The sequence below is a fragment of the Anomaloglossus baeobatrachus genome, chromosome 2 (assembly GCF_048569485.1).
Source record: "Anomaloglossus baeobatrachus isolate aAnoBae1 chromosome 2, aAnoBae1.hap1, whole genome shotgun sequence".
NCBI lineage: Eukaryota > Metazoa > Chordata > Amphibia > Anura > Aromobatidae > Anomaloglossus > Anomaloglossus baeobatrachus.
The window spans coordinates 636,058,450-636,130,538 of record NC_134354.1 but is presented as its reverse complement, the minus strand read 5'-3'; the positions used below and the strand labels follow the sequence as shown (position 1 = coordinate 636,130,538).

General features: G+C 44.2%; 2 protein-coding genes across 3 annotated transcripts in view; both read right to left on the bottom strand.

The window, feature by feature from the left end:
• PRPF40B (pre-mRNA processing factor 40B) overlaps nt 1-9,655 on the bottom strand; it is a 184,430-nt gene extending 174,775 nt beyond the window's left edge. The window contains 3 exon segments of the mRNA XM_075336908.1: nt 4,817-4,897; nt 9,595-9,621; nt 9,623-9,655. Of these exon segments, the coding sequence (XP_075193023.1) occupies nt 4,817-4,897; nt 9,595-9,621; nt 9,623-9,655 (141 nt within the window).
• A 17,627-nt stretch (nt 9,656-27,282) lies between these two features.
• ATG101 (autophagy related 101) lies at nt 27,283-45,350 on the bottom strand. 2 transcript variants are annotated; one of them, XM_075336906.1, is made up of 3 exons: nt 45,251-45,350; nt 40,286-40,571; nt 27,283-28,032 (listed from the first exon to the last, which is right to left on the bottom strand). In XM_075336906.1, the coding sequence occupies exons 2-3, from the start codon at nt 40,535-40,537 to the stop codon at nt 27,628-27,630; spliced, it is 657 nt and encodes a 218-aa protein (XP_075193021.1). In that variant the 5' UTR covers nt 40,538-40,571; nt 45,251-45,350; the 3' UTR covers nt 27,283-27,627. The 2 variants fall into 2 exon arrangements, with proteins under 2 accessions (XP_075193021.1, XP_075193022.1); XM_075336907.1 differs by lacking the exon at nt 45,251-45,350 and adding an exon at nt 45,034-45,201.
• Between the last annotated feature and the right edge of the window lie 26,739 nt (nt 45,351-72,089).

Sequence of the window (72,089 nt, the reverse complement as noted above, 5' to 3'; positions counted from 1 at the left end):
TGGCCAGGGCATTGCGGACCCAGAGGCTGAGGGGATACGTCCCCCATATACAGAAGCAATCGGGGGGGATGGTCTCACTTCCGGGTGACATAGCCTCAGCATTTAGGGACTACTACATTGCCCTGTACTCCATTGATGACACCCTGACGGAGGACGATAGGAAGACAGCTAGGGATCGCATCCAGGAATACATAAGATCCTCAGGCCTCCCGAGGTTTAGACCAGACGACATAGAGATACTGGAGGCTCCGATTACAGAAACGGTTCGGTCCTCAAAGCATCCCCCAGGGGTAAGGCACCGGGTCCGGATGGACTTCCGCTATCTTACTACAAGAGGTTAAGCCCTATTCTATCTCCTCATTTTTTGGCAGCATTCAATAACATCTCAGCGTGCACATCCTCTCCATTACCCAGGGACTCCCTTGCGGCTAACATCGTGGTCATTCCCAAGGAGGGGAGGGACCCCACCTGTTGTGCCAATTATCGCCCGATCTCCCTGCTCAACGTGGACTTAAAGTTGTTTGCTAAGATCCTAGCCGACCGGCTGTCCCCTATGTTAGGGGGTATAGTCCATGCAGATCAGGCGGGTTTCATGTTTCATGTTGGGCAGGGAGGCTAGAGATAACACCACGAGGGCCATCAACTTGATCCACAGGGCTAGGTCGGGGGGTGGATCGCTTTTGCTGTTGTCCACAGATGCCGAAAAGGCGTTTGACCGGGTCGGCTGGATGTTTTTGAATGGGGTCCTTGCCCCTCTGGGACTGGGGGGCAACATGCTCAGATGGATAGGATCTCTCTATAATTCACCGTCGGCCTGCATACGGGTTAATGGGGTGCTGTCAGACAGATTCCCAATAGCCAATGGCACGCGGCAGGGCTGTCCTCTCTCCCCATTAATCTTCATACTTACACTAGAACCCCTGCTGCGACATATTCGGACAAACTCAAGCATCAAAGGCCCCAAGATTGGTAGCGTGACCCATAAAATAGCGGCCTTTGCAGACGACCTATTATTTTTCATCACAGACCCAACCACATCGCTCCCAGCGCTAATGCAGGAATTTAAACGATACTCCACACTCTCGAACTTCAAGATCAACTTGTCTAAATCGGAGGCACTGAGCGTTAACCTCCCCATGGGAGTAGTCTCGCAGCTGCGGGGAGCCTTTGACTTTCAATGGGCCCCGCAGTACCTGCGATACCTGGGACTCAAATTGTCAGCAGATGTGAGCTCCTTATTCAAGTTGAACTTTACCCCTCTCCTCCAAAACATAAAAGAAGATTGTAAAACCTGGTCAAGGGGCACGTTCACATGGTTTGGACGGTCAGCGATTCTGAAGATGAATATCTTCCCAAGATTGCTGTACCTCCTTCAGACCCTGCCAATCGGGATACCCAAGTCTTTCTTTAGAGAAGTTTCGTCTATGCAAACGAAGTTTCTGTGGGCAAACAAGCCGGCGAGGTTGGCACGGTCGCTGTTGTGCAGACCTAGAATCCGGGGTGGGCTGGGCCTACCGGATCTCAAATCTTATTATGTAGCCACACATTTAGCCAGAGTGGTGGACTGGTGTAGGCACTCCAAGGCCAAACCCTGGGTGTCGGTGGAGCAGAGCTTCACTGATATTCCATTAGCGGCGCTCCCATGGGTGAATTCCCCACTTAGTACAGGACTTAGGACCCACCCCACGATTGGTGCTACGCTTTCCTGCTGCTCGCAGGAGGGGGTCCGGAGATCTCTGATTCCTTTACCCTCCCCCCTTTCCCCGATCGTTGGCAACCCAGATTTCTCCCCGGGTCTTTCTGATCCGGTGTTTCGCCTATGGATCTCCAGAAATAGATTTCGAGATTGCCAAATTGGGGTCGAGGGGCACTGGCCAACGGCCGAGGAACTCCGGAATTTCCGGGTTCCTGGACCGCTGGGCCCATGGCGTTCCATGCAGCTTCGACATTTTCTGTGCTCTCTACCGGACTACAGTCAGTTTGATAGACCCCTTACGGATTTCGAGAAGCTATACATAGAGGGGGGGGACCCTTAGACACTCACTCTCCATCTCACACTCCATGCTGGTCAACTCCGCGGATTTGTCACCTCCTAGATTCCTCCTGCAGTGGGAATCCGACCTGGGCCTTACACTTTCGGCCACGCAGAGGAACAAGGTTCTGTCCATTACTCACAAAGCTTCCATCAGTTCAAAACTCCAAGAAGCCAATTATAAATGCATTTCCAGATGGTATAGGGTCCCAACAAAACTACACAGGATGTTTCGCGCGGTAGATCCGGGGTGTTGGAGATGTGGCACAGGGGAGGGAAACTTCCTACACACTTTCTGGGAATGCCCGGGGCTACAGCAGTTTTGGGAGGGGGTACGGGGAGTGATCAGGCATGTGACTGGATACACGCAGACCCTGGGCCCGGAACTCTTCCTGCTCCAACTATCTGAGTCCTCTGTCCGTGCATACAAAGGGTCTCTGTTAAGCTTTCTGGTGATGGCCGCTAGGACGTGCATTCCTCTGAGATGGAGATCCCCCTCCCCGCCGACATTATCGATGTGGGCAAGTAGGGTAAACGAACTGCTGTATATGGAGGACCTAACAGCGTCTGTCCACGATAGACAGGAGGCTTTTTACAAGACTTGGTTCCCATGGATCGAGTTTAAATACTCTAACGAATACGGCACATGGATCCCCCCAGATTGAAGGGGGGGCCCGTGGACGCCGTGGGAAGAAGTTTCTCTGAGAGGGTGGATCCCTGCTTTGTGTTTGTTCGTGTCCCAGTGTATTCCCCTTCCCTACCTCGTTCCCCCTTTTTCCCCCTTTCCCTCCCATTTCTCGCTAAACCTTTCTTGTCTGACTCGCTTCTTTTTTCTCTCTTGCCTTGCTTTTCCTCTTTTTTGTTTTTACTTTCTTCTCTTCTCAAACTGGTATTCCCGTTATATAAAACCTTTGGTAAACATGGAAAGGTCTCATTGTTGAACAGCTACTCTGTTATACATTGTCATGCATTGGTTGTGAATTGTATCGTAATTGACTCAGATTGGTGAGATTCTATGTTTATTGTTAAATAAAGAATTTAAAAAAAAAAAACAAACAGGCGAGCACATACACTCCCTGACAGAAGTTATGTCGCTTATCCATGTTATGTAAACAAAAGCTTATAACCTGACTTTAAGTTCATCCATTGGTTTCATAAATTACTCTTTTCAAAGCTGAAACCCTCCAAAATTTGGTTTAGGGTATGAAAATAAAGTTGCTGCACAGCTGAAATATTAATCATTTAATGAACACAGAAAGGTCAGATTTTGGCAAGACAAAAGTTTTGTCGCCCACAGAAAGTAATGTGAAATTCAAACAAATAATTAACTTCTAATACGTTGCATAACATTGGAGAATGATTCATACAATTTATTGATGAAGTCATCAGGAATAACAAAGAATGCAGTCTTACATGCCTCCCAGAGTTCATCTAGATTCTTTGGTTTTGTCTTCCAAGCTTCCTCTTTCATCCTACCCCAGACATGCTCAATGATGTTCATGTCTGGTGACTAGGCTGGCCAGTCCTTGAGCACCTTGATCTTCTTTGCCAGGAGGAACTTTGTTGTAGAGATGGATGTATGAGATGGAGCACCATCCTGCTGCGGAATTTGACCCCTTTTATGATTGGGAATGTAAGAGGTAGCTAATACATCATGATATTTTAAGCTATTGATATTGCCTTCAACCTTGCAAATGTTTCGCACACCCCCATACTGAATGTATCCCTAGACCATGATCTTTCTACCACCAAACTTAACTGTTTTTGGGTGTATTTTGGATCCATACGAGCTCCAGTAGGTCTCCTGCAGTATTTGCGGTGGCTGTGGTGTAATTCAACTGAAGATTCATCAGAGAAATCCACCTTCTGTCACTTTTCCAGTGTCCATTTGTTTAGCAGGCTGTGGGACTTGGCAAATGCCATATATTGCCTTTTGTTTAGTGCTGGCTTCTGGGCACTGATTCAACCATGGAGGCCATTTCGAGACAGAATCCTACAAACTGTTCTAGTTGACACCGTGACTTGAGGTGACCAGGCCTGTTGGAACTCTCTTGCAGTGGAAGAGGGGTTGGCTTTGGATTTTCTAACCAACAAACGTTCCTCCTGAGCAGTTGTCTTGTGGGGTCTGCCGGACTTGGGCTTGTCAAAAACATCTCCAGTCTCTTCAAATCTTTTTTCAATTCTTTGTACTTGACCCTGAGACACATTAAAGGTGCCAGACACCTCTGCAGTGGATCTGGTCTTCAGTCTCTTGATAATCAAGGCTTTGGTTGCAAGGGTGGATTTTTGGCATATAGTCAGAGGTCAAGTTGCAGTTCAAGTGAAGGTCTTGGGTGCTGGGTTTCTTTTTATACACACACCCACTAATTAACCGATCATTTAGTGAGCACAGGTGAGGATGTAAACTAGGATTGGGTGCATTATATGACATCTTGACAAAATCTGACCTTTCTGTGTTCATGAAATGATCAATATTTCAGCTTTGCAGCAACTTTATTTTTATAACCTAAACCAAATTTAAGAGGGTTTCAGCTTTCAAAAGAGTAATTTATAAAACCAATGGATGAATTTAAAGTCAGGTTATAAGCTTTTATTTACATAACATGGATAAGCGACAGAACTTCTGTCAGGGAGTGTAGAAAATAAACTTTAATAATGAACTGGGAGCAAACAAAATGAGGGGGAAAACACACAAATCTGCACGTAAATCAAGCACAGACGTAATGATGGATGGGGACTTTGTACAAAAGACAGAACTCACAGTCGTAAGAGATGTAAACTTACAAAAGGTGGAGGCATCAGAGGAGGAGCATTGGGGAAGGGGGCCGTCTGACCAGGTGGAGCTGTTCCTGGGTCTGGTGCTGACTGGAAAAGAAGATAATACTGAGTATGAAATATTTACTGTTTGTTTTGATGCTGAAAGAACTCAATGAAGAAAAATACAGCACAAAAACAAGGAAAGCACACCAACTAAAGATGAAAGAATAGACCCTGGTCTAATATTCCATAGCCAATGGATGGTGCCCTGCAACCCACCTCCTGCCTGGCAGCACCCACTACCTCTCCTGATTTGTAAGCCTGATGTTATGTTAGTGTTGCCGTTAGGGTACTTTCACACTTGCATTGGGTTGAATCCGCTGGGTCCGTTGCTGCGTCGTTTTGACGCATCCGTTATTTTTGTGGTGTCAACGGATGCAACGGGTCCGTTATTTCACAGGAATCCGTTAGCTGATTCCTGTGAAATAACGGACCGTTGCATCCGTTTGGTGTCCGTTAGGTGTCCGTCTAACGGAATCCGTCGGCTCTGTTTTATTTCTTTTTTTATTTTTTTTCATTCTGGTCATGCTCAGAATAAATTAGCGGAATCCAGCAGCGGATTCCGTTGTTAAGCACTTAGCAACGGAATCCGCTACCATAGGGAACCATTATAAATTTTAACGGAACCAATGGAATCCGTTGGTTGGCGTCATTTTGACGCCAGCATTTAACGTTACAGTCTGCGTTGCTTCCGCTCGGCCGAAGCAACAGAGCATCGGCCAACGGAAGCAACGCAGGTACTTTTGGCACAATCCGTCATCAATGCAAGTCTATGGGAAACAACGGAATCCGTTAACGGATTCCGCTGTTTCCCAAGACAGCGGATTGCGCCAAAAAAAAAACAACGCATGTGTGAAAGTACCCTTAGTCACATGCTGTCCACTAATCAGTAGAGATTCGGTGATGGCAGCAGGTAGGAGATGGCTTGTAGGGCTCCACCGGAGGCCATGGAATACTAACATGGGACCTTGACTAGGGTCCCGTAAATCGATTCACTCCTCTTCAATATCTATAGCTATCTATCCTGTCCTTTGGCATAGAAAACAAATAAGCAGAATGTATTGAAAAATAGAAATGCTAATAGTTTATTTTATCAATTAATAAAATGCAAAGTGAATGAACAAAAGAGAAATCTAAATGTAATCAATACTTAGTTCAAAACATCAGCTCTTCTCGTCGCACTTGTACAGAGTTTTTGAAGGAACTCAGCAAGGAGATTCTTCCGAACATCTTGGAGAACAAACCACAGATCTTCTGAGTACGAGGCTTGGGCAAATCCTTCAGTCTTTTCATGTAATTCCAGACAGACTGGATGATACTGAGTTCCGGGCTCTGTGGGGCCGTATCGTTACTTCCAGGGCTGAGGATAGTTCTCAGTGACTTTGGTTATATGTGTGGGGTCGTTGTCCTTCTGCAGAATAAATCTAGAAGCAGACCCCATCCTGGTGGTATTGAATGTTGGATAAGAATCTGTCTGTATTTCTCAGCATTGAGGACACCGAGAAATGGGCCATATTGAGGACTGTAGATGCAGCAGCCGGCCGACAAGGCTTAGTGCAGACACATCATCCATACTTCACCTCCAAACTGATGCTTTTATTAAGGCAAATTATGGTCGAACCAAATGTGGGTTTGACTTAGATTTTTCACTTCTCATTTTGTTAATTGATAAAAGTAAACTATTGACATTTTTCTTTTTATAGCATTCTTACATTGTAACGGTTTTTCCACACATGCCTAAAACTTTTGCACAGCCCTGCGTACATATTGAGGTATTTCTGCATGAATCCCATTCACTCAGTGTAGCACTTTACTAAACCCAGAACCTGCAGATAAAGTGAGACTCTGCATCAACAAGAGGAGCTGTAGGGACTTTAACCTCACATAGTTGTGAAGAATACACTAAGCAGAGTACCGGTGGGGACATCTTATGTCTTCAGTGACCCCTGATAAAGGTCCACGTAGTGCAACACCATGTATAGTGGGGGAGGGGTGTGTGTATACAGTAAGCAGGGTACTGGTGGGGTCATCCTGTGTCTTCAGTGACCCCTGATAAAGGTCCACATAGTGCTGATCCGTGTATGGTGGGGGAAAGGTTGTGTATACAGTAAGCAGAGTACTGGTGGGGTCATCCTGTGTCTTCAGTGACCCCTGATAAAGGTCCACATAGTGCAGAACCGTGTGTAGTGGGGGAGGGGGCTGTGTATACAGTAAGCAGAGTACTGGTGGGGACATCCTGTGTCTTCAGTGACCCCTGATAAAGGTCCACGTAGTGCAACACCATGTATAGTGGGGGAGGGGTGTGTGTATACAGTAAGCAGGGTACTGGTGGGGTCATCCTGTGTCTTCAGTGACCCCTGATAAAGGTCCACATAGTGCTGATCCGTGTATGGTGGGGGAAAGGTTGTGTATACAGTAAGCAGAGTACTGGTGGGGTCATCCTGTGTCTTCAGTGACCCCTGATAAAGGTCCACATAGTGCAGAACCGTGTATGGTGGGGGAGGGGGCTGTGTATATAGTAAGCAGAGTACTGGTGGGGTCATCCTGTGTCTTCAGTGACCCTGATAAAGGTCCACATAGTGCAGAATCGTGTGTAGTGGGGGAGGGGGCTGTGTATACAGTAAGCAGAGTACTGGTGGGGACATCCTGTGTCTTCAGTGACCCCTGATAAAGGTCCACATAGTGCAGAACCGTGGATAGTGGGGGAGAGGGCTGTGTATACAGTAAGCAGAGTACTGGTGGGGTCATCCTGTGTCTTCAGTGATCCCTGATAAAGGTCCACGTGGTGCAGAACCGTGTATGGTGGGGGAGAGGGCTGTGTATATAGTAAGCAGAGTACTGGTGGGGTCATCCTGTGTCTTCAGTGACCCTGATAAAGGTCCACATAGTGCAGAATCGTGTGTAGTGGGGGAGGGGGCTGTGTATACAGTAAGCAGAGTACTGGTGGGGACATCCTGTGTCTTCAGTGACCCCTGATAAAGGTCCACATGGTGCAAAACCGTGTGTAGTGGGGGAGAGGGCTGTGTATACAGTAAGCAGAGTACTGGTGGGGTCATCCTGTGTCTTCAGTGACCCCTGATAAAGGTCCACATAGTGCAGAACCGTGGATAGTGGGGGAGAGGGCTGTGTATACAGTAAGCAGAGTACTGGTGGGGACATCCTGTGTCTTCAGTGATCCCTGATAAAGGTCCACGTAGTGCAGAACCGTGTATGGTGGGGGAGGGGGCTGTGTATATAGTAAGCAGAGTACTGGTGGGGTCATCCTGTGTCTTCAGTGACCCTGATAAAGGTCCACATAGTGCAGAATCGTGTGTAGTGGGGGAGGGGGCTGTGTATACAGTAAGCAGAGTACTGGTGGGGACATCCTGTGTCTTCAGTGACCCCTGATAAAGGTCCACATAGTGCAGAACCGTGGATAGTGGGGGAGAGGGCTGTGTATACAGTAAGCAGAGTACTGGTGGGGACATCCTGTGTCTTCAGTGATCCCTGATAAAGGTCCACGTGGTGCAGAACCGTGTATGGTGGGGGAGAGGGCTGTGTATATAGTAAGCAGAGTACTGGTGGGGTCATCCTGTGTCTTCAGTGACCCTGATAAAGGTCCACATAGTGCAGAATCGTGTGTAGTGGGGGAGGGGGCTGTGTATACAGTAAGCAGAGTACTGGTGGGGACATCCTGTGTCTTCAGTGACCCCTGATAAAGGTCCACATGGTGCAAAACCGTGTGTAGTGGGGGAGAGGGCTGTGTATACAGTAAGCAGAGTACTGGTGGGGTCATCCTGTGTCTTCAGTGACCCCTGATAAAGGTCCACATAGTGCAGAACCGTGGATAGTGGGGGAGAGGGCTGTGTATACAGTAAGCAGAGTACTGGTGGGGTCATCCTGTGTCTTCAGTGACCCCTGATAAAGGTCCACATAGTGCAGAACCGTGGATAGTGGGGGAGAGGGCTGTGTATACAGTAGGCAGAGTACTGGTGGGGACATCCTGTGTCTTCAGTGATCCCTGATAAAGGTCCACGTGGTGCAGAACCGTGTATGGTGGGGGAGAGGGCTGTGTATATAGTAAGCAGAGTACTGGTGGGGACATCCTGTGTCTTCAGTGACCCCTGATAAAGGTCCACGTGGTGCAGAGCCATGAGCAGTGAGGCAGGGGGCTCTATACGTACCGCACATTATGGGGCTTCTGACTATGATGGAGAATGCCACACTTATTATGGCATTGTGCGTTTTCACTCAGGTGTGGTCATATGGGTGCGGCGCACTGTACCAGGAGTGGGCTCTATCCCTGTGCCCTCACATTGCTAATCCTATATAATAGACTTTCCCTGAAGTTGTGGGCCATTTATAAGATGCCCATGTACTTTATACCACGTATTACATCTGTCGCCCTCCTGATGGCAATAAATGGTCCAGTCTTTCTATTAATACATGATGCCCAGCATGCCCCAGTAATGCAGCCCAGGTGCCAGGCACATTCCACTGGTGACAGTTGCTCACATGCCCGGGGCGGCAGTATGTGCCAGCAGAGGATCACATTGCCCTGTATGTGGGTCCGGCAGGAGACAGCCTCTGCAGCAGCGTCTGATAACATGCCCAGCACCCATGCCCTATACACTGGGCACTGCCTTCCTCCCAGGGATGCACAGTCCGGGCACCTCCCGGGCACGGCTCCCCCCGCAGTGACGTCACCACTCCCTGCGGCTCAGAATCCCCCACAGCCGGGACCCAGAAAAACAAAGCTGCCTTACCATCCCTGCTCCGGCCGCGAGCTGCCGCAGGCCCCGCCCCCTCAACAAGCCGCACGCCCATTGGCAGCGGCTGTCATTGAGGGCGTGTCCAGCGGTGTCACCAGTGCCGTGGCGGGGCCATCTGTCAGTGGGCATCTCGGACCCGTCCGTGTGCCGGGGCTGCAGCCTCCTCCTCACTGTGTCTATGGCTATCTACACACTATATATACACTATATACACACACACTATATATACACTATACACACACTATATATACACTATATACACACACACTATATATACACTATATACACACACTATATATACACTATATACACACACACTATATATACACTATATACACACACACTATATATACACTATATACACACACTATATATACACTATACACACACACACTATATATACACTATATACACACACTATATATACACTATATACACACACACACTATATATACACTATATACACACACACTATATATACACTATACACACACACACTATATATACACTATATACACACACACTATATATACACTATATACACACACTATATATACACTATATACACACACACTATATATACACTATATACACACACTATATATACACTATATACACACACACACTATATATACACTATATACACACACACTATATATACACTATACACACACACACTATATATACACTATATACACACACACTATATATACACTATATACACACACTATATATACACTATACACACACACACTATATATACACTATATACACACACACTATATATACACTATATACACACACTATATATACACTATATACACACACTATATATACACACACTATATATACACACTATATACACACACACTATATATACACTTTATACACACACACTATATATACACTATATACACACACTATATATACACTATATACACACACTATATATACACTATACACACACACTATATATACACTATATACACACACACTATATATACACTATATACACACACACTATATATACACTATACACACACACACTATATATACACTATATACACACACACTATACACTATATACACACACACACACACACTATATATACACACTATATACACACACACTATATACACACACTATATACACACACTATATATACACTATATACAGACACACTATATATACACTATATACACACACTATATATACACTATATACACACACACTATATATACACTATATACACACACTATATATACACTATATACACACACTCTATATATACACTATATACACACATACACACTTTATACACACACACTATATATACACTATATACACACACACTATATATACACTATATACACACACTATATATACACTATATACACACACACTATATATACACTATATACACACACACTATATATACACTATATACACACACTATATATACACTATATACACACACACACTATATATACACTATATACACACACTATATATACACTATATACACACTATATATACAGTTAGGTCCAGAAATATTTGGACAGTGACACAAGTTTTGTTATTTTAGCTGTTTACAAAAACATGTTCAGAAATACAATTATATATATAATGTGGGCTGAAAGTGCACACTCCCAGCTGCAATATGAGAGTTTTCACATCCAAATTGGAGAAAGGGTTTAGGAATCATAGCTCTGTAATGCATAGCCTCCTCTTTTTAAAGGGACCAAAAGTAATTGGACAAGGGACTCTAAGGGCTGCAATTAACTCTGAAGGCGTCTCCCTCGTTAACCTGTAATCAATGAAGTATTTAAAAGGTCTGGGGTTGATTACAGGTGTGTGGTTTTGCATTTGGAAGCTGTTGCTGTGACCAGACAACATGCGGTCTAAGGAACTCTCAATTGAGGTGAAGCAGAACATCCTGAGGCTGAAAAAAAAGAAAAAAATCCATCAGAGAGATAGCAGACATGCTTGGAGTAGCAAAATCAACAGTCGGGTACATTCTGAGAAAAAAGGAATTGACTGGTGATCTTGGGAACTCAAAAAGGCCTGGGCGTCCACGGATGACAACAGTGGTGGATGATCGCTGCATACTTTCTTTGGTGAAGAAGAACCCGTTCACAACATCAACTGAAGTCCAGAACACTCTCAGTGAAGTAGGTGTATCTGTCTCTAAGTCAACAGTAAAGAGAAGACTCCATGAAAGTAAATACAAAGGGTTCACATTTAGATGCAAACCATTCATCAATTCCAAAAATAGACAGGCCAGAGTTAAATTTGCTGAAAAACACCTCATGAAGCCAGCTCAGTTCTGGAAAAGTATTCTATGGACAGATGAGACAAAGATCAACCTGTACCAGAATGATGGGAAGAAAAAAGTTTGGAGAAGAAAGGGAACGGCACATGATCCAAGGCACACCACATCTTCTGTAAAACATGGTGGAGGCAACGTGATGGCATGGGCATGCATGGCTTTCAATGGCACTGGGTCACTTGTGTTTATTGATGACATAACAGCAGACAAGAGTAGCCGGATGAATTCTGAAGTATACCGGGATATACTTTCAGCCCAGATTCAGCCAAATGCCGCAAAGTTGATCGGACGGCGCTTCATAGTACAGATGGACAATGACCCCAAGCATACAGCCAAAGCTACCCAGGAGTTCATGAGTGCAAAAAAGTGGAACATTCTGCAATGGCCAAGTCAATCACCAAATCTTAACCCAATTGAGCATGCATTTCACTTGCTCAAATCCAGACTTAAGACGGAAAGACCCACAAACAAGCAAGACCTGAAGGCTGCGGCTGTAAAGGCCTGGCAAAGCATTAAGAAGGAGGAAACCCAGCGTTTTGTGATGTCCATGGGTTCCAGACTTAAGGCAGTGATTGCCTCCAAAGGATTCGCAACAAAATATTGAAAATAAAAATATTTTGTTTGGGTTTGGTTTATTTGTCCAATTACTTTTGACCTCCTAAAATGTGGAGTGTTTGTAAAGAAATGTGTACAATTCCTACAATTTCTATCAGATATTTTTGTTCAAACCTTCAAATTAAACGTTACAATCTGCACTTGAATTCTGTTGTAGAGGTTTCATTTCAAATCCAATGTGGTGGCATGCAGAGCCCAACTCGCCAAAATTGTGTCACTGTCCAAATATTTCTGGACCTAACTGTACACACTATATACACACTATATACACACTATATATACACTATATACACACACTATTCAACATTAAAGTGCAGCTCCAAGGAGGTAAAGTGCTGGGATCACTGAGAGCACGGGACGGACCGCCGTGTTAACCAGTTCATGCTCAGGCCATGTAACCCTTTCCTGACCAGGCACATTTTCAGGTTTTTCCATACATAACAGTATAATGTTTTTTTCTCATTTGGATAATGGAGTAATTTTTCCATCATTAGTATACAGTGTGATAATTAAAATCTATTTTTTACATTATTTTCATAGTCTTTTTTTTAAGACATCTGTGGGAAAATGAAACAAATATTTGTCTGTTTTTCACATTTTTTTATAATAGACCACAAAAGATGACTGAGATACATTGTACAATTTGTGTCTCTTTCCATAGTAATTCATTGCTATATATGGAAATATGGGGAGGGGGGGGTCATCAGAGGCGATTTGATTGGCGGAGGCTTTTTTTTTTCTTTGCTGTTTATTTAATAAATTAATTTTTCCTCTATTTCACATACTGTGCCCCCATAGCATCATAACATACCTTTGGGGTCATCTAAATACTTATTTTTCTATCTGATTTTCCCTGTGATTGGGACTGGCTTATTAGCACCAGTGAGGGGGTGATCCAGCCTCCTGGTTGCACAGCAGAGCTGACTGTACCTCCTAGGGCCCATCAGGTCCTCCTCCCTCCTTACACCCAGTGATCACAAGATCGTTAGGTCCGAAGGAGGAGGCGCCATTAGTGCTTCCAATGATTGGATACACAGCGATTGTTTAATGCTGTCTATACGATCGGAAAGGCAGATACGTCAAGAAACCATCTCTGCCTTCTCTATAGGAAGTCCGGTTGTGCCTCACAGCCAGCTCCCTGCTCCCGCACAATCATATATGCAAATTTTTAAAAAAGGGAAACAAAATTTTCCATGACGGCCTCTATGACGGCCTCTACATGGTGTTGACCACATGATATCCAGATGGAGATTGGAATCTGGTATGGAGCAGTGGAGGCTGTAAGCACAGGCAGCTTTGCCTCTGCAGTGTCGGAGGAACACTGAAGCTAGCCCCATCTGTGCGCCCCATTGATCCAGCCAGGTTCAGGGCAGCAGTTACACGCTCCATTGTACAGAGCTTGTAAGCGCTGCACATGCTTGGCCCCTGCTACTATGCTGCAGCCATGATTGGTAATTGGGACAAGCTGTAAATCCCTCTGTTCTTGACAACGAAGAGGAAATTTAATAACCAGTAGATTACAAAATTGTGTGTTTTTACCTTTTAACCCTAGAACGCGCAACCATAGAAATCTACCATAGAAAACAAGTGACCTAGCAGGCCTGCGAGGCCCCAGGTATGCGTTCTAGGGTTAAAGGATTTATCAAGACTAGAGCTGCTTGGACTCGCAATAAAACAGGACCGGTGGGTCCCTGCTCAATTACAAAAAACCCAGATTCGCTCCGGAATTTGATACCCATACAAGTCTATGGGGACCAGAGTCCGGATATTAAAAACGGTGAAAAGGATAGGGGGGTAGGAGCGCGTGCGGTGTACTCACCAAGGCTGTGTCATGGCGGCACACTCCTTCCAGGTCACGCTTTCCCTTCCAGAGCCCACAATTGAGTATTCATTGCTTTGCCCGCCCACCGGCACATGTAATTGGTTGCAGTTAGATGCGCCCTTACCCTGAGTGGCAGCATGTCAGCTGACTACAACCAATCACAGGCGCCAGGACGGCCGGTGGACGGTGAAAGCAGTGCAAGTTTCTGCGGGTCAGTATGATGAGCGTGCATGTACATAGAAACACATGCAGCCCGCTCCTGTCAGAAGAGTGTGCAGCTGTGTCGGGTGATGCAACGCGAGACTCGCGCGAGTCCCTCGCAAGTGTGACTCCGGTCTAAGAGAAACCGCATGCATTTTTTTTTTATTTAAATAAATAAATAAATCGGGGCAATCGGGGTAATAGCAGGGATTAATAACAGCGCACAGCCGCTACTAAACCCTAGGTTATTTATGGCAGGCGTCTATAAGATACCTGCATCACTAACCTGTAAATGAAAGTAAATTAGTACAAACACCTAAAAAATCCTTTATTTGGAATAAAATACAAAAACACACCCTCTTTCACCACTTTATTAACCCCCAACACACCCCTCCAGGTCTGGCATAATCCACACGAGATCCCACGCCGCTTTCAGCTCTGCTACATCTCACAGCTACTGGCCATAGAACATGACTGCCGGCTGTGAGTGCAAACAATGACTGAGCCACGATGCGCAATGACTGCTGGCAGACGCTGTCACAGGCTCGGGGCGCGTCTGACTGCAACCAATCACAGACGACAGGACAGCCAGTGGGCGGGGAAAGCATGGAAAGCTGTGTGTATGCGATAAGTCTATTTCGCAGTACAGAAAGTGAATGCGCGACCCGGAAGCAGTTTGCCGCCATGACACCGAGTCTCCGTAAGTATGAAACACTTGCTTAATTCTTGTTTTCTTTATTTTTCCTTTAATTTCCCCAGTGTCGAATCCGGATCGTACACCTGGAATCCCAGGCCCGGGTCCCGCACCCGGGCATCTGTGAAACCGCGCGGATCCGGACTTTTACAGTCCGGGTCCGCTCAGCCTTAATCAAGACCAAAAACCTCCAAATATTAAAAATATAATGTCTTATACTATATACAGTATGTACAATTACAGTCCCACAACTCTACTCTTTCTTGGCTGTCACTTGAGGGTCACGTGATGCTAAGTCTGTAATTCTCCTTTACTTCTGGTGAAATTCCATTAATTACAACCAAGATCCATTGTGTCTGAATATCACCTCTAACATAATGTATGTAATGCACATGTGCCAGTCAGCTTTCCAGATGCATAGTGGGGGCTTCACAAAGCCCAAGCGAGCATCAACTGCTGGTTAGGAGTACCAAGCACCTGAGCATGGTAGTGCTTCTTCATCACTATAGCTCCAAATAAGCTCCTTGTCCTAGGGAGTTGTAGAAAGGCCCCATAGTAGTCCATACAGTTTACGATTTCATGAGGAGGTATCTAGACTTTTTTTTGTAGGCGTCTTATAAAAACCCACAAAACAAGAATGTGCCCTATATTTCCCATACATAATGCCCAAGGGACCATAAACTGTAACACTGACGTCCCATAATATATTTTTTTTCTGTATTTTTCCATGTGATGTTCAGTACAGATGTCATGGGTTTTTCCTGTATAAGTGTTGAACAAAAACAAGAGAAAATATTGCTTAAAGGGAATCTGTCACCATTTTGCGTTCTTTAGTTATTAATATGGACATACAGGTGGCATAAGGTGGAAATTAGCCATACCTGTATGCCTCCTGGATGATGGGTAATTTGGCTAAAATCCTCTTCTCCTAGTAGGTGTATGTACAGTACAGACCAAAAGTTTGGACACAAATTCTCATTCCAAGAGTTTTCTTTCTTTTCATGACTCTGAAAATTGTAGATTCACATTGAAGGCATCAAAACTATGAATTAACACATGTGGAATGAAATACTTAACAAAAAAGTATGAGACAACTGAAAATATGTCTTATATTCTAGGTTCTTCAAAGTAGCCACCTTTTGCTTTGATTACTGCTTTGCACACTCTTGGCATTCTCTTGATGAGCTTAAAGAGGTAGTCACCGGAAATGGTTTTCACTTCACAGGTGTGCCCTGTCAGGTTTAATAAGTGTGATTTCTTGCCTTATACATGGGGTTGGGACCATCAGTTGTGTTCTGCAGAAGTCTGGTGGATACACAGCTGATAGTCCTACTGAATAGACTGTAAGAATTTGTATTATGGCAAGAAAAAAGCAGCTAAGTAAAGAAAAACGAGTGGCCATCATTACTTTAAGAAATGAAGGTCAGTCAGTCAGAAAAATTGGGAAAACTTTGAAAGTGTCCCCAAGTGCAGTGGCAAAAACCATCAAATGCTACAAAGAAACTGGATCACATGAGGACCGCCCCAGGAAAGGAAGACCAAGAGTCACCTCTGCTGCGGAGTATAAGTTTATCCGAGTTACCAGCCTCAGAAATCGCAGGTTAACAGCAGCTCAGATTAGAGAACAGGTCAATGCCACACAGAGTTCTAGCAGTAGACACATATCTAGAACAACTGTTAAGAGGAGACTTTGTGCAGCAGGCCTTCATGTTAAAATAGCTGCTAGGAAACCATTGCTAAGGACAGGCAACAAGCAGAAGAGACTTGTTTAGGCTAAAGAACACAAGGAATGGACATTAGAGCAGTGGAAATCTGTGCTTTGTTCTGATGAGTCCAAATTTGAGATCTTTGGATCCAACCACCGTGTCTTTGTGCGACGCAGAAAAGGTGAATGGATGGACTCTACATGCCTGGTTCCCACCATGAAGCATGGAGGAGGTGTGATGATGTGGGAGTGCTTTGCTGGTGACACTGTTGGGGATTTATTCAAAACTGAAGGCATACTGAACCAGGATGGCTACCACAGCATCTTGCAGCGGCATGCTATTCCATCCGGTTTGCATTTAGTTGGACCATCATTTATTTTTCAACAGGACAATGACCCCAAACACACCTCCAGGCTGTGTAAGGGCTATTTGAGTAAGAAGGAGAGTGATGGGGTGCTACGCCAGATGACCTGGCTTCCAGTCACCAGACCTGAACCCAATCGAGATGGTTTGGGGTTAGCTGGACCACAGAGAGAAGGCAAAAGGGCCAACAAGTGCTAAGCATCTCTGGGAACTCCTTCAAGACTGTTGGAAGACCATTTCTGGTGACTACCTCTTGAAGCTCATCAAGAGAATGCCAAGAGTGTGCAAAGCAGAAATCAAAGCAACAGGTGGCTACTTTGAAGAACCTAGAATATATGACATATTTTCAGTTGTTTCAACTTTTTTGTTAAGTATTTAATTCCACATGTGTTAATTCATAGTTATGATGCCTTCAATGTGAATCTACAATTTTTAGAGTCATGAAAAGAAAGAAAACTCTTTGAATGAGAAGGTGTGTCCAAACTTTTGGTCTGTACTGTATGTGTGTGCATATGTGTGTGTATATATATATCTATCTATCTATCTATATATATATATATATATATATATATATATATATATATACAGTGCCTACAAGTAGTATTCAACCCCCTGCAGATTTAGCAGGTTTGATAAGATGCAAATAAGTTAGAGCCTGCAAACTTCAAACAAGAGCAGGATTTATGAACAGATGCATAAATCTTACAAACCAACAAGTTATGTTGCTCAGTTAAATTTTAATAAATTTTCAACATAAAAATGTGGGTCAATTATTATTCAACCCCTAGGTTTAATATTTTGTAGAATAACCCTTGTTTGCAATTACAGCTAATAATCGTCTTTTATAAGACCTGATCAGGCCGGCACAGGTCTCTGGAGTTATCTTGGCCCACTCCTCCATGCAGATCTTCTCCAAGTTATCTAGGTTCTTTGGGTGTCTCATGTGGACTTTAATCTTGAGCTCCTTCCACAAGTTTTCAATTGGGTTAAGGTCAGGAGACTGACTAGGCCACTGCAACACCTTGATTTTTTCCCTCTTGAACCAGGCCTTGGTTTTCTTGGCTGTTTGCTTTGGGTCGTTGTCTTGTTGGAAGATGAAATGACGACGCATCTTAAGATCCTTGATGGAGGAGCGGAGGTTCTTGACCAAAATCTCCAGGTAGGCCATGCTATCCATCTTCCCATGGATGCGGACCAGATGGCCAGGCCCCTTGGCTGAGAAACAGCCCCACAGCATGATGCTGCCACCACCATGCTTGACTGTAGGGATGGTATTCTTGGGGTCATATGCAGTGCCATCCAGTCTCCAAACGTCACGTGTGTGGTTGGCACCAAAGATCTCGATCTTGGTCTCATCAGACCAGAGAACCTCGAACCAGTCTGTCTCAGAGTCCTCCAAGTGATCATGAGCAAACTGTAGACGAGCCTTGACATGACGCTTTGAAAGTAAAGGTACCTTACGGGCTCGTCTGGAACGGAGACCACTGCGGTGGAGTACGTTACTTATGGTATTGACTGAAACCAATGTCCCCACTGCCATGAGATCTTCCCGGAGCTCCTTCCTTGTTGTCCTTGGGTTAGCCTTGACTCTTCGGACAAGCCTGGCCTCGGCACGGGTGGAAACTTTCAAAGGCTGTCCAGGCCGTGGAAGGCTAACAGTAGATCCATAAGCCTTCCACTTCCGGATGATACTCCCAACAGTGGAGACAGGTAGGCCCAACTCTTTGGAAAGGGTTTTGTACCCCTTGCCAGCCTTGTGACCCTCCACGATCTTGTCTCTGATGGCTTTGGAATGCTCCTTTGTCTTTCCCATGTTGACCAAGTATGAGTGCTGTTCACAAGTTTGGGGAGGGTCTTAATTAGTCAGAAAAGGCTGGAAAAAGAGATAATTAATCCAAACATGTTAAGCTCATTGTTCTTTGTGCCTGAAATACTTCTTAATACTTTAGGGGAACCAAACAGAATTCTGGTGGTTTGAGGGGTTGAATAATAAATGACCCTCTGAATAAACTTTTCACAATTTAAAAAAAAAAATAAAAAATGAAATAACATTCTTTTTTGCTGCAGTGCATTTCACACTTCCAGGCTGATCTACAGTCCAAATATCACAATGCCAAGTTAATTCCAAATGTGTAAACCTGCTAAATCTGCAGGGGGTTGAATACTACTTGTAGGCACTGTATATATATATATATATATATATATATATATATATATATATATATACATATATATACCGTATATATATATATATATATACACTCTGCCTTGAGAAAGCATTCTCCCCCTTGAATTTTTCAACCTTTTCCCACATTTCAGGCTTTAAACATAAAGACAAAAATTTTAATGGTATGGTGAAGAATCAACAAGTGGGACACAATTGTGAAGTTGAACGAAATTTATTGCTTATTTTATACTTTTGTAAAAAATAATAAACTGAATATTGGGGCATGCAATGTTATTCGGCCTCTTTACTTTCAGTGCAGCAAACTCACTCAAGAAGTTCATTGAGAATCTCTGAATGATCCTATGTTGTCCTAAATGACTGATGATGATAAATATAAGCCTCCTGTGTGTAATAAAGTCTCCGTATAAATGCACCTGCTCTGTGATAGTCTCAGTGTTCTGTTTAAAGCGCAGATAGCATCATGAAGACCAAGGAACACAACAGGCAGGTCCGTGATACTGTTGTGGAGAAGTATAAAGCCGGATTTGGTTACAAAAAGATTTCCAAAACTTTAAACAGCCCAAGAAGCACTGTGCAAGCGATCATATTGAAATAGAAGGAGTATCGTACCACTGCAAATCTACCAAGACTCGACTGTCCATCCAAACTTTCATCTCAAACAAGGAGAAGACTGATCAGAGATGCAGCCAAGAGGCCCATGATCACTCTGGATGAACTGCAGAGATCTACAGCTGAGGTGGGAGAGTCTGTCCATAGGACATCAATCAGTTGTACACTGCACAAATCTGGCCTTTATGGAAGAGTGGCAAGAAGAAAGACATTTCTCAAAGATATCCAGAAAAAGTGTCGTTTACAGTTTGCCACAAGCCACCTGGGAGACACACAAGCATGTGGTAGAAGGTGCTCTGGTCAGATGAAACCAAAACTAAAAGCAACACAGCTCATTACCTTGAACACACCCTCCCACTATCAAACATGGTGGTGGCAGCATCATGGTTTGGGCCTGATTTTCTTCAGCAAGGACAGGGAAGATGGTTAAAATTGATAAGAAGATGGATGGAGCCAAATGCAGGACCATTTTTGAAGAAAACCTGTTGGAGTCTGCAAAAGACCTGAGACTGGGACGGAGATTTGTCTTCCAACAAGACAATGATCCAAAACATAAAGCAAAATCTACAATTGAATGGTTCACATATAAACGTATCCAGGTGTTAGAATGGCCAAGTCAAAGTCCAGACCTGAATCCAATCGAGAATCTGTGGAAAGAGCTGAAAACTGATGTTCACAAACGCTCTCCATCCAACCTCACTCAGCTCGAGTTGTTTGCAAAGGAAGAATGGGCAAGAATTTCAGTCTCTCGATGTGCAAAACTGATAGACACATACCCCAAGCGACTGCAGCTGTAATCGCAGCAAAAGGTGGCGCTACAAAGTATTAACTTAAAGAGGCCGAATAATATTCAGTTTATTATTTTTTTATAAACGTTTAAAATAAGCAATTACATTCGTTCAACTTCACAATTGTGTTCCACTTGTTGTTGATTCTTCACCATAACATTAACACTTTTATCTTTATGTTTGAAGGCTGAAATGTGGGAAAAGATTGAAAAATTCAAGGGAGCCGAATACTTTCGCAAGGCACTGTATATATATATATATATATATATATATATCCATCATACAGAAATATGAGACCGAGATGGGCATATCCAATATCAGACTGAGGGCCTACTAGTAACGTTGACATTGAGGACATGCTGCGGCAACATGAACATTACATCACCCTCATTCGCAAATTTAACTTTTTTCATATATAACACTCTGTTTAGTTTGCTAAAAGAAGGAGGAGATGCTGCTTCTGTCTGTTTATTGTGCTCATATATAGGGGAGGGGGGACCACTGGGAGATTCACCTGTTCTCCTGTGGGCTAGTCTGAGCCTGATACATCAAACATATTTACCATCCAAAGAGCTCATAAGGTCTTGTGTATTTCAGCTGTGCGCAATAGCTCTCAAGAACAGCCAACAGATGGAGCTTCAGTTCTTTAAAACCGCAAGTCACTGTGTAACTTGAATATTTAATACACGTACAGAAGGCAGGCTGCTGCACAAAGAAGGTGACCAAGTAGTACAAGTAATGATGAGCGAGTTTCGAAATACTCTGATTCGTGATACTCTTATCGAGTACTGTCTAATACTCGCGTATGCATTCCGAATAGCATGTCCAATGCAAGTCAATGGGGAATACTCGCAATGTAACAAGTAACCCGAATGCCCGTGCGAGTAGCAAATAGTGCGGCATTCGGGTTACGCGTTACATTGCGAGTATTCCCCATTGACTTACATTGCAGACACTATTCGGAATGCATACGCGAGTATTAGACAGTACTCATTAAGAGTATTGCGAATGCAAGTATTTCAAAACTCGCTCATCATTAAGTACAAGTCCTCTATAGTTTGAGTGATTTCTCACTGCTATTGTCCAGTCTGGCAAAACTGTGATGAAGCCTCCTTTAGCAGAAAAACACAGCTCTGGTCGAAAAATGCGCATCAAAATCCGCATGAGTTTTTACCGCGTTTTGGTGCGGTTTTGCCTCTGCGTTTTTTTTTTAACATTATCAATGGCAAAACATAGGGGAAAATGCAGGGACCTGCAGAAAGTGACATGCTGCTTCTTTTTGCTGCAGAAAATCTGCAGCAAAACTTGTAAGGAAAATAGAAGCAACGTGCACACAGCATTTCGGATTTCCCAGACTTTGCTTGGACTGCATGAAGTTTATGAACAAAAACTGCACCAATTCTGCAGCAAAAACGCAGTGTGCACACAGGACTTTAGAAGGTTTGGGAGATCTAAACACATATAAATTGTGCCTTAATGGGAATCTGTCAGCAGGTTTTTGCTATGTGAGCTGAGGACACCATGATGTAGGGGATTAAAAAAAACAAAACAACTATGGCTCTCTTATCTGTATATGTTGTATTGATTACTTGAACTAAAGGCTTTATTACCATGTGATTAACATTACAGGACTAGAAATGCAGGTGAAAGGAAGTCCAGCACAACTCCTGCCATGACTGACACCTCACTGTCAATGCCCAATCTCTATGGAGAGCCTGGTATGGGCGGGACAGCTCTCCCAGCTCAGCTATATGCTTACAATACAATTTTTTTATTCTGTGAGAACAGCTGCACCCAGTAAACTATGTGAAACACCACTGGATTCAGAATCTCCTTGTTACATTATTTTGCCATCACATGAGGTAGCAAAAACTTGCTGACAGATTCTCTTTAAATAAGGTTGACCCCCTGCAAGTATTTACTGCGTTTAAAAATAACCCCCCCCCCCAAAAAAAAAAAAAATACCACACTAGTATACTTTTCTTTTTTATAAAGTTTAAAAATATACAGTACCCAAATCCTTTACTTCTGACTCCTATACCTTCCTGCACTCTTTTCTTATCGAGGATTATTAACATTATAACAAGCATCTTGCCTTTTTGTACGATTTACCTGTGCTATATACATACTGTATTTTCCAGCGTATAAGATAACTTTTTAACCCCTGAAAATCTTCTCAAAAGTCGGGGGTCGTCTTATACGGTGGTGCACAGTGCATTCATGGCTTTACTGCAGTTGTTTACACACAATAAAAGATATTCTCACCTCTCCTCCGTTCCCGGGGTGCCTCCAGCTGCTTCTTGCAGTCCGCAGGCACACAGACCCCTCCGTAATAGCGTCTGATGGACGATCATGGAGGGGTCTATGTGCCTGCAGTCCACAAGAAGCACTTCTCCATTATCGCGTCCAATACACAGGGCCGCTGCTGCTGTCAGCGCTTTACAGCAGTTGAATGCTTTGTGGTGCCATAAAGTATTCAACTGCAGTAAAGCCATGACGACATCCTGCAGCGGCCACTCCGTGCACCGAATGCTATTACGGATTGGATCTATGTGCTTGTGGACTGCAAGAAACAGCTGGAGGCACCGTGGGAACGGAGGACAGGTGAGAATCTCTTTTATTGTGTGTAAACAATGGCATAATAGGGGACAAGGTGATCAGTAGGAGGACATAACTAAACAATGGGCTCATTACTGCAGGGGACATTACTAAACAATGAGCACATTATTTGGGTCGGCTTATACTCAAATATATACACGATATATCCCAAACTCTATATTTTAACTGGAAAAGCTGGGGGTAGTTTTATATGCCGGAAAATACGGTACAGTGGAACCTCGGTTTATGAGTATCTTGGTGCGCAAGTATTTCGCTATATGAGCAAAGCTTGCTGTAAATTTGTAACTCAGTTTACAAGCATGCTTTGCTGTACGAGCAAATACTCACTGCACACACTTCTGGTTCCGTACTTCAACGTGCTCTGACCCGCTCTTACAGTTCACACAAACACACACATTATGCTCACCTTACCTTCCGTTCCATCGCCGGCCTCCTGTTTCTGGTAATCTGCCAGTACAGCATGTATATCGGGTAACCATTGCGATGGAGGAACGTCTGCTGTCAGACACTTCTCAAAGGCAGCCAATCAGAGGCAAGAGGCTCCTGCCTTTGACGTCAGCACGCGGGCAGCGGAAGCTCCAGCATTGGTCGCGATGGTTACCCGATACACATCCTGTACCTGCAGACGACAAGAACCAGGAGGCCGGTGATGGAACGGAAGGTAATATTGTGTGTGTTTGTGCATGTGTGGAATGGCACAATAGGGGACCAGGATGGGACATTGAACAAGTTGTGGAACAAATTGTCTGAGCTTGCATTATTTTCTATGGGAAATCTTGCTTTGCTAGATGAGTAACTTGGTTTACAAGCACAATCCCAGAACATATTGTTCTCGTAAACCAAGGTTCCACTGTATATATTTTTAAATGCGTTGTTTTAATTAGGTGCTAATTAAATTATTTTAACATGGACTCGCATTCTCTCGCTCTTTCGGAAATTTGGAAGAATGATTGTCTGGAGAAGGAAAGGTGAGTCCTACCATGAGTCCTGTGTCACACCACCAGTAAAGCATAATGAGACCATTGACCTGTGGAGTTGGTTTTCATCAATTTTCGCTGCCATAAAGAATATCTAAACTTCCTCCAAGGAGTAACTTCTTCCAAAGATCTGAAGCAATTTTGTGATGTTTTGTTCAGCACAATGGAGACTGTCACAAGGTTGAAGTGAGAAGTGGCTCGGTGAACAAAACTAACAGTTTAGGCCTATGGAAAGGAAATTCCACAGATTTTAAGCCCATTGAGAATCTGTGGACAAATGAACACAAAATTTGTGATAAACTCCAAGCACTGATTAGACTGAAATGTTTTGTCTCAAGTCAGGATGTGGCCCAGAAGCGGAGATCTAGAAGGCCAGGGAAAATTACAGGTCTTGGAAAAAAAAAAAAAAAAAAAAAAGGTACATTGTAAATATGGAGTCTTCAAAACTTGATAAACCTGAAGCAGCAAAAACAATGTCAGTCTCAAAATGTTGTCACAACTGTCTGTACATTATACTATATTGTAACATTGGAAGCAGGTATAATAAAACTGCATAATCTTGGTATAAAAACATAACCAAAGCCAGTGTTTTCATGAATAGAATATTTGCACCCCATATGAATAATGCCATAAACACAAAAATATGCTGTAAAGTGTCACAAGTATATTCTATATTTTAATTCATTTTTTGGATCAGTAAAGCTGTAACTAAATGGTATAATATTAAAGGGGCTTGTCCACTATTCGGATAACTCCAATCCAACCCCAGTAAAAATACCACCTATTCTCACACATGGCTGTCCCAGGGATTGCATGACACTGTCATGCGATCCCTGTGGTCATTCAGCACTGGCTTTACAGTCCCCTTCTTTGGATATAATTGACATCCGCAAAAAGTGAGCATTATGGCTCTTCTCACCATCTACAAATGTTTGATTTGTCCGAAGGAGTGGAGAGTGAAGCCAGCGTTGATTGGCCACAGATATCGGTTGAAACATGGGGATTAATAAATATTTGGGGGGGAACCATAGGGATTGAGAAGGGGTTTGTGCATGTGATCATCAAACGCTTTAAACCCATCCAATTTTCTGTTTTTGAACTCCAAGCCATATATTTTTAAAACATTTTACTTTTTTCTTTAAATTTACTTTTTTTGAGGACTTGAACCGCCAATCGTTTTATCGATTATATACTGCAATACAAACTAATTGTATTACATAAAGACTGGGCTGCACAGGAGGACCAAAAACAAAATGGCAGCCACAGCGGCCTTCATCAAATCACTAAGTGCAATGAACACGCCATCAGGTTTCTGCAACTGCATTACAGAGGGCAGATGATTGCTGGTCCACGCATGGGCAATCACGTTATTTAACGGTTTCTCTCCTTCACTAACCTAATTGATCATGTTATAGCCAGATGTAGAAGGGTGGTATAAGGAGTGTGTGGAGGGCTGTTTTATCTTCCATAAACAGCTGAAAAGTGTAGGCCAGTTCATGGGCTCTAGTATTTTTTGATTATTTTAACCACGATGGAATAAAAATTCTGTAAATCTTATGGGATTATTGCAAAATTGATGGACCTTTTCAATGCTTGGGATTGAGAAGCCTCCTTAAGACCAATACTCCTTCAGTCTGCCTTGTTTTGTCCAAGACTGATGTGAGCTGTTTAGAATAACGAGTTCATTAGAAGACAGCCAATTTCGCTAATATAAATAAGTTTATTTTAAAAGGCGAGGCACCTTTATTTTCCATGGTGACTTATCAGAAATCATTGTTCTGCACTGACATTGGGCATGAATCCTGGGTGCACCACATGCAGAGCACCAATTTTAATAAAATGCCCCATTGTGTAGGACATGGGTCCCCAATTCCAGTCCTCAAGGGCCGCCAACAGTGCATGTTTTCAGGATTTCCTTAGTATTGCACATGTAATAATTTAATCACCTGCACAGTTGATGATTCCAACACCCATGCAATGCTAAGGAAATCCTGAAAACATGCACTGTTGGCGGCCCTTGAGGACTGGAGTTCAGGAACCCTGGTGTAGGAACTGCGGTAACTTTCTTCGGATGTCTTCATATACTAAAACATGTGACCAAACAGGAGATGAAATAGAAAGTCTAAGAATGCATTTTGAAACTAAACTTAACGAATCAACACCGCAAAAAAAGTATACAAGCCAAAATGCAAAAAGTATATATTACTTTTATTAAGCAAAAAATAAAAATCAGTCCAAAGAATGGAACAACCCAAGAGATGAATGGTATTTATATTGATATGGGGGACCCGGCACCAACCCTGGTATACATTAAGAACCCATCATTACATAACCAAACATTGCATCATTCGTCCTGGATTAAGCACTGAGGTTGCGAAACACGCGTCGTGATACCACTTTGTTACCCTGACTTGGGACCCTGTGTGCTGGTTATTTGCACATTATCTTTGAATATATGATACAATGTTAGGCAATATACAAAGTTTTCCCACTTGCGAGTATGTCACTTATGGTTTAGGTGATATTTTTGTTGCATTTTCTTTCATCCACAATTTACACAGCTTATAATGATCTGTCTCTTGGGCTGTTCCATTCTTTTGAGACTGATTTTTATCATTTTGCTTAAAAAGATTTATGTATACTGTTTGAAAGTTGGCTTGCAATTTTTGTGGTATTTATTCTGTAATTTCATATGCTTTAAGCTTTCTATTAGGAATATGGTATAGGTGTTTTTAACTTAACGAATCATAAAAATGTAAAAAAATAAAGGTTTCTTTTTATATTTTTTTATTTGCAAATTAAGCAAATAGTTCTTATACTTAACTAAAAACAGGAGCAGATTCCTTTAGGGTAAACCATCCTTCTCTGACAGAATTTATTATGTAAAGCAATATCCATTTCAGAAAAGTCTATTTTATCAGCAGATATATGGGAAATCTCAAATAGCCAATGCCATGGAATATTCTGTACAGATTGGCTTTATTATTGTAAGAATTACACAACTTTACAGTAAAATGTCTATATACATAGGACAGTAACAATTTATGATGTGTAACTGATGGGCATAAACTGATTCCAGTCCTTTCTATAAATATAGCAGCTGAGATTTGTGCTGCTACAGAGCCAAAGTGTCTTTAATAAGTCTCCGCATTGTGGTGGTGACGGACGTTCCCAGAGAGTCTGTAATCTGAAAAGAGATTTTGTACAGATAGGGCTGCACATCCTTCAGGCTAGTATCAAACACATTGTCCACCTCCGATTGTGTTGGCATTTTTGGCAGATATTCATGCCTGTTCATCACTTCCACAATGTTAATAATCTTCTCCCCAAGTTTCTCTCCGACTTTCTCTCTGCAGATTTGTCGCTCCTGTTCGGTAGCTAGTGACACAATGTTTACTTTGATGGTCCAGACTTCCCATGGGATGCACTCGTCTGAGAATGGCCAGCGGGACTTTTTCTTCTGAAAGAATTCCAGAGACACTTGACCGATGCCATCACTTCCAGAATTCCTCAATGCATCCTGGGAAAAGGAAAAGAATATAGATTAGGAAAGTAAATGTTTGCAGTGAGTATTGATTCTATATAAGTAACTAGCTGTACTGCCCGGCTTCGCCCGGGTTAATAACTGCTGTTAACAAAATAGAATGTATTAACAAAAATGTATTCTGCACACAAAAACCACAAAACAAATAGATATAAATGTAATTATTAAATTGTTGCCTATATTAACCAGAGCTCAGATTAATTAACTAGCAAAATAGAAGCCAAGCTGTGATTGGTTGCTATTGGCAGCCTGATAAATCTCCAGGCAACAGAAAGCCCTCCCCCTGACAGTATATATTTGCTCACAGATACACATAATAGACAGGTCATGTGACTGACAGCTGCCGTATTTCCTATATGGTACACTTGTTGTTCTTGTAATTTGGCTGCTTATTAATCAGATTTTTATTTTTGAAGGATAATACCAGACTTGTGTGTGATTTAGGGCAATTATGTGGCGAGGTTGGTGTATGTGTGGTGAGATGTGTGCTGAGGGTGGTATATGTGTTCAAGCACGTGTTAGTGTGTGGCGCATTTTGTGTGTGTGTGTTCATATCCCCGAGTGTGGTGAGTATCCCATGTCGGGGCCCCACCTTAGCAACTGTACGGTATATACTCTTTGGCGCCATCGCTCTCATTCTTTAAGTTCCCCTTGTTCACATCTGGCAGCTGTCAATTTGCCCCCAACACTTTTCGTTTCACTTTTTCCCCCATTATGGGCCAAATTGATTGGTAAATTGGAACGCGCGGGGTTAAAATTTCGCCTCACAACATAGCACCCAGCGCTGCCCGGGAGAGTAACTGTCTCTGTCTCTTTCCCAGTCTGTCTATGCCTGTCTCTTTCCCAGTCTGTCACTTTCCCAGTCTGTCTGTATCTATCTCTTTGTGTCTGTCTCTTACCCTGTCTGTGTCTGCCTCTTTCCCTGGCTGCATTGTGACACGCCAACATTCCATATAAGGGCGTGACTGCGCATTCTTCTGAAGTTCTGGCTGCACTGTGGCTCCGAGCTCCATTCGCTTTAATGGAGGCAGGTTTTTTGGCGAATAACTAAAGAGCGGGGTTAAAATTTCCCCTCGAAACATAGCCTATGACGCTATCGGGGTCCAGAAGTGCGAGTGTGCAAAATTTTGTGGCTGTAGCTGCGACGGTACGGATGCCAATCCCGGACATATATACACACACACACACACAGCTTTATATATTAGATTGAGAACAAATGTTCTACACAAGCAAAATGTTTGGTCCAAAATGGAGTGATGGTACGAACCATGGTAACAATCAGGAAAATTGTCATTAGCTTGGTCTCTGTTAATATGCACACTCAGATACGATTTTGAGATGTACCCAGTTACCACTGGCCTTTATTCCCAGGTCCCATCTAAAACACACAGAAATGCTTTCCCAACCAGTCACTGGTGGCCAGTGTTTGGCCGAGTGGGCTTCTCCTAGCACTTTAGGCATGTTGAAAAAGGACGAGCAAGACTCGCATACCAGAAGAACATACAAGACTTAAAACTAACTTGTCTCACAAAAAGACAAGCCCTTGTTAAACAGAAAAATGAGAACGGATTGCACTGTAAGGCTATGTGCCCACGCTGCGTAAAATGCACGGATTTTGCCACGGATTTCTCGCGGAAAAGCCGCAGATTTCCCGAAAATCTTCAGCACAGCTACTCCCCAGCCATTTCTATGGCATTTGGGAAATGCTGTGCCAACACCTGCGGATTTTTCCGCAGCGGAAATTGTGCGGATTTTCGTCCGGAAAAATCTGCAACATGTCAATTATTGTTGCAGATTTTCTTCCGGATTTTGGCTTTAAAATTGGGAAAAAAAAATAAAAATCCGCACCAAAATCCGCATCAATTCCGTGGTAAATCCGCGGCAAATCCGCACCTATGAAAAGGTGTGGATTTTGCGGGAAAGGTGCGGATTTTGATGCAGAAAAATCCACACATACATTCTCCCGTGGACACAGCCTTAGGCCGGGGCCACACGGGGCACTAGTGCGATCCTCGCATGACACTCCGCTGACGCTGGCAGTACAGCAGAGCCGAGTGTCATGCGAGTATCCCTGCGACTGAGGTCCGACTGTGCGAGCAGACCTCAGCTGCGGGGGCGGGCCGGCACTGAGGAGGGGCGGGCGGGATTTCTCTCCTTCTCTCCTCTGGAGCCAGCTATTGCCATTCTCTCCCTGCACTCGCAGTACACTGGTGTACCGCGAGTGCAGTGAGATTTTTCTCTCGCCCCATACACTTGAATGGGTGCGAGAGAAAGTCTCGCATTACAGTCGCAGCATGCTGCGATTGTTTTCTCGGTCCGATTAGGGCTGAGAAAATAATCGCTCATGTGCGCTAATATTGGTCCGAGTGGAATGCGATGTTTTATCGCACTCCACTCGCACTGTTTTTCTCGCCATGTGGCTTGGGCCTTAAGGGGATTTTATGTTTTAGATCCACAATAAAGAAAAAAAAAAAAAAATAGAAAATTATCTTGAATGAGGGTATACTGCCTCCGTCTCAGTAATGCTAATGTAAAACAGCCTGGATATGTAGACATCCCCAACACCAGTATAGTATAGTATAGTATAGTATTAGTATAGTATAGTATGTGACATCTGCATGTGGCATTGAGAGGACGCCCCCCCCTGCAACCATTGCCAGATGCCATTCAACGACTTATCACAATGTGTTTTGTGCTTTTTCAGAGACTTTCATTTTTAATGTGAATAAGACTAAAGACTGGAGCATTAGCGAGGGCTCTAACAGATAGGTGGGAAATTAGGAATCTTTCTATGGTGCAAAAACAAAAAAGGTGTTCAATGACTGCAAGATATCGCATCTTACTGTACTCATTCAGTGAGACACGAATAGCCCAAACCTTCACATTCATTAGTCAGGAAGGACTGTGTTCACAGTTTGTGCCACTGATTGGCAGATGTATGCCGATACTCCATATGTGGTGAAAAACTACTGTTTGGGCGCTCGGAAGGGAAGGAGGAAATGAGCGCCATTTGACTTTTGGAGAACAAAATTATCTGGAATAGATTGTGGATGCAATGTCACATTTTCAGAGCCCCTGAATTGACTAAACAGGGCACACCCCCTCACAAGTGACAATTTAAAATTACAGCCCTTAAGAAATGTATCTAGATGTGTGGTGAGCACCTAGAGCTTTTTAGTAAAGCACATCATTCAACTGCTCACTGAAAGCGGAATGAGGCCTACAAAAGAAAAGAACATAGTATTTACAGTCAAATATGGTGGAGATTTAAAGATGTTTTGGAGTTGTTTTGCTGCCTCTTGCACTAGATGCATTGAGTGTGTGCAAGGCTTCATGAAATATGAAGACTACCAAAGGATTTTGGATCGCAATATATAGTGTCCAGTGTCAAAAAGCTGGGTTTGCATCCTAAGTCATGGGTCTTCAAGCAGGACAATGACCCCCAAACATACTTCAAGAACCCAGAAATGAATGGAAACAGTGCTGGAGAGTTCTGAAATGGCCACAATAAGTCTGGATCTCATCACATGGAACATCTGTGGAGAGATCTTAAAATTGCTGTTGGGAGAAGACACTCAAGTATGAGACCTGGAGCAGTTTGTAAAAAAAAAAAAAAAAAAAAAAAAAAAAGAAGGAGTAGTCCGAAATTTCAGATGATCAGATGAGAGGTGTAAGAAGCTTATTAATACCTATTGGAAGTGATTGACTACAGTTTATTGCAAAGGGTGTGTAACCAAATATTAAGTTGAGGGTGCCAATTTTGTCCAGTCCATCTTTGGGGCTATGTGATATGTAAAATTTGCCTTTTTTTCCTCATAGTGTGTTGTTCCACTACACACAATGAAAATAAACACGTGTATAAAAAAAAAAAAAACATGTGTAATTCAAATTTTCTGGGATAAATACTTTATTATTTGAAATAATTTCAAGGGTGCCAACACTTTCAGTCATAACTGTATAGCTGACATCTGCTGAGGATTTAGTCGGTTAGGCTTGTGAGGTGCCGCGATCAAGCGCCATACATGTACGTTGGTTTGTGGGAATGCGCTCTCGCAGTGCCGTCCAAGGGGAGCTTATAAATGGTCATTCACGTCATAAGTTTTTCTGAAGAAACTTGACTGAAACCTTCATAACATGTAAGGCTAAGGGTATGTGCGCACGTTGCTTTTTACCTGCTTTTTACCTGCTTTTTTGCTGCTTTTTCTTCTGCGCTGTTTAATGCCAAAATGGATGTGTTCTTCTATTCAAGCAAAGTCTATGGGAATTTGGGTTTCTTGTTCACACTATGTTGTTCAAAATGCTGCCTTTTTGTGGCAGAACTTTGGTCAAAAACTCAGCTTTGCAGTGCAAAACCCAAATGGCAAAAACAATTGACATGTTGCTTCTTTGAAAAGCTGAGTTTTTGACCAAAGTTCTGCCACAAAAAGGCAGCATTTTGAAAAACATAGTGTGAACAAGAAACCCAAATTCCCATAGGCTTTGCTTGAATAGAAGAACACATCCATTTTGGCATTAAACAGCGCAGAAGAAAAAGCAGCAAAAAAGCAGGTAAAAAGCAGGTAAAAAGCAACGTGCGCACATACCCTAAAACATTTTCCTACATACCCAAAATTGTTAATTTTGCCAGTGTGACAAACTGCATGACTGGTAACTGTACAACCACCGTAGTATTGAGTACACCACCTTAAACCTGCACGTGTGCTGATCTCTGTGGGCACAACTGGCACCGTATCATGTGAGAGGTCTCATGTCATAAACTACGCACAGCCTTGTGACTAAATCAGACAAGCCTAGCTCCAGCCAGATGCAGCGTTAACATTGGCAGCAGTCCTAGGACTGCCTGTGGCTAAGCACGATGACCTCAATCTTGTAACACTCCAGATTTAACTATACAGTAAAAAAATCCGGACACTCGGGTTCATCTCTTTCCAGATGGCAGAGGTTTGTGTAGCTGCCCCCGTTGATAACCTTGTTACACTGATATGCCGCCAGATGTGTGAAGTCCTTATATAACTTGTTAGGCTATGTGCGCACGTTGCGTACTAGCCCTGCAGAAATTTCTGCAGCGATCTGAAGAGCACATGTGCGCTTTAGATTGCTGCAGAAATGTCCGTAGTGAAAAAAAAAGCCGATTCCATGCGCTCTGCCTGCAGCTCCTGCCATAGACAGAGCAGGGGCTGCCGACAAAGCGCAGGAAAGAAGTGACATGTCACTTCTTTTTACGCAGCGCTTCGGCAGTAGCCGAAGCGCTGCGCTCTTAAACACCACGTGCGCACGGCCCCTGCACAATCTCCATAGATTGTGCAGGGGACGCAGGACGCATGCAGTTACGCTGCGCTACAAAGCGCAGCGTAACTGCATGTATTTACGCAACGTGCGCACATAGCCTTACAAGGACTGAAGCATATACAGAATTGTTTTGCAAGTGCTCAATGAAAAGCAAGTGGAGAACCAAGAAGCTCTTCAGGAATCTCATTAACGCCCCATAGATTTCAATGTAAGGCAAATAAGACTATGATCTAACCACTTATTGCCAAGTGCAGCCACCTGTGCACTTCCTTTTCTAGACAAAGGTAACAAAAGCATGCGGTACAACACCATAGAAGATTAGGAGATGCATTTGCGGGACATTTATTTTGGAGACATTGCCGTTAAAAAGCTAGCGAGTCAGACCTGGCCATTAAAGCCACACTGTACAGACTGCATCACAATGTCAATCTTTTCTGTTTCATGGAAAGATCCTTTAGGTTTTTGAAAAATGTAAATATTAATGCCATTTGAGCAATGAAGAACAACAATCATTACTATGGATCCAATTGTTATTTCAGGCAGATATATCTGACACGGAATGCCCTGCTATGAATGCTTTGCCCTGGGCCTTAGAGGGTTATGGCATAAATTCGCTTTGGATGTCTGAATCCCTGTGTCATGTATGGTTACCATACGTTCTTGCACTAGACAATTGTTTTCTTGTAGAGAATGTTGATCATCCACAATACAAGTGTTAAATGTATAATTGGCGGAGCCCTCCACTGAATATAGGGTTTCAAGTCCTCCATGTGAATATAGTGACCACCACTCCTGGAGCGGTGACCAGTTGTGAACACTACTGCTTCATTTACATAGGTCACGCTGGCCCCCATTCTAGAAATCAGTGGTAGACCCCTAAATTCAAACCCATAAAATCATACAGGTATCACCCATCCAGCTGTTTAGTTTGATAAGTGTTATTCATAAACTAGCTAAGCAAAAAAAGTTATCAAAATCTAGGATCCCACAAACTATTAAAGGGAACCTGTCAGGTCCAATATGCACCTAGAACCACGAGCAGTTCTGGGTACACATTGCTAATCCCTGCCTAACCGTGCCTGTATACACTAGCACAGATAAAGAGATCTTTAGAAAAAGTATTTCTAAAGATCTTTTTTGTATGCTATGAGCTATGACTAGCCCCCTGGGCGTTACTTCCCCTGGTCAGTCGGCTCCATTAGCATGTCAGTATGTCCCTCTGGGTGTGGTAACATGCTAATGAATACGCAGCGTCACAGGATGATCCCACTCACCTCTCCGCCACCATTGCGTCCGACGGGGGATTTCAGCTCGGAGTTTGGGTCATGTACACTATGAAGCCGGGTGTATGCACACAATGATCTGTGCTGACAGAGCAGACATCCATTGAATTTGTTAGATCTTTTTGCCCCCCAAGCAGCAATGGAAATTAAACCAGAAACCACATTTAAATGAAATGAATCATAAGTTTTGTTTCTACTAGTTATGCCAAAGGATAAAAAATGTTTTAAATAAGTTTTGCTAGTCATGCATTGTAGAAGAATATATAATGAAGATTTCAGAAAGTGAATCGAAGCCAGAAGAATGGAGCTGGCGGTAGTAGCCAATAAAAGAGGAGCGAACCTGAGGTTTGGTTTTTGAACCGAACACCAACTTAAAAAACAGAGCTCGGGTTCGGATGCTTTACAAGGGAACTTAACTCACACGAGCATTGCTGTGCTCCGGTACGCTCGGGGCTCAGCCCTGTGTGAGCCGCTTGCAGTGTTTACCCCCTCACTGGGGGTAACAACTGCGTGATCATAGGTAATGTGCACCAAACAATGAAAAAAAAAAAAAAAAATTGAAAAAGCCTGCCCTCCCTTCCCAAGAAGTAATCTGCTTATGTCTGGCTGTATGTGGACGGAGATTCAAACTGCCATTCAGTGTTTTCGAACCGGGCTCAAGCAAGTCTGAACCAGTGGAGGTTCGGTTCCATTGCGCCTAGCGAACCGAACCTCCAAATGTTCGCTCATCTTTAAATTGTCTCTCCAGGAAAGGAGACAAACTCTAGCGCAGCGCCACCTATTGGAAGTAGCAATCCTAAAAGTCAGAAGTGGATTTTTAACAATCCTTTGTATAGGACTTAGGATTTTATGCCAGATCAGAATCCCAATTTGCAGACACGGTGTTTCGGGGGTGCTTGATCCTCGTCAGTGCAAAGTATGGGGTGTCTGATCTGGCTCATGAGAAGCTATGTGGGGGGACCACGGGGGAACACTATTCTCCTTAAGGAGACTTTGCAAGCCAGTCTGGCTCATCTTTAGTAACCAATGCAGTTCTATAGTTCATTTTAAGCAGGCCATACTCTCACTTACTGTCCACCACTCAATAGCTTAACAGCAATTCCAAATTAACTTCCCATATTCATGGACACTCAGTATGGATGGGTATGACTAGATCATCAATGGATAGAGAAGTAAACCACTGACAGACACCTCTGGGATGATGATTTATAAGAGAACACGAATGGGGACATTGAAAGTCACCTTCCCAATCCTTTTTCAACATCTGGAGAGTATAATTCTCAAGTCCCTTTCTAATTACTTAGCCCTATACAGAGCAGGAAAAGAACTTTGGTATTCTGATTACAACTACAGTAAGCAAATACGTTTTTAGGGTGTATAAAAGAAAATCCTGAGATACCGGTGTAATATTACCCCGCTATAAGTCACTTGTAAGACCTCCATCTTTTGAACACTGATTTTAATTTCAAACAGTATCAGAAATCTAGGGAGGGTTAATGCTGGGAAAAAGATTATGAACTACAAGGCATGTTTTTTTTTGTACAATGAAAGACTTGAAAAATTGTAGTATAGATACAACGAACTAATCCTAAATGAGGTTAATACAAACTGGATGGATTACAAAGAACCGGGGGACATTTATATGTGGAGACAGGAGTAGATCACGTTATGTCCTAACTTAACCCTTTCGCACAAAAGCCTGGTTTTGACTTTGTGACCGAGGCAATTTTTTAATTTACCAGTGTCAGTTTGACAGGTTATAAGTCTGGGATAATTCAACAGATCCCAGTGATTCGGAAGTTGTTTTTTCGTGACATTTTGTACTTTAGGATAGGGATAAAATTAAGATGATAACTTTTGAGTTTACTTGTGAAAATATTGGAAATTTGGCAGAAATTTTGAAACATTTAATTTTTATATCTTTAAACCAGAAAGTTATGTTATATAAAATAGTTAAATACCATTTCCCACATGTCTAGTTTACAATTTCTGAAACATAACTTTTTTTTGTTAGGAAGCTAGAAGGATTCAAAGTTTAATCAGCAATTTCTAATTTTTCCAACAAAATTTACAAAACCATTTTTTTTAGGGATCATATCATTATGCAATTTCTCCTGAGTACACTGATACCTCATATGTAGTGGAATTCTACAATTTGAGCGCACGGCTGAGAAGGGAAGGAGCGCCATTTGCATTCTATAGCCCACAATTGTCTAGAATAGATAGCAAGCGCCTTGTTCCGTTCCGAGAGCCATCCGTGTGAGGTCTTGATTTTGGAAGGGTGGGGGGGGGGGGAGGGGCGAGTGGACATTTTTTTATTGGTACCATTCTCGGGGACATAACATTTTTGGATAGATTTTTATTCTCATTTTTGGTAGGTAGAATTAACATTAAGCAGCAATTCGGGAATTGGCGTTTTGGGATTTTTTTATGCCGTTCACCGTTGGCAAAAGTAACACCGGTTTATTCTTCGAGTCAGTACGGTTACACTGATACCACATTTATATCTTATGTTTTGCCGATTTTACACAAAAACTTTTTTAGAAAAAAAAATGTCTTGCATTACTGTATTTTCAGAGCTATAGCTTTTTTACGTTTCCACTGATGGAGCTGTGTGGCGGCTTGTTTTTTGTGGGACAAGATGTAGTTTTCAGTAATACCATTTTTGTTTATATTCAACTTTTTGATTGCGTTTTATTACACTTTTTCTGCAATATGATGAATCATTTTTTGATGCTTTTTGTTTTAAACTGTAGGGGTTAAATAGTGTGACAGTTTTATAGATCAAGTCAGGCCAGATGCGGTGATAACCAAATAATTGTACTTTGTTTTTATATAAATGTATTTTTGAGTATAATTTGATTTTTACATTTTCCAAGTTTTTTTTTTTTTTTTTTTACTTTTCTTAACTATTTTTACCTGGTCCCTATATAGGACTTTAACTTAGTCTGATTGCTGTTATACTGAATTGCTATGCAGCAGCATAGCAATGCATTACACTCAGTGTCAGGCTTCAGATCGCCTAATCAGACTCTGCTGCAGGCTGTCTCACAGGCCATCATACATAGGAAACCCAGAGGTCATCATGTGACCTCTGGCTGCTATGACAGCCCTCAGGTCCTCAGTGATCAGGAGACCCGGGAGCAGTAAGAGAAGCAGTTCTCAGTACCTCTGAAACATTATGTGCCGTGGTCACTATTGATCGCTGCACATAGAGGAATGAAAAGGGTTAACATTAGGGATGAGCGAATGTATTCGACACCATTCGGTATCCGACGGATAAAACATCTGCTCCGATACTTCCATTTTCATTTCTGAATTCCTGGTGCCTGTTTTCCAGCCAATTAACACTTCTGATGTTGCTTGCTCTTCACAGTAACACTGCAGCCATCTTTGTTGTGATGTTACTATGATTGGCTTCATTTACATACACGTTGGCGCAGAGAGAGAGAGAGAGACTGCCTTTTCCCCTCCATTTCGGCCTTTTCCTTTGTCACCACAGGTCGCCGTTAGGTCCAATGTGAAATTATTCGTGTTTCCCATAGACTTGCATTGGGCCGCGAATAGTCGAATAGTGGTGACCTATTCGTCGGATATCGTAAAGTCGGATATTTTGGTATTCGATCATCCCTAGTTAACATCAACAAGACCTGTCCAATGAGGTCCTGGTGATGTCTCCAGGGAAACCCGGTGATGGCAGCATGCGGGGGGGGGGGGGGGGGGGGGGGGGGGGAGGGGGTGTCGCAATCCCCTCCTCACCGCCAACCATTGATAAACGTCGGCTCTGTACAAAGCCTAGCAGAAGCCGACATTTATCATTTATATACCGCCGGTGGTCCTGGAGCGCTTAACAGGTACATTGTTGACACTGACAGGATTTAAAAGGTCTGGATTGCCATCTAATTATAGCACTCAATGCCATTTATCACAATGATTTTTAGTCGGTCGATAAAAATTTAACATGCAGATGAAACCAGACACCCCTCAGGAATCAAATATGTCCTTTTTGGCCTGTTACTGAAGTGTCATGAGCCAGCACTGCATGACTCTTTAGTAGAGGTGGTCGAACCTTTGGAGGTCGGTTCGCTGGGTACAGTCGAATCTTCGATAAAGTTCGGTTTGTGACCCTGACTTGATTCAAACCTCAATGGAAGTCAGTAATTGGGCAGTTCATGTCTCCCCCCACATGCAGCCAGCCATAAGCAGATCACTTCCAGGGGAGGGCGGGAGGAGGTTTTTTACATTTTCTTTTTTGTGCGTGTGTGCACACTACATCAGATCACACTGTTACCCCCAATGTGAGCTATTCAAACCAGGGCTGTGGAGTCGGTAAGCCAAACCTTCGACTCCGACTCCTCAAATTCTCTTGCACCGACTCCGACTCCGGCTCCGACTCCGACTCCGGCTCCTACATATATTGCTTATAGTTAGGTGAAAAATTTATTGTAGTACATGAATATGTGTATGTGAACATCAGACATTTAATAATTTTTATGATACAATAATCAAGATATTTGGATAGAACATAAAATATATTTATTGGAATACAACTTTAGAACACAAAAAACTGTAATAAATTGTAAATATGTAATACACTATGTAATATACAGTAGATTACATATATATCTTGTGTGTGTATATACACTAATATATATATATATATATATATATATATATTTTACATATTTACAATTTATTAGTTTTTTGTGTTCTAAAGTTGTATTCCAATAAATATTTTATGTTCTATCCAAATATCTTGATTATTGTATCATAAAAACAATTAAATGTCTGATGTTCACATTGTACTACAATAAATTTTTCACTTAAATATAAGCATTATACTAAATGTTATTATTTAGTAAAATATTCAGCACATTCTGCATTGCACTCCTGTCCCCAATTTATTATATATTTTAGGAGTCGGAGTCGGTGCATTTTATACCGACTCCGACTCCACCAAAATGAGCTCCGACTCCGACTCCGACTCCACGACTCCGACTCCACAGCCCTGATTCAAACACTGTAAGCGGCTCACACAGGGCTGATCATCACTCATACCCACACACATTGCTGCTTGCTTAAGTGATTTGCACTCATAGCTCACTCGAACTTCGAACCCGAACCTTGTTTTTTTGGAAGTCTAGTTCAGATCCCGAGCCTCAAACCTCAGCTTCGCTCATCTCTACTCTTTAGAGCACCAGAACTGCACACATGACTCAGGTAATACACATACACCCTAGTATCACTTTTTAGGCATAGTGCTAAAACTCATCTTTCTAAACATGCCTCTGTTTGATATATTCAATAAAATGTCCACTACTTGAACAACCCCTCCTCATGCCCTATGTTCGCCCCCATAAAAAAAAAAACAAAAAAAAAAAAACAACCCTCTGGAACCTTGCCGGCAACAAAGTCGAGTATATGCTTTATATTTATGGTGGCAAACATGAGGAATAAGAATGGGGTTGTCCAAGTAGTGGACAACCCCTTTAAGGCAGATGAATATAGACATGTTATAATAATTCCACACTTACAAATTGTACAATTTGACATATACTGGCTACAACTGAAAAAGCTTTAGGCTTTAACATTTCAGGATCTTATTGATCAAAGTACACACACACACACACACACACACACACACATGAATGTCTCACCTTGAACTCATTGACAGCTTTGCGCAGGGCTCTGTCCAGCTCTTCTGATGAGACCCGGACATATGTAAATTCTATGAAGTCACAGTCTATGTCTTGGGTTCCCACAGTGCCAATGGAATAGGTGCCTTCTTTCTTGTAATGGAACTTGCCTGTGCTTCTGTGAAGAAGTATAGTATGTAGGACGGCTAGCATTGCTTCCTCCACCTGTCGACCCTCCACAGACACTTCTAACACCTCTGAACGGCAATTCATGGTCTCTAAATGTTGCACAATGTCCTACTTTTTCCTATATGTGTAAAAGAAGAAAAAAAAAAAACAAAAAACAAACACATTTAAAGTCAACACTTACATTGGAGATCAAAATTAGAGAACAACGTACGATCACTTTTTTTTTCAGAAATAATGGAATCTACATTTGATCAACATTTGATGGTGTTTTTGTAAGGGGTACACTATGCCACTAGAACAGTGTTTTACAAAAGATCAAAAGCTTATCAACATAAAACCTTTATTTTATCCAAAACATGATGATCATAATTAGAGAACAACAATGACTGTAGCACAGAGAAAGATTATAACTAAATTTTCTGAAGGTAACAACAGTCAACAATCAGTAGGAAGTGTACAGGCCTTTGCCTTGAATGACTGCAGCCCATCTGCAGCCACAGGACATCACTAGTCTCTCACACTGCTCTGGTGCGATTTAGGACCACTCTTTTCCCAGTCTCTTTCACAGTTCTTTGTTGTGGGTTTCTTGGCCACAACTTTGTAACTAAGGATTTTTCAGAGGTTTTCTATTGGGTTTAGAGCAGGACTCTGGTCGGCCATATCATTGTTTCAATATTTCAGCTTCAATGAACTGCTTTCCCCATTTTGCTGTGTGACAGGGGGCATTGTCCTACATGAAAATTGCTGGATGGTTGAGTGAGGAACACAAGTAAGGAACCACGTGTTGTTGAAGAAGGTTATGATACACACTTGCATTCACTCTGCCATTTTGCTGTATGTTGACGTCCAACTCCTGCTGCAGAAAACATTCCCCAAACCATGATACTTCCTCCACCACCTTTCACTGACTTCTTAACACACTTTGGGTTCAGACTTTCCCCAGTTTGTTGATGAACATAATGTTTCCCATCAGGGCCAAATAAACTTTCTTTCATCACTAAAATGAACTGTGAACCATTTCTCCTCTACAAAAGGTGAGTCTAGCCTTTTGATTCTTTCTGCTAATCAGAGGTTTGGTCACTGCAGAGTGGGCTTTCAGTCCAAATGCTCTTAAATGTCGTGATACTATGACGTGACAGATCTTTACCCTGCTCAGCTCTGAACTAGCGAATAATTCCAGCTGCAGTGCTGAAACGCTTACCCATGGAGAGTCTCTGCATTATCCGGTCCTCTCTTGCATTTGTCTTTCGAGGCAGACCAGCCTTCTTGGGGAACTTGAAAGTTTGTGATGTTGTCTCCCTCCCTGAAGAAGCTATACATGGAATCTTCTGTTTCCCTGGTGAAACGTGCGTCGGGGAGTGTTGGGGGAACTTTCCTTCTTTGGTACATTGATGTTAGTCTTCATACTTTTGCACTAGGCACCTTATACAGGCATGTATAGGCAAACTATTCTGGGGCATTAACCCTTGATATAACCATTTCCTTGTATGCATTCATTATTCTGGGATATATGTATCCTTGTCAGGGTTACTGACATTTCTTTCTTATTAAATTATTTCCATTATGTGTGACAAATAGTTACCCTTATATGAAATGCGTCTAACATTTAATACTTTGATATTTGTGGTATAACTGACTTCCACGAGACCATTTAGCTGAATTCTTCTTATCCCAGGTTTCTTGTTATCAATTGGATTTAGTGGTTTATTCATATAACTCCTGGTGCCATATGATTGTATTTTACTAACTTTCATAGACATGAGCGTCTCTTCATGTGTTTATACCGCTTTTCTCCTTTTCAGTGTGCCACCGCTTTTTGCATATTAATAAAAATGTTTTGGTAAACGCATTTAAACTCCTGTTTGTAGATATACATACCATCTATACTGCCATACACCGTGTTATACACATACCATCTATACTGCCATACACCGTGTTATACACATACCATCTATACTGCCATACACCGTGTTATACACATACCATCTATACTGCCATACACCGTGTTATACACATACCATCTATACTGCCATACACCGTGTTATACACATACCATCTATACTGCCATACACCGTGTTATACACATACCATCTATACTGCCATACACCGTGTTATACACATACCATCTATACTGCCATACACCGTGTTATACACATACCATCTATACTGCCATACACCGTGTTATACACATACCATCTATACTGCCATACACCGTGTTATACACATACCATCTATACTGCCATACACCGTGTTATACACATACCATCTATACTGCCATACACCGTGTTATACACATACCATCTATACTGCCATACACCGTGTTATACACATACCATCTATACTGCCATACACCGTGTTATACACATACCATCTATACTGCCATACACCGTGTTATACACATACCATCTATACTGCCATACACCGTGTTATACACATACCATCTATACTGCCATACACCGTGTTATACACATACCATCTATACTGCCATACACCGTGTTATACACATACCATCTATACTGCCATACACCGTGTTATACACATACCATCTATACTGCCATACACCGTGTTATACACATACCATCTATACTGCCATACACCGTGTTATACACATACCATCTATACTGCCATACACCGTGTTATACACATACCATCTATACTGCCATACACCGTGTTATACACATACCATCTATACTGCCATACACCGTGTTATACACATACCATCTATACTGCCATACACCGTGTTATACACATACCATCTATACTGCCATACACCGTGTTATACACATACCATCTATACTGCCATACACCGTGTTATACACATACCATCTATACTGCCATACACCGTGTTATACACATACCATCTATACTGCCATACACCGTGTTATACACATACCATCTATACTGCCATACACCGTGTTATACACATACCATCTATACTGCCATACACCGTGTTATACACATACCATCTATACTGCCATACACCGTGTTATACACATACCATCTATACTGCCATACACCGTGTTATACACATACCATCTATACTGCCATACACCGTGTTATACACATACCATCTATACTGCCATACACCGTGTTATACACATACCATCTATACTGCCATACACCGTGTTATACACATACCATCTATACTGCCATACACCGTGTTATACACATACCATCTATACTGCCATACACCGTGTTATACACATACCATCTATACTGCCATACACCGTGTTATACACATACCATCTATACTGCCATACACCGTGTTATACACATACCATCTATACTGCCATACACCGTGTTATACACATACCATCTATACTGCCATACACCGTTATACACATACCATCTATACTGCCATACACCGTGTTATACACATACCATCTATACTGCCATACACCGTGTTATACACATACCATCTATACTGCCATACACCGTGTTATACACATACCATCTATACTGCCATACACCGTGTTATACACATACCATCTATACTGCCATACACCGTGTTATACACATACCATCTATACTGCCATACACCGTGTTATACACATACCATCTATACTGCCATACACCGTGTTATACACATACCATCTATACTGCCATACACCGTGTTATACACATACCATCTATACTGCCATACACCGTGTTATACACATACCATCTATACTGCCATACACAGTGTTAAACACATACCATCTATACTGCCATACACCGTGTTATACACATACCATCTATACTGCCATACACCATGTTATACACATACCATCTATACTGCCATACACCATGTTATACACATACCATCTATACTGCCATACACCGTGTTATACACATACCATCTATACTGCCATACACCGTGTTATACACATACCATCTATACTGCCATACACCATGTTATACACATACCATCTATACTGCCATACACCATGTTATACACATACCATCTATACTGCCATACACCATGTTATACACATACCATCTATACTGCCATACACCGTGTTATACACATACCATCTATACTGCCATACACCATGTTATACACATACCATCTATACTGCCATACACCATGTTATACACATACCATCTATACTGCCATACACCATGTTATACACATACCATCTATACTGCCATACACCGTGTTATACACATACCATCTATACTGCCATACACCGTGTTATACACATACCATCTATACTGCCATACACCATGTTATACACATACCATCTATACTGCCATACACCGTGTTATACACATACCATCTATACTGCCATACACCATGTTATACACATACCATCTATACTGCCATACACCATGTTATACACATACCATCTATACTGCCATACACCGTGTTATACACATACCATGTACATCACAGTATACCACCATAGACACCGCTATACACGCATTATAAAGGTCAGCCCTTCCACCCATGTTAGCTGTGGGCTGAGGTGATCTCCGGAGAATGAAGCCGCCATCCCCGGGGTCACAGCCTCCGTCTCTCCCCTTCTGCCCAGCCCCGGTGACCTATCGTGATACCCTGCACTACAGACGTCCACGTTAGCACCGATCTGTAGACCCACCGTGTATAGGAGCCAAGGAGTGCGGAGAAATAGCGGCGCCCGCACCACACCGCGCTCTTCCTGTTACTGGCAGAACCAAAACAATACACGTCACTGGGCCGTACCATCACCAGCGAACCTCGTGGGGAGCGGACTGTACCATGCACACAGCTGCAGCCGCTGCTCCTCGGTTTTATGCACTTTGCACTATATGTGATATTACAACGGCTCCACTTACGTCACATTCAGCAGCAGGACTGAGTTGTAGGTGATCGCGAGCTGTAGGACCTTGCATTACGTCACAACCATGTGATCGGACTTGGGCGGAGTTAGTATAGCTCCTCCATGGGTGGGGGAGGACGTAGGACGGAGAAACGTACGAGCCGTGTGACGTACTGCTGCACCGTGTGTGACGTCTGTGGATTACACGTATGTGCAGCTGAGTGGGTATTGCACAGGCCAGGCCACACCAATGTCTGCTACAGCGGCATATTCCAGGCCTCCCGGTGGCGGGAGCTTTCCTGGGCTCAGTGAGACGCTGTGACCGTGTCCTATCTGCACGGGTTACGGAGGCCGGGGCAGCGGGTAAAGGGCAGAGCAAGGAGGAGAGGCCATGATAGTCCTCAGGCGACGCTCACATGTTCAGTACGAGCTCTTTTACCTCAGTATTTGTAGCTAAAACCAGGAGTGGAACAAGCAGAGGAATAGAAGCACGTGACCACTTCTGTATTACCCACTGCTGGATGTGGCTTATAAATACTAATGTGAAATACTGACCAATTCAGTGCACAGGGCCTCACTGAGGACATAAGGAGGCCGGCATCACACGACTACAGGTTTCACAGAGGGAGGGTCATACATGGCCGCTTGTAAGTTTCTGCTTAAAGGGGCTGTATGTCAAAAGTCTGCAGTCACTACACAGCTGCAGGCTCAAATCCTCACATCACACGCTATGAGGATTCTCTGGTGCTGATTGGTTTTCCTGAAAGGTGAAATTGCATGCGTGTGCTGAGGGCTCCAGTACTGGCAGCGAGACAGCGGTCACGAGGAAGGTCATACTCAGCTGCACTGAGGCCACCAGCAAGACTGAGCGGACACGTGACCCAAAGTATGTGATATGGTCACCTGCACTGAGGGAGGCCGCACATGACAGATGGGGAGCAGTCACGTGACCCCCAAGTACATATGCTCACCTGCACTGAGAAGTCACCAGCGAGACCGAGCAGACTCGCGACCCCAAGTATGATATGCTCACCTGCATGGAGAGGCCGCCAATGAGATCGAGCAGTCATGATTCCATGTATGTCATATGCTCACCTGCACTGAGGCCACCAGCAAGACCGAGCGGACACGTGACCCAAAGTATGTGATATACTCACCTGTGGGGAGCAGTCACGTGACCCCCAAGTACATATGCTCACCTGCACTGAGAAGTCACCAGCGAGACCGAGCAGACTTGTGACTCCATGCATGTCATATGCTCACCTGCACTGAGTGAGGCCGCACACGGCTGGTGGTTGATCAGGCAGAGAGTGAGCAGATCATATACGGAGACACACCATGTGATTTCACTGCAGACTTTGGTGGAACACACGGACAACTTCTTTAGTTATGTTCTCACAATCATACAGTTCCATATTAGCACAATCTTTTACCATTTCCTGCTCCCCAGCTGCCATTCCAGATGCTTCTATGAGACAAGACAGACTTCTCTCTCTAAATCTTCCACACTAGGTTGGCACCTCACAATCCACCCCTGTATCAGGGTGACCCTGTTCAGCCCCCACTGTCTCTAGACCACCAACAGCTCTGCTCCATTGTTCCCATTTGGCTATACTCCCAGGATAATGCTTCTGCCACTTTTCTGAATTCTTGTTCTGGTAGACTCCGCTTTCTGTCTGGCGGCTGCTTACTGTGCTGTAACTATAGGCACTCTAAGACACTAGGCCTCAACAGCCCCTTATATAGCTAAAGCTCCTCCCTTAGCTTTCCACTAATTGCTAACCCTTTCTTGCCCAAACCCCCTACAGCTAGTAAAAGATTTCACAGTACACAGCATTAGGCCTCTTTCACACGTACGTGCCGCCGGTACGTGTTTGGCAGTTTTCTCACGTACCGGAGACACGTACACACGTAGACCTAGGTATTCCTATGGTTTTGGACACGTAAGTTTTTTCGCACGGAACGTGTGTCTGTTTCATACTTACGTGTGTCCGTGTGTTTCTCACAGCAACATGTCTGTTTTCACTCCAGCATCACGGGTGTCACACGGAACGCAAACGTGTCACACGTAATGCAAACGGACCACACGGATGTGTTCGTGTGACACGCACCGGAGAAAAGACATGTGTCTGTGAGAAAAAAAACAAATCTTTACTCACCTTCTCCTGCCCTGCAGTCTCTGCCGCTGCTGTCACTTGCTGCCAAACGCCGCTCATTATGCTAATTGAATATTCACTTCACTGCGGCTGGAAGCAGCAGCAACAGGGAGTCGGCAGGACCGGAGACCGAAGATCAGCACCACGGACAGCGACGCCAGGGACAGGTGAGCATAAAGTTCCCGTTCTCCATGTGTTATCACGGATAACACATGGAGAACGCACGTGTGCCATACACATGGAACACCGAGGGCAATACGCACCTTTGACACGTCCGTGAAAAACGTGCGTGATTTTCACGGACGTGTAAAAGAGACCTTAGGCCTCCTTCAAACAGTCGTGTCTCCGGTACGTGAGATGTCCATTTTTACACCTACTGGAGGCATGGACACATGTAGACCCATTAAAATCAATAAGTCTGCGCATACCTCCGTGTTTTGACCTGGACGTGTGTCCGTATGCTCCAGACGGCGACATGTGCATTTTTCTCCCGCAGCACTGATTTCACACAGACCACAACCTGATGTGATCCATGTGACATCAGTGTGACACGTACCGGAGAAAACACGTCTTTGAAATAAAATGATTTAGTTTTTCATACTTACCAGTTTCCATCGCTGCTGTCAATTTTTCTGGGCCCGCTTATTTTGCTCATGCATATTCACTGCACCACGGACCCAGAAGCAGCAGCGGCGGGTACAGGTAAGAATAAAAGTTGCTGTCTGTGTGCTATCCAGAAGTCACACGGCTATCACACAGACAGTACACGGAAAGCACACACATGGACATACGCACACACATAAGGACCTACACCATGGACAGCGCAAAACATTTGTGTTTTGCACGGACGGTTCAAAGAGGCCTTAATTTGTATTTCCGCTTAACCCCTTCAGCCCCAAGCCTATTTTGACCCTAATGACCAGGCCATTTTTTGCAATTTTGACCAGTGTCACTTTATGAGGTTATAACTCTGGAACGCTTCTACGGATCCCGGTGATTCTGAGATTGTTTTTTCATGACATATTGGGCTTCATGTTAGTGGTAAATTTAGGCCGATATTTTTTGCGTTTCTTTGTGAAAAAAATGGAAATTTCGCGAAAATTTTGAACATTTTGTAATTTTCAAATTTTTAATTTTTATGCTCTAAAACCAACGAGACATATGACACAAAATAATTAATAAATAACATTTCCCACATGTCTACTTTACCTCAGAACAATTTTGGGAAAAAAAAATATTAAGGAAGTTATAGGGGTTCAAAGTTTATGAGCAATTTCTCATTTTTACAACAAAATTTACAAAGCCACTTTTTTTAGGGACCACATCACATTTGAAGTGATTTTGAAAGGTCTTCATGACACAAAACACCCAAAAGTGACACCATTCCAAAAACGGCACCCCTCAGGCTACTCAAAACCACATTCAAGAAGGTTATTAACCCTTCTGGTGCTTCACAGTAACTAAAGCAATGTGGAAGGAAAAAATGAACATTTTACTTTTTGCAACAAAAATGTTAATTTAGCCTCAAATATTGCATTTCACAAGGGTAGCAGGATTAAATGAACCCCCAAAATTTGTTGGGCAATTTCTTCTGCGCACGCAGATACCTCATATGCGGCGAAAAACCACTGTTTGGGCGCACGGCAGGACTCGGAAGGGAAGGAGCGTCATTTGACTTTGAACAGAAAATTAGCTAGAATCGTTAGCCGCACCATGTTGCGTTTGGAGAGCCCCTGAGGTGCCGAAACAGTGGAGCTCCCCCCACATGTGACCCCATTTTGGAAACTAGACCCCTCATTGAATTTATCGAGATGTTTATTGAGCACTTTGATCCTCTGTGGCCTTCACAAAAGTTAATAGAGTTGAGCCGTGAAAATAAAAATTTTTTTTTACCACAAAATTGTTACTTCAACTAGGTAGGTAGGTAGCTTTTTTTTCACAAGGGTATCAGGAAAAATTGCACCATAAAATGTATGGTGCAATTTCTCCTGAGTACACAGATACCTCATATGTGGTGGAAATAAAAATGTTTGGGCGCACAGCAAGGCTCGGAATGCAAGGAGAGTCATTTGACTTTTCAAACGCAAAATTGTCTGGGATAATTAGCGTATTCCATGTTGTGTTTGGAGACCCCCTGAGGTGCCGAAATAGTGGAGCTCCCCCACATGTGACTCCATTTTGGAAACTAGACCCCCCATGGCATAGAAAAAAAAACAGGGCGCACGCACGAATGTTCTGCAAAAAAGGGGGGGGACTAGGTGGGATGGAAAAAAGAAGTCCTGTCCAAAGTCGAGTACGACTGCAAGACAATTGCTGATCAGGTACCTAATTGTTCAAGTTTTTTGTTTTTTTTTTATTTGGGGTGCACAAAAAAAGCAAAAACTAGAGCAACAATTACGTACCTGATCAGCCAATCACGTAGCTGATCAGCACTTGGCGGGAGGGAGTGGGAGATGCGATTGGGGATAGTTAGAAAAGAGCCACGAACAATACTTACAGGATGGATCAGAACAGCGGTAGATGGGGGGCGACAGATGGGGGGGGGCAGCGGTATATAAAGGGAGCATCTGTGATTGTGAGACGGAGGCGGCTGGGATAGGGTGGGGGCAGATGGGAGAGGGCGCAGTGGATGCAGGAGCGGCAGAGGATGGGGTGAAGGGGGGATGGGGGGAATGGGGAGTGGGAGGTGAGATTGGGGATAGTTACCTTACAGGATGGATCTAGGCAGCAGGATCACAGGAGATGAAGGAGGCAGCAGATCGGGGAGGGTGAGAGGTGGGAGAGGGAGCGCATCGCAGATCACGGGGGAGACAGGTGAGCAGAGCACAGATCATGGGGGTGAGAGGTGAGGGATCACAGATCACGGGGGTAAGAGGTGAGGGAGCACAGATCACGGGGGTGAGAGGTGGTGGGAGAGCGGACAACTGATCACGGGGGTGACAGGTAAGGGAGCACACATCACGGGGGTGACAGGGGAGGGAGCACACATCACGGGGGTGACAGGGGAGGGAGCACACATCACGGGGGTGACAGGGGAGGGAGCACGGATTACGGGGGTGACAAGGGAGGGAGCACAGATCACGGGGGTGACAGGAAAGAGTGCACACATCACGGGGGTGACAGGGGAGGGAGCACACATCACGTTGGTGACAGGGGAGGGAGCACACATCACGGGGGTGACAGGGGAGGGGGCGGGTAGCCGATCACGGGGGTGAGAGGTGGGGGCGAGTGGGCAGCACATCACGGAGGGGAGGGGTCGCCAGCCGATCTCGAGGGGGAGCGGTGGGCAGCGCATAACGGAGGAGAGGGGGCGCGCAGCGCATAATGGTGGAGAGGGGGCGTGCAGCACATAACAGAGGAGAGGGGGCGCGCAGCACATAACGGAGGAGAGGGGGCAGGCAGCCGATCACGAGGGGGAGGGGCCGGGCAGCAGATCGGGGAGAGCGGTGACACTGTGGCAGAGGGAGGAGGGCAGCGGCGGATCGGGAGGGGTGGGGGTGCGGGCAGCCGATCACGAGGGGTGGGGGTGCGGGCAGCAGATCGGGGAGACAGGTGGCAGATCGCGGAGGGCAGCAGCGGCGGATTGGGAGGTGTGGGGATGAGGGTGCGGGCAGCAGATACGAGGGGTGGGGGTGCGGGCAGCAGATCGGGGAGACAGGTGACAGATCGCGGAGGGCAGCGGCGACAGCGGATTGGGAGGTGTGGGGGTGAGGGTGCGGGAAACAGATACGAGGGGTGGGGGTGCGGGCAGCAGATCGGGGAGACAGGTGGCAGATCGCGGAGGGCAGCGGCGGCGGATCGGGAGGCTTTTCGCCGGTTTCATACAGTGCAATGGCAGCGCGGCAACTTCCGGGTCTCATGCTCCGGTCACATAACAGCCCTGTCATTGCATTGTATACACTCACTGTGCTGGCGTGCTGCAGGGACGACAAGTGACGGTGACGGGGGCGGTCACCGGCAACAGGTCCATGGTGATTGGAGAGATCGGTCACAAGGCCGATCTCTCCAATCAGAGCTGCTGGAACTGGGGGAGGGTGATCCAGTAAGGTCATCCAGCTCCAGCCAATGGCCAGTACTACAGCTGCACTGGTCAGGGCTGGATTTCAATGTTTCAGTCATTTTAAATGGCTGAACATTACAGTGGCTGTGATTGGTTGAGCGGCGTTCGTCAGCCAATCACAGCCTCCGTAGGTCCAAGGAGGAGGCACCACCCCTCCTGAGGTCAGGTACAGGTCCCCTCCTGCCCGAATCTGCAGTTTATGCTAACTTTTCGCAGTCACCGGAGGCTCCGGTGCCGCGATTACGCCATGACGGAAAGATCCGTCCATGGTCGTGAAGGGGTTAAGGCCCTGTTTACATTCCTTTGTTTCCAGTATGTGTTGCATCCACTTTTTCACGGATGCCACAGGTAATCCAGCAGGCTGCTCACATGTCCATGTCTTTACATGTATCCATGCAAAACACACAGGGACAGGTCCATTTTTCTTTCAGCAGCATCGATAACAAAGGCCAATACAAGTCTATGGGTCAGTGAGAAACGTGTGCTGTATGTGTTTAGCATTGAAAGTATAGGAGAAGCTTTGTAATATATTTTTCTTTAGCCATACCGGAAATACACGGATGACACATTGATGGCTCACTGATAGAAAACTGGTTTTACATGTACGTTTTTTATACCTTTTTTTGTATATTTGGTTCTGTAGTGCATCAGTTCTTGAACGGCCCCTTCTGGCTGCAGAGGTGGGTGAAGGAGAAAGCTCATAAAGTGATGGATGTGTTAGTGGTTTAGGGAGTTCTAATAATTGTAATAACAGCTAAATCACCTGGCAGTCACACAATTGATGGGTGCAATCCTTTGTATACACGCTGCTGATAAGAGTGTGTCTAGAGAGCAATGGTACTATATTGTTTCTACCTTTTCCTGTAAGTACCTTACTATCACTTACTCCACAGTCTCGACGGGTCCAAGTAGAAGGATGACTACTTTATTTAAGGAAGTACATGACTAAAATAAGAAACCACTTGGATAGAATTGAATAATAATAATCTTTATTTCTGTAGCGCCAACATATTCCGCAGCGCTTTACAATTCAGGGGGATCATATACAAACAAGTAGCAGTTATAGAAGATACAATATTTAAAGGGAGAAAAGGCAGCCCTGCTCGTGAGAGCTTACAATCTACAATGAGATGGGGGGAGCGGCAAAGTACAAGTGCTTATTTACAATCACAATCCAGCCATCTCAAGTAAATGGGGGATAGATAATGGCTTCCTGGACCAGTTGGCTAGAGCCTTGAGATGCATTTGGGTGCTATGGAGTTTGACGTGGGGTTATTTTCTGATAAGTTGTGGAGGGATTAGGTGAAATTAGTCCGGCTAGGGAGTGTGATAGGCCGCCCTAAAAAGATGCGTTTTTAGGGTGTGTCTGAAGCTGAGTAAGTTGTGATTCATCCTAACTTCTTGAGGTAGAGCGTTCCAGAGGTTTGGTGCAGCTCAGAAGTCTTGGATTCGGGAGTGGGAGGTTCGTATTACTGTGGATGTTAATTGAAAGTCATTTGCAGAGCGTAGAGAACGGGTGGGATGATAGACAGAGAGGAGGGTGGAGCTGTAGGGGGTGCTGCACTATGGAGAGCTTTGTGGGTGAGAACAAGCAGTTTGAATTGGATCCTGTGATATATGGGCAGCCAGTGCAATGACTGGCACAGAACAGAGGCATCCGAGTAGCGGTTAGCCACTTCTATTTGTCAAACGGCAAAAAGAGCTTATTCTGAGATATATATGTATTTCATCATTTTATATTAAGCTAATTCAGCATGAATCACAAAACTCTTATGATGTCTGAATACAGACATGGGTGCGGTACACAGTACAAATGCCATTTTGAGTCCTGTTGTTGATATCTTCATATAATACTGAATACTGTCCATAACAGTCCCCCACTTTGGAGATTTCCCTACGTCTGTCAAACCTGTCGATCTGTCCTAATGCCGATGGTTGCTTCGCTGCCTATGAGGTAACCCATCCCTTGAGGATGAACCCCTTCGCCCAACAGGCTATGCATAGGAAAGTCAGATCCTATCTCTATCCTCTTGAATTTCCTTATTCACGCTGGCGTACACTATTTTAGGGAAGGAGGTGGTGGTAGTCCTCTCAATCAGTTCATATTCATCAGGATCAGTTGTACTCAGAACTTCAGATTGCTAAGGTGGTGGGTGGGACTTCATCGAAGGATCCATGCATAGTCATCGTCTGGTCCACAAGCTTTGACACTATCTTCTTGACACCGGGAGCTATGCCATTCAAACCATGGCTTCGAGTCTGGCATCTTTTTGCAGTTGGATGCGTGGATACATGTGGGTCTTCCTTCAACATTTACAGTAGTGCTGGTCATCAGAAGGACTTGGATGGCCACATTGTATCTGGTTCCAGGGCTCGCTGGTGAATCTTCTGATAAAGATCTAGTTGGATCTGGTTGGAGCCATCTAAGTCTTGGAGATCTGGGGTGGAGGAGAAAACCCGAGAACATATGTTAGTCAAATGAGAGAAAACGTTGTGTGTGAGGATGAATTTGGTGAGTCTTAATGCAGACTCAGGAGGGATCCCATTAGCTACAAGAAACATTTGGCAGGCGGTTAGTCCATCTTCATGTGGGATGTTAGAGTATAAGGATTCCACATCCATGGTAGCTAAGATGGTACTCTCAGGTAGGGGACCTAATGTAGATAGCTTTTTCAAAAGGTCAGTGGTGTCCTGGCTGTGTTTCTCACCAGTGGCTTAAGGACATTTTCTACCCATCCAGAGAGTTTTTCAGAGACCGTTCCCACCCCTGAGATGATTGGCCTCCCTGGGTTACCCGGTTTATAAATCTTGGGTAGCATATACAAAACTCCCTTCCTTGGATTCTCAGGTATTAGGTCCAGAAGGTTTGTGAAGTCTGTATCCAGACATCTGATGACTCTTTTCAACTCCCTCATATATTTTGGGGTTGGGTCATCATCCAGTCTGGTGTAGTACTGTATATCTGTCAGTTGTCTGTTTGCTTCTTTAATGTAGTCCGTTGTGTTCAGGAGAACTATGGCGCCCCCTTTATCTACTGGCTTAATAGTGATTTCCTTGTTTTTCTTCAGGCTGTGAATTGCCCTTATACTCTAACATCCCACATGAAGATGCACTAACCGCCTGCCAAATGTTTCTTGTAGCTAATGGGTTCCCTCCTGAGTCTGTATTAAGACTCACCAAATTCATCCTCACACACAACTTTTTCTCTTTTGGCGAGGAGCTTTACTTACAACACACAGGAACTGCTATGGGAAGCAAAATGGCACCACAGTATGCCAACCTTTTCATGGCTAAACTGGAAAATGACTTTTTAGCATCTTGCAACCTTAAACCATTGGCCTATTTCCGTTTTATCGATGACATCTTAATTATCTGGACCGAATCTGAACAAGAGCATCTAAAATTCCATGAAAAATTCAATGCATTTCATCCTACCATAAACTTGACATTGGAACACTCAAAAACAGAAATCAACTTCCTGGATACAACCATAAAAACTCAAAATGGTTCAAATCAGACATTGGTGTATCGGAAACCTATTGACCGTCCCACATACCTCAGATGGGACAGCTTTCACCCCAAACACATTAAAAAGTCCATTGTCTACAGCCAGGCCTTCAGATATAATCGTATCTGTTCCAGCCCTGCAGACAGGGATGAACACTTAACCCATCTTAAGAAGACATTTCTAAACCAAGGCTACCACCCCACCTCCATGGATGATCAGATCATTAGAGCAACAAGGACCCCTAGAAGTGAACTGCTTCAATACAAACAAAAAGAGGAAAATACTCTGGTGGTGACCTACAACCCACAGCTCGAGGTACTGAGAAGAACGGCCAAGAAACTTCACCACATTTTACACAAGGTTAACCGGTTAAAAACAATATTCAAAGATCCTCCATTGCTGTGCTACAGGCAACCTCCTAATTTAAGGAGCATCATGATCCGAAGTTCTATGCCCTCAGACACATCAAGAGGAACTTATCCTTGCAATGTAAAGAGCTGCAAAACCTGCACTCATGTAGAGACCAAAGACCGGATACAGATCCCTAACACACAGAAGGACTATAAAATTCCTGGGACATTCACATGTTCCTCTTCCAACGTGGTGTACTTAATCCTGTGCACTATATGTCCTATTGGGGGCCTCTATGTTGGAGAAACAGGACAGAGACTGAGAGCAAGGATGGGATCTCACCGCCACACAATTACAGACAAAAAAATCCATTTACCTGTGGCCAAACATTTCTGTGCTTCAGGACACAACATAAACCATATGAAAGTTGTCATATTAAAATGCAACTTCAGATAACAGAGCCATCAAAGGGTCTGGGAATACAAATTCATTAAAATGTTTAACTCTGTGGACACAGGACTCAACCTGTCAGAAGGATTTATGGCCCATTACAAAATCTGAGGAGTCTATTCCAGAGATTCACCTGACCTTTGATCCTACATGGATATTGGGACAATAAAACTCTCATACCACTAATCAAAACTAATTAAGGATTCACTTTCTAAGCTCAGTGTTTATTTAAATGTCTTTTATTATGCCATCCCTCTGCTTTCTTTGTGCATATATTTGTGTTTCTTCAGATGTTTTTAGTTAAAAGAAAAAGGTTTTGGTACCGTGTTAGTTTCAGATATTTTGTCATACCATGCCTGATGAAGGGACTTGAGATGTCTCGAAAGCTTGCTTTGTAACATCACTTTATTTTATTTTAGTTAGCCATTAAAAGGTATCACAAGATTATAATTTTGTTCCTCCCACTGAGAACATTAAAAAATTCTACATCATACACACTCGCTGTCTTGCGCAGGCACACTACAATACTTTGATCTGCCCTGCTCAGATCAAAGTGCGCCTGCGCAGGACCTCAATGCTGGCGAGTGTGGATGACGTAGTACATTTTCTGGGAGTCCTTCATGTGGTTTTTTTTTTTTTTTTTAAACTCTATGCGGGCTCTCATATGTCTTAAACTGAGGAGAGGCTTCCGTCGGGCCACTCTGTCATAAAGGCCCGACTGGTGGAGGGCTGCAGTGATAGTTGACTTTGTGGAACTTTCTCCCATCTCCCTACTGCATCTCTGGAGCTCAGCCACAGTGATCTTGGGGTTCTTCTTTACCTCTCTCACCAAGGCTCACCACAATTTCTCAGTATGGCTGGACGGCCAGGTCAAGGAAGAGTTCTCGTAGTCCCAAACGTCTTCCATTTAAGGATTATGAGTGTCTGAGCAAAGGGTCTGAATACTTATGACCATGTGATATTTCAGTTTTTCTTGTATAATAAATTTGCAAAAATGTCTACACTTCTGGATTTTTTTCTGTCAAGATGGGGTGCAGAGTGTACATTAATGAGAAAAAAAATGAACTCTCTTAAATTTACCAAATAGCTGCAATGAAACAGAGTGAAAAAATGTAAAGGGGTCTGAATACTTTCTGTACCCACTGTATTTACTAATCCCAAACCGTCTATTGAAAGCATACCAATGTTCACAATTTTAAGGCTCCTCTAAATCCCCTTCTCTCCAATGCTAACCAATGTGCGCTGCTTGTACTGTAGTTAGATGGCCTCCCTCTTGTTTTTGAGCACATGATGTCACAATTGCCATCATCGAGATATAATTTTTACAAATATAGAAGTCTATGGTTATGTCACTATCACTGTGGTTCTATAGATGGGAGTCAGATGGCAACAGCTCATTTTAAGAGATGAAGCGGCAGCATTGAAGATCCAAGATCAAGGTAAATGAAATTTTTATCAAATCAGTAGGAAAAGGATTTTTTAAGCCAAGATGAATATAGAATCTGTAAATGTAAGATATGGAAGTGTTAAATAATGTGTACATTTTATAAATTCCTGGAATAATGATCTTTAGGCCCGTTTTCATATATCAGAGTATCTACCATGATGCATAGACCAGCCACTGCTCTTCTGACTTAAAGGAAGTCTGCCAGCAGGTTTCTTCAATTACAGTGGAACCTTGGTTAACGAGAACAATCTGTTCTGGGAGTGTGCTTGTTAACCAAGTTACTCGTTCAGCAAAGCAAGGTTTACCATAGGAAATCATTACAATGCAGACAATTCGTTCCACAACTTTTTAAATGTCCCATCCTGGTCCCCTATTGTGCCATTCCACACACGTACAAACACGCACACATATGCTCACTTTATCTTCCGTTCCATCGCCGGCCTCCTGGAACTTGCAGTTCGCCTGTACAGGATGTGTATTGGGTAACCATCGCGACCGATGCCGGACCTTCTGCTGCCTTTGAGTAGTGGCTGACAGGGGAAGCTCCTCCCTCGTCGCGATGGTTACCTGATACACATCCTGTAGCGGCGAACTATAAGAACCATGAGGCCGGCGATGGAATGGAAGGTAAGGTGAGCATATGTGTACCTTCCGTTTCATCGCCGGCCTCATGGTTCTTGTAGTTTGCCGCTACAGGATGTGTATTGGCAAGCTTCGCGACGAGGGAGGAACTTCCCCTGTTAGCCGATACTCAAAGGCAGCGCGCTGGCCAATCAGAGGCAAGCGGCTCCTGCCTTTGACGTCCGCGCTCTGGCAGCGGACGTTCCTCCCTCGTCGCGATGGTTACCCGATACATGTCTTGTACGGGTGAACTACAAATTCCAGGAGGCCAGCGAGGGAATGAAAGGTAAGGTGAGCATAATATGTGTGTGTGCGTGCGTGTTTGTTTGTGCGTGCTTGTGTGTGTTTGTGTTGACCGCAAGAGCGGGTTAGAGCGTGGTGGATGTGCGGAACCGGAAGTGTGTGCGGTGAGTATTTTGTTCGCATAGCAAAGTTTGCTCGTAAACTGAGTTACAAATTTACAGTAAGCTTTGCTCGTTAAGCGAAATACTCGCTAACTCGGTTACTCGTTAAGCGAGGTTCCACTGTATTTGAAAAAAAAACACATAGAACTGCTGTATATTAAAAAAAATGGTCTGTGATTTTTTTTTTTATATAGTTCTATGTGGTTTTTTCAAATAATTGAGTGTAGGGAATCGTAAGTGTGAGAATCTGTGACGTGGATTGCGAGCTTACATATTTTGGGCCAAAATATCAATTAATATCTCACTATTTGAGGTATGGCACATTTTATATTTTTTTGCAGGATGTGTGTCGACCTTCTGAATTCAGGTGGATAAATGGTGAGTCCGTCATGTGATATGCACTCATATATTGCAAAATAACCCGCCTGACCTAGTGTTGTGTGTCATTTATAAGCTGTGCATCTTGCGTATCTGTGTGAGATGCACTTATATAGTGATGTTTAGCACACCTGACGTAGGTTTCTGGCGTCATTTATAGGTTGCAGTTCAGATACTATGCATCTCACTCATCTATATGATGGGCTCCCAATGCAACCCTTATTAGTGTGCATGTTCTATGCTAAACAGCCGTCCCTCCCTTTTAGTGTGGAGGTTTGAGCGGCTGTATCATCAGCATCTTGCACCTGGGCTGTGGCCATCTTTATTAGGAGAGTTTGCTACATTCTGTTTGTGCCTATATCATATGAATTGGCTCCTACGGTCTGTGATCAGGTTTTTTCAATGTAATCTGAAGACAGCATGCTATAAGAGTTTAAACGGAGAATTCTGCACTGTGTTTTTTATCTCAAAGTGTGCCTTTGTATACCTGCAATGTTAAGGTGGCTTTACACACTGCAACATCGCAAACGACATCGCTGTAACGTCACCGGTTTTGTGACGTAATAGCGACCTCCCCAGCGACATTGCAGTGTGTGAAACACATCAGCGACCTGGCCCCTGCTGTGAAGTTGCTGATCGCTACAAATCGTTCAGGACCATTCTTTGGTCCTTTGTTTCCCGCTGTGCAGCATGATCGCTAGAAAGTCTCAGTGTGTAAAGGGGACTTTACAGCGACTTCCCTTTCAAAAAGCTGCTTTACAACGTCCCCAATGACTAGCTAGGTCGTTCTGCAGGTCCAGATCGCTGTTGTGTCGTTGGCCAGGTCTGCCTGTTTGACAGCTCACCAGAGACTTTGTAGCGATCCCGGCCAGGTTGGGATCGCTGGTGGGATCGCTAGAAAGTCTCAGTGTGTAAAAAGGCCTTTAGTTTAAGCCTCCAATCTTTATCATTAGTGGGTCTGACCAGTAGTCCGCCGCCTCCTTCTGTAATTAGCAGCTTGTGTCTATAGAAATGTACACTGAAAGCCTGGTGTGGGCGGGGGCAGCTGCCAAAGCTCTGCTACATACAAAATCTAAAATCTTTCACTATGTCAGTCAGAGCGGTTGCACACAGTAATCTAAGTGATACATTGTTGAACTCAGGACTTCTTTGCCTACATAATTCTGCTCTCAGATAAGGTAGCAAAAACCTGCTGAGAGATTCCATTTAAAGTCAGCAGTCTTATAGGCATATATGAGGCTGTCAAGTTAGGGTGGGATGCTCGCAGGCAGTCCGTACTTGGACTGTGATCAGCAAAAGAACATTGCTGAGACTCTAGTCGGCATAAGACAGGAAATATGCAAATTGTAGGTGAGGTCATGTGAGAATCACTGGAACTGTCAAGTGTATTTGAAACCTATTGGTTTCTGTTGTTTCTCAAAGATTTCACGAGGGTCGACCGTTTAAAATAAGAATGCAACAAATTTATTAGTCCATGTCTCATTTTATCAGTGGATGGTATTATATTTATAAGAAATAGTATTATTGAATTATTCTGTGATAAGGACAAAGGGTGGACATTATAAATTTCCCATACACCTTTTCTATAAAAAAAGTTGCCATTTATGGCACACTTGATACAGAGGCATGTTAAAGTTTGGGCACCCCTGGTGAAAATTACTGTTATTTTGACTAGTTAAAGGGGTGATCCGGCTTATTTTGCCTTTTTCTTGTCATTTCACTATTGGGCTACATTGGGGCAGGTAAGTTGATAGTAACTACTTACCTGCCCTGCTGTCAGCCCCTCCCCCCCGCTCAGGGTGGTCATGTGACCGCTCCTGCCGTAATTTTGTTGCTTCCTATGATGTCATGTTGACAGGGGCAGGAGCTTATGTTCGCCTTGAAGACGGGCATTACAGCCGACGTCATGTAGCCGCCCTGCTGGGCAGGTACAGTGCGTGGCGTCCCCGCCCCCCTTCCCACTCTCCCACACATCCCATAGTGGAGTGGTCTCGCTGTCTGTACGCTGCATGCAGCCCCTGATGCTGCTTGCGGCGCGCAGGCTCGTGGCCACCTTGCTGAACGCTGCCTGTGCTGGGGGCCCGTGCAATCAGCTCTGTATATCAGATGACTGATTCCTGGGCGCTGCGCAGATGGGAGCACTGTATACAGCGATGATCAGCCACCTGCCAATCAGAGGCCAGCAGCGGATCATTGCAGTAGCTGTATACAGAGCTCGGCTCTGCAGAACGCTCGAGAATTTGTCATCTGATATAAAGCGCTGTCAGCTGCGGCCCCTGATGCTTCTTGTGGCGCGCAGGCCTGTGGCCCCCTTTATGATCCCGGCCTGTGCAGGGGGCCATGCAGTCAGCGCTTTATATCAAATGACAGATTCACGGGCACTCTGTAGAGCCGAGCTCTGTATACAGCTATGATCAGTCGCCGGCCAATCAGAGGCCAGCAGCAGATCACTTTAGAAGCTGCATAGAGAGCATGTCCCTGCACAGTGCCTGAGAAATTGTCCTCTGATATAAAGCGCTGTCAGCAGTGGCCCCTGCACCGGCAGCGATCAGCAAGGGACCTGCGGCCGCAAGAGGCAGGACACCGAGGGAACGAGGACAGGTGAGAAGGATTTGTGTTTGTTTTTTTTGCATGTGTGAAGACTAGCACACTAGAGGGCAATTTTTACAAGATGGAGCATTACTACAAGAAAAGGAGCCCAAGGGGATATTACTACAGGATGGGCACATTACTATAAGATGGGCACATTACTATATTATGGGGACAGGGATGGGTACATTACTACATTATATGTGCGGTGGATATGAGGTGCTTGTGCTGTCACAGATGAAAGAAGCAGGATTACTACTCTGTATTTCCAATGATTGGAAATACAGAGCAGTGATATCTCATCTGTGAGAGCACAATTACCTCACATCCACGCCCATGAGCGAATCGGCCATAATCCGGGTCCGGCGGATCCGGATCGGGTTGTCGCTGAAGTCCGGATCTGATCCGGAATGGATCCGGGATGAGAGAGAGAGAAGAGAAAAAAAACCAAAACGGATCCGGATCGTGCACCTCGAATCCCGGGTAGTGGTTGGACTCGGATCGGGCTCTGAAACCGTGCGGATCCGGATTTTGCGGATCCGGGTCCGCTCAACACTACTAGAGAGGCAAATCAGAACCCCCTGCTTGACTGCAGAAGACCTTCAGGAAGATTTAGCAGACTCTGGAGTTGTGGAGTTGTGATACATTGTTCTATTGTTCAGAGACACCTGCACAATTATCACCTTCGAGTCATCAGAAGAAAACCTCTCCTGTATCTCCACCATAAAATTCAGCCTTAGAACTAAGCAAAAGAACATCTAGGCCTAATGCATTTTTGAAACAATTCCTATGGACTGATGACGTTAAAATAGAACTCTTTGTCATGGGTGTGTCACAATTGACAGACAGTCCTGTGGTTTCCAGGTGTAGAAGGTCTCAGTGTTTGTCTACACAAACTGCTCCCTGACATTCTCTTCTCTCCTTGGGTTTAATCCCTTTTCCTTTATGATGCTGCAGATTTGCTCACCTTTTAGCTGTTAATAATCAACACTTCCCTTGGTGTCCTTAAATACTCTCATTTCATTTTGCTCTTTGCTGGTGATAGACTTAAAAACCTCTACAGGCCTTCGATGCAAGCAGCCGGCTTATATCCATCTGAAGAAACGTTGTTTGTTGCTGTATCTCTCCCTGAGTCATCTTGCAGATAAGCTGTTCATGTGCTTTTCCCTGTGTATGCTCTCTGTGTCTTCTTTAGATCTTAGTGACATTGACTAAGCGCTCATCCCATCCGTTCCCTACCTAGGGCCAAGCTCTAGGGTCAGTAAGGGTCTGGTATTCTTGATGGATAGGTGCAGAACCTATCTTGGGTGGTCAGGGAAGCCAGGGGCCAGCAGAAGGTTTGGTCAGGAGTTACCATCTCCTTCCATAAACACAGGGTTTCCCTTCCAAGAAAGAAGAAGAAAATAATAATAATAATAATAATATCTCAACAAATATTAAGCATAGGGATGTAGCAATCATGCTTTGGGGTTGTGTTGCAGTCAATGGCACAGGGAATATTTCATGAGTGGAGGGAAGAATGGATTGAATGAAATTTCAACAAATTCTAGATGCAAACAACAGCATCTGTAAAAAAGCAGAAGTTGAAAAGAGGATGGCTTCTACAAATGGATAATGATCCTAAACACCCGTCAAAATCCACAATAGACTACCTCAAAAGGAGCAAGCTGTAGGTTTTACAATGGCCCTCACAGTCCCTTGATCTGTACATCATTGAAAATCTGTGGCTAGATCTCAAAAGAGCAGTGCATGCAAGACAACCCAGGAATCTCACAGAACTGAAAAACATTTCCAAGGAAGAAATCCCTCAAACAAGAATTGACAGACTATTGGCTGGTAACAAGAAGCATTTACAAGCTGCGATACTTGCCAAAGGGGGTGTTAAAAGGTAACTAACCATGCAGGGTGCCCAAAGTTTTGCATTGACTCATTTTACTTTTTGTTAATTTTAAAGTGTAAAAGATTAAAAAAAAATTTCTTTTGCCTAAAATTCAAAATAAATGTGTCATCTTTTAGAAATCATTTCAACTTTCTTAACCATTTACGACAGTAATTTTGACCGGGGTGCCGAAACCTTTACATGCCACAGTATATGTATAATAATTGGCAACTTTTTTTAAACTTTTTTTGCACCGATAATGACAGTTTTCTAAATAGTGCGTGAGGTTTAGTTGATACTGGTGAGACCAAATTTTAGTATAATTTATGCCATGAGCATAAATTATATACAAATTTACACCAGCCTATGTGTGCTTTAAATGTGATTTTCTGGCTCATGCGCAGTAAGAGATGCACCTAATTTATTCACCCCTTCATAACCATTTCCATTGTTTGCGCTTTTCTTTTTTTCTTCCTTTTTCCAAAGGCTATAACTTTTTTTTTTCGTCCATATTACCATATAAGGGCTTGTGTTTTTGTGGGAAGAGTTGTACTTTTGAATTACACCATTTATTTTATCGTGATGCACTGGAAAGCGGGGAATAAATTCCAAGTCTGTTAAAATTGCAAAAAAGTACAATTCCACAATTGTTTTTTTTTGTATTTTTTTATTTACCATGTTCATTAAACAGTAAAATTGATCTGCCAATATGATTCTCCAAGTCAGTACAATTACTCAGATACCAAACATGTTGGATTGCCATTTTTGAGACCTGTAGCATTTTAAATTTTCGGGATCTGGGGTTGTGTGAGAGTTTGTTTTTTTAACCCTGAGCTGACGTTTTTACAGATACAATTTTGAGGTAGATATTATGTTTTGATCGCCTCTTATCGATTTCATTGCAATTTTTTTTTTAAACTTTGAATTTTTATTGAGATTTTCAATTTACGTTTTTCATACATAAAATAAAACATAAAATTCACAATTCTTATCGAACCTAGACAAACAATGACAGGACAGGTGAGGAGGGTTAGGAGGGGAGAGGAGAAATAGGAGGGAAGAGGGAAGGGTTTCAAGAGTCCATGCTCCTTCCATAGGCCTCAGTCTCACAGATCCTCCTGTCCCGCAAAGTAGTCCCATGGTGCCCACACGGCCTGGAAGCGGTCAACTGTGTCATGCAATAGTGCCGTGAGATGTTCCATGCGTCTAACGTCCAGTAATCTATACTTGAGGCTCTGGAGTGAGGGTGTCCCTGGCTGCCTCCAATTCTTTGCAATTAAGCATCTGGCCGCCGTAAGGATGTGGGACAAAAGCTTAGAGGCCGTTTTTCCCAATCCCCCATTCCCAAGACCCAGAACATAGATCAGGGGATCAAGATCAACCTCTATATATAGTACTTTATGGATCAACCCTCTAACCCGCTCCCAGAAGGGGACTATCCCTGGACAGGACCAGAATATGTGCAGAATGGTGCCCCTGCCTCCCCCGCATCTCCAGCAACAAGCCGGTATGGAGGGGTCTATGCCATGAAGGAAATCTGGAGTGTGGTACCAAAATAGCAAAATTTTATAGATATTTTCCTTATATAGTGTGCATATTGACATCTTGGCGGCGTTTCCCCAGATTGCTGCCCATTCCCGAGGAAGTATCCGCCTTCCCAATAGAGACTCCCATTTCCGCATGTATGGAAAAGACCCCTCGGGCCCCTCCCGTGAATCAGAAAGCAAAATGTAAATTTCCGAAATCAGCCCCTTAGTATCAGTGCCCCTTCTGCAAATTTTCTCAAAATCTGTGGGAATCGAGGCCCCTGCCCTGCCAAACAAGGAGCCAGCCAAGTCTCTGATCTGCAGATATTGGAAAAACTCTCGATTAGAGAGAGAGAATTTATCTCTAAGGTACTCAAAGGAATGGATCTGCATTGTACTTCCATCTATAATGTCTGCAAATCTGAATAGACCTGCCTTGAGCCAGGGGTGCACCATGTCCGACTCCAGACTGCTTGGGAGCAAGGGTTGGTATATGAAGGACACCAGAGGGGAGCAGGGGGATGCCAAAGGAAATCTTCTAATGCAAAATGCCCAGAGGTCCCTAGTGAACTGCATCGGTCCAAGAAGAGGGGGGGGGCGAATCACACCGGGCCGGGGGCCACAGGAGCGCGTTTGGATGTATAGGCGCCAGCCAAAGTTTTTCAATCTCAGTCCACCTGTTGTATGCCCAAAGGGACACCCAACAGGGGATCCTCCTAAGATGGGCCGCCCAATAGTATTTTAGGATGTCCGGGACAGAAAGCCCCCCCCTGTTTCTCCGAGCCATCAACACCTCCCTGGCCACCCTATGACGTTTGTTACACCAAATAAATCTAAGAATAGCCGCCTGAAGGGACTTCAGCTCCTTTATTGGTACCTTAACTGGGAGGGTTTCAAAGAAATATAATAATTTTGGGAGCAAGCTCATTTTAACCGCCGCAATGCGCCCCATCCACGAAAGAGGGAGGGGCAACCACTTGCTCAAAAGAGTTCTCAGCTCTCGGAAAAGGGGGGGGAAGTTAAGGTTATAGAGGGAATCATAAGTAGATGTGAGGTTAACCCCCAGGTACTTGACCGCATCTGTCTTCCAACGAAACTTAAAATTCAAACGCAGGTAATCCAGGGCCACCGGGTCGAGATTCAAGGGCATTGCCTCCGTTTTGCTAGAGTTGATCTTATACCCCGAAAGGCTCCCGTACCTACCCAAGGTGCACATTAAAATTGGAAGGGACACATGGATGTTAGTAAGTGTAATGAGCACATCGTCGGCAAAAAGTGAGATTTTAAACGGTTTATTCCTGACCAGGACCCCCGAGATGTCTGGGTTGCTCCTGACCGAGGCCGCGAGGGGCTCTATGCATAGCGCAAAAAGGAGGGGGGACAGGGGGCACCCCTGCCTGGTGCCATTGGAGATGAGAAAAGGCTTAGAGATGTGGAGGGGGAGTTTGATAGAGGCCGTAGGAGCGCTATACAGGGACTTCAAGGCCCGCATAAAGCCACCCGAGATCCCAAAGACCTCCATTGTCTTGAAGAGAAAAGGCCACGCAAGGCGGTCAAAAGCCTTCTCTGCATCTAGACTCAACACCAACGCCTGTTGCTTCGTCCGATTTGCCACATCCACCAGGTCTATGACCTTCCTGGTGTTGTCCCACCCCTGACGGCAAGGGACAAAACCCACCTGGTCTTTATACACGAGTTGGGGCAACCATCGATTAAGCCTGGCCGCCAAGAGCTTGGTGAACATCTTCAAATCGGAGTTCAAAAGGGCTATTGGTCTATAATTAGCACAGTCCAATGGGTCCCTGGGTGGCTTGGGCAGGAGGATTAAATGGGAGTGTAGCATGGATGGAGGGATAGGGTCACCCTGAAGGAAAGAGTTAAACAAGGCGGCCATGTGTGGGAGGAGCTCCGCCGCAAACACCTTGTAATAAAAATAAGTAAAGCCGTCCGGGCCCGGTGACTTCCCGCCAGGCAGGGCTTCCAGAACTTGCTCCAGTTCCTCTGTAGTAATCTCTTCATTCAAAGCCGCGGCTGCTCCGCAAGGCAGTGAAGGGAGCTCAAGGGCCGAAAAATAGTCCCCAAGTGCCCCAGCCCCGCGCGAAGCCATGCCCGGGGGAACCGGAAGGTTATAAAGCTTGTTGTAGTACTTGAAAAAAATGTCAGCTATTGAAGCGGGGTGATAGTGGATAGTGCCCTTTTCGTCGCGCAGAGCCTGAGGGCATGAGGATGTAGCGCGCTCCTTAAGCTGCCTGGCGAGTAAGGCATGAGCCTTATTACTCCTTTCATAGTATCTTTGTTTGGAAAAGGTTAGCAATTTTTCTGCTCTGCCAATTGCCAAGTCTCTCAACTTTTCCCTAAGGCTGATGACTCTCCTAAGAATAGTCAGTGATGGGGCAGCCGCCAGTCTCCCCTCCTGTAGCTTAAGATGGGCCGTTATAGAGTCCCGCTGGCTTGTGGCATTCTTTTTAGCCCTGGCGCCCTCTCTAATGCATAGTCCCCTCATCACTGCCTTGTGAGCTTCCCAGAGTGTTGCCGGCGACGTGACCGTGCCCGTGTTCAACTGAAAGAATTCGACCAGTTGCTTATTTAAAAAGGCCCTAGTGTCGGGATTTTTGATCAGAGATTCATTAAGGCGCCAATGCTGAGGCCTAGGTCGAGGACCATCTTTCTTGAAGTCCATTATGAGTGGGGAATGGTCTGACCACGTAATGGATCCCATTTCCACCCTCTCAAGACGCCCCAGCAGCTGTGAGTCAATGAAAAAATAGTCTATTCTGGTGTGCGTCTGATGCGGATGCGAGTAGAAGGAAAAGGCCTTCTCTCCCGGGTGGTCCACCCTCCAAGCGTCGTATAAAGCCCCTGATCTAATGAGCCTACGAAAGTCCCGGGACAAATTTTTCAAAGCACCCGATGGAGGGTGTCCACCCACAGAGAGTCTGTCGGCCACCTCCGAAAAAGGGATGTTAAAGTCTCCCCCCAACACCGTAGAGGCCGGTGCCAGTCCGCCTATCAGATCGAGTATTTTCTTAAGAAAGCATATCTGCCCTTCATTAGGTGCATAAATGTTGGCCAGAATGTGCGGGGATCCCCCCAGTTGGCCCTCCAGAATCACATATCTACCCTCTGGATCGCAGTGAGAACCCGTAATTTGTAGAGGACAACTGGAGGATATTAAAATAGCAACTCCCCCCCTCTTGGAGCCCGAGTAAGCCGAGTAATGGATGGGAAAGCGGTGGGACGCAAATTTGAAAGTGTTTGATTCCACAAAATGTGTTTCTTGGATAAAGGCTATGTCTGCACCTGATGTTTTCAGTTCCTGTAGCAGCAATTTCCTCTTACGGGGTGAATTCAGACCTTTTACGTTAAGAGAGATAATGCGGGTCATGTCTAAAACTTAGAAGTAAGAAAAAGCTAATGGCACACCTATACCGTCGGGGGCATGACTTCCCCTGTGAAGCCGGGCAGAGGAGATGGTCCATACGACAAAGGGCCGCAGCTCCCAGGGACTCTAGAAGGGGTGGTACCTGAAAGGACACATAAAAAAAACATCGGGGAGGGGGGAAGACAAGGACAAACATAGAAATGAACATGAATTAAGAACATTAACCAAAATGCATAAACCTTAGGCATAGATTCCCGGGGGGTCAACCCGGAAGGGAGAGACCTAGAGGGAGGTTCCCCAACCCGTCTGAGCTAAGAGAGCCACCCACCTCACTCCCCAGTAGCCCTCCCACGGGGGTCAGTCCAGTGGGCACGGGCCCATGCCAAAAGGAAACAAGGGGAAAAAAAACAAAACAAAACAAAAAACCTCAACCACTAACTCCAAGTAAGGGGACCGGGCTCCCGCCAACCCCCCTACCACCCACGGCATCATTGTGGCTACAGCCCCCCCCCTTATGCAGCTCAACAGACCCAGAGGGCCGCAGATGACACAATGGACAGTCAGAGGCTTGCTGTAGAGAGAGTCACAGTATCACAAAGCATGCTCAGCCACTGGAACTCAGAGGGTATAAGAAATAGGCACCAACCAGGTTAAGAAGTGTCCTCAACGGTGAGCCGGGGAGGGGGGCGACCCGCGGCCCCTACCTCCTCTCCCCCCCAAAGCCCCACGCCCTCCACCCCTCACCTTGGACCACACGGGAGGGGGCGGCCCTTCCAACCTTTGCAAGTCCCAATCTGGGATACAGACCGCTGGAATGTCCAGTGCTTCACAGAACAGAGTGGTATCTGCTGGAGTGCGAAGGGTCGCCGATTTACCCCCTCTGCGCGCTGTTAGTGCAAACGGATAACCCCAGCGGTATGGAACCTGGTGCTCCTTCAGGCTCGTGAGGAGGGGTTTGAGGTGCCGCCTTTTCTGGAGTGTGATGCGAGAAAGATCCGGGAAAAGCTGGATTTCCTTGCCATTGAACACAGGTGCCGTGCGCCTCATTCTAGCCTTAGCCATGATCAGTTCTTTGGTGGAGAAGTCGTGAATGCAACAAATGATGTCCCGGGGTTGGGTGGATAAATTCTTCGGCTGTAAAGCCCTGTGTGTCCTGTCCAGCTTGATGATGTTAGAAGGGGGAGCGTCCAACACTTCATTAAAGATGGATTGTAGTATGGAGTTTGTGTCCTCGGGCCCATCTGACTCTGGGACCCCCCTCACACGGACATTGCAACGGCGTCCTCTGTTGTCGAGATCCTCTATGTGAGACTGCATATCCTCCATTATTTTTTGTTGCGATGTTGCCAGTTTGTGTAATTCGGATACATGGGATCTGGTGATGTCATGCTCTTCCTCCAGGGATTCAATTCTGCCAGACAATTGCTGCAAATCTCTCCTCACTTCAGCTATTTCTGACCTGCAAGTTGCTTTAACCTCACGTATGAGGCATTGAAAGTCCTCTTTAGAAGGAAGTTTACTTATGAAATCATGCATGTCCTTATAGAAGGTGTCTGGCCCTTTAAGGTGAGCACCTGCAGTAATAGACCCTGGAGTTTTAGTCTGGTGCTGGGGAAGCTGATCTCCACACCGAGGCCCAGAGGGGGGAAGCAGGCTGCTCTGTTCCCTGATATTACCAGCTGTAGCTGCAGTCCCTTCTTCTCCTGGCAGTGGGGAGGGCTGCCCCCCGACCTCCACCTTATCTCCCACAGCCACTATGTGCTCCTGGGCCTGCTGCTGCTGTGCCTGAGGATCCGATGCAGTGCAGGGCTGCTGAGCCAAGGCATTCCCTGTTGGAACTGCTGCAGAGATTCCTCCACTTTCCCCTGTGTCCCCGCTCACCCACTCCTCCTTCTCTTGCTGCTTAGCAGGCCGGGCAAGTGCCTCCATTTCCCCTCCATGCTCCTGGAAAGATGGCGTCTGGGCCTCCCCTGGACCATGTTCCAGGCCCAAGAAAGTATCCAGCGCCGTGGTGTGCAGCGGGGGGGCCACCGATGCCTGCTGCGACGGTTTAATCCTCCGTGGTCCCATCCTGAGAGCCGGTGAGTAGGTTTGTGCTTATGATAAGTGCTGATTTAGCTGAGGGTCAACAGGAGCTCCTCTTCCCCACGTCCACTCAGCTCAGCATCCTGGACACGCCCCCCTTCATTGCAATTTTAACGACAGCCCAAAAAAAATCATTCCTACTTTTAGATTTTTTTGTCGTTACGCCGTTCACAGATTAATTTGTATTATATTTTACGAAATTGGACTTTTACGAATGCAGCAATGCCAAATATATCATATAAAAACGACAATCAATTTGCCCTCAATTAGAATGAATGTAGTTTAGGGTAAATTCACAGTAAAAGCTATATTTACAACACTTGAGTATACATCAAACATGAAAACAGACTCTAATGAGTAATATTCATAGAAATATACCGCACTTAAAATACGTCTATGCTGCTTGACAAGGTAATCCGTAATTTTAAAGTGTCAGGGTGAATATTGTAATGTGCAACCAAGTCCATAGTATACGATACCTGATAGTCCAATAATAAGGGACAAACAATCCCTTCGTGTTTAAGGCGTCTGGAAATAAATTAGAGTTATGTCCGTGGTTGACCCCGAGCTGTCATGGCAACTCATTGGTGCTCCATAATCAAGGTATGGGTGCGACGATGCCAACGTGGAATGACCCCCCCCCCCGCGCATGTTATAACAGCGGCATTTAACTCCACTCCAGCTGTGGCTATTAGAGCTATATGAGTCAATATATAAATGTGTCGTTGCTTACCAGTGGTCAATAAACAGCAAAGCAAAAATTGGTACTATAAAATTGTCACAATTTAAAATATAACTTTTAATATCCAAGTTAAAAATACCTAATACCACACAACATAAATGGTTGTAAAACCAACCAAGAAAATTAGAGCTAATGTTAGGCACCTCTTATTACCCAGTTAGGACACTATATACCCGGTAGGAACAACCCCACCGTGGTAACAGTAATTGAGACAATAATATGGAACTGTCTCATATATAATGTACACAATTAGTAATCCACAGCATTAAATAACCATAACACAGGTCTCACTGTGATAAATGAAGCAAAAAAGGTTGTCCAGTAGAAGGGGGGGGGAACCAAATCAGCCTCACAATACCCCTTAGCTGGCAACAATCTGACCTGATACTTTCTTAGACCTCCCGACGCGTTTCTTAATTTTGCTTAATCCTCAGGGGACTGTGGTCAAGAAATTACAGCTGAAAAAATGAACAGTATGATCAGACTAAACAATGCAAAGATATACAGAAGAAGTCGCAAAGTATGTTCCAAGGAAATCAAATTCCTACCTTCATTTGAAAAGTGGACATCCAGCATGATGTGTCCGGGCTGGCATAAAGCACTGGGCTTTCAAAATTGCCGCCCTTAAATATCCTGTGGGCGGACCAAAAGCCCGCCCCACTTGTCATAATGATAGGGCTCACTAAGATCGCCCCCATGCTGGAAAGGCGACACCCCCCCACGAGACCTGACCAACCATAAGGCTATGTGCGCACAGTGCGTTTTTCGCGGCGTTTTTGCGCGTTTTTCGGGTGCGTTTTTGGCCTCAAAACTGCAGGACTTTGCTTCCCCAGCAAAGTCTATGAGTTTTCAATTTTGCTGTCCGCACACATCTGTTTTTTTTACCTGCGTTTTTGAGTTAAAAAAAAAATGGACATGTCAGTTCTTTCCTGCGTTTTTCTGCGTTTTCCCCCCATGCAATGCATTGGAAAAACGCAGCAAAACGCAGAGATCAAAAACGCAGCAAAACGCAGCCAAAAACGCACCAATTAGCGGCCAAAAACACACAAAAGCGCAGCGTCAAAAAGACGCAGTGTGCGAACCTAGCCTAAGAGGAAGGTCAGAGGGTGTACCGCCCACCGGAGCGTCCATCCACTACAAGTGGTGGACGTACATCCAAATCCCCGCCCCTAGAAGCCATAACAACCAAAAACAGGAAACCGTCACTAAGTAACGCCCCCATGCGTGCCGATCAGGTGACCCGTCCATGGGTAATTGACGTCATTCCGGCGCCACCC

Coding starts and splice junctions, on each gene's coding strand:
- ATG101 (XM_075336906.1), bottom strand. CDS start 40,537: ATGAATTGCCGTTCAGAGGTGTTAGAAGTGTCTGTGGAGGGTCGACAG. Junction 28,033..40,285: donor AAGCTGTCAATGAGTTCAAG/GTGAGACATTCA, acceptor TCCTTTTCCCAG/GATGCATTGAGGAATTCTGG.